The 69,614-nt window shown below is 42.2% G+C and overlaps 2 protein-coding genes and 23 non-coding genes across 25 annotated transcripts; 23 read left to right on the top strand and 2 right to left on the bottom strand.

Moving 5' to 3' along the window:
• Positions 1–5,985: 5,985 nt before the first annotated feature.
• Positions 5,986–12,273, bottom strand: LOC135234923 (pepsin A-like). The gene is made up of 9 exons (XM_064300037.1): positions 12,118–12,273; positions 11,502–11,646; positions 11,012–11,129; positions 10,491–10,609; positions 9,744–9,943; positions 9,068–9,184; positions 8,398–8,539; positions 7,590–7,688; positions 5,986–6,505 (listed from the first exon to the last, which is right to left on the bottom strand). Exons 1-9 carry the CDS (start codon positions 12,171–12,173, stop codon positions 6,356–6,358), a joined length of 1,146 nt encoding a protein of 381 aa, XP_064156107.1. The 5' UTR covers positions 12,174–12,273; the 3' UTR covers positions 5,986–6,355.
• Positions 12,274–14,381: 2,108 nt separating this feature from the next.
• On the bottom strand, positions 14,382–22,734 carry prok1 (prokineticin 1). Its single transcript, XM_064300500.1, has 3 exons — positions 22,529–22,734; positions 19,542–19,667; positions 14,382–15,093 (listed from the first exon to the last, which is right to left on the bottom strand). Exons 1-3 carry the CDS (start codon positions 22,598–22,600, stop codon positions 14,974–14,976), a joined length of 318 nt encoding a protein of 105 aa, XP_064156570.1. The 5' UTR covers positions 22,601–22,734; the 3' UTR covers positions 14,382–14,973.
• A 12,611-nt stretch (positions 22,735–35,345) lies between these two features.
• On the top strand, positions 35,346–35,428 carry trnal-cag (transfer RNA leucine (anticodon CAG)). The gene has a single exon. It is a non-coding gene; the product is annotated as a tRNA-Leu (tRNA).
• Positions 35,429–37,281: 1,853 nt separating this feature from the next.
• trnas-aga (transfer RNA serine (anticodon AGA)) lies at positions 37,282–37,360 on the top strand. The gene has a single exon. It is a non-coding gene; the product is annotated as a tRNA-Ser (tRNA).
• Positions 37,361–37,436: 76 nt separating this feature from the next.
• trnal-cag (transfer RNA leucine (anticodon CAG)) lies at positions 37,437–37,519 on the top strand. Its single transcript has one exon. It is a non-coding gene; the product is annotated as a tRNA-Leu (tRNA).
• Positions 37,520–39,368: 1,849 nt separating this feature from the next.
• trnas-aga (transfer RNA serine (anticodon AGA)) lies at positions 39,369–39,450 on the top strand. Its single transcript has one exon. It is a non-coding gene; the product is annotated as a tRNA-Ser (tRNA).
• A 78-nt stretch (positions 39,451–39,528) lies between these two features.
• Positions 39,529–39,611, top strand: trnal-cag (transfer RNA leucine (anticodon CAG)). The gene has a single exon. It is a non-coding gene; the product is annotated as a tRNA-Leu (tRNA).
• Positions 39,612–41,463: 1,852 nt separating this feature from the next.
• On the top strand, positions 41,464–41,545 carry trnas-uga (transfer RNA serine (anticodon UGA)). The gene has a single exon. It is a non-coding gene; the product is annotated as a tRNA-Ser (tRNA).
• Positions 41,546–41,623: 78 nt separating this feature from the next.
• Positions 41,624–41,706, top strand: trnal-cag (transfer RNA leucine (anticodon CAG)). The gene has a single exon. It is a non-coding gene; the product is annotated as a tRNA-Leu (tRNA).
• Positions 41,707–43,553: 1,847 nt separating this feature from the next.
• Positions 43,554–43,635, top strand: trnas-aga (transfer RNA serine (anticodon AGA)). The gene has a single exon. It is a non-coding gene; the product is annotated as a tRNA-Ser (tRNA).
• A 78-nt stretch (positions 43,636–43,713) lies between these two features.
• On the top strand, positions 43,714–43,796 carry trnal-cag (transfer RNA leucine (anticodon CAG)). The gene has a single exon. It is a non-coding gene; the product is annotated as a tRNA-Leu (tRNA).
• A 1,858-nt stretch (positions 43,797–45,654) lies between these two features.
• Positions 45,655–45,736, top strand: trnas-aga (transfer RNA serine (anticodon AGA)). Its single transcript has one exon. It is a non-coding gene; the product is annotated as a tRNA-Ser (tRNA).
• A 77-nt stretch (positions 45,737–45,813) lies between these two features.
• trnal-cag (transfer RNA leucine (anticodon CAG)) lies at positions 45,814–45,896 on the top strand. The gene has a single exon. It is a non-coding gene; the product is annotated as a tRNA-Leu (tRNA).
• A 1,851-nt stretch (positions 45,897–47,747) lies between these two features.
• Positions 47,748–47,829, top strand: trnas-aga (transfer RNA serine (anticodon AGA)). Its single transcript has one exon. It is a non-coding gene; the product is annotated as a tRNA-Ser (tRNA).
• Positions 47,830–47,907: 78 nt separating this feature from the next.
• Positions 47,908–47,990, top strand: trnal-cag (transfer RNA leucine (anticodon CAG)). The gene has a single exon. It is a non-coding gene; the product is annotated as a tRNA-Leu (tRNA).
• Positions 47,991–49,840: 1,850 nt separating this feature from the next.
• Positions 49,841–49,922, top strand: trnas-aga (transfer RNA serine (anticodon AGA)). Its single transcript has one exon. It is a non-coding gene; the product is annotated as a tRNA-Ser (tRNA).
• Positions 49,923–50,000: 78 nt separating this feature from the next.
• On the top strand, positions 50,001–50,083 carry trnal-cag (transfer RNA leucine (anticodon CAG)). Its single transcript has one exon. It is a non-coding gene; the product is annotated as a tRNA-Leu (tRNA).
• Positions 50,084–51,930: 1,847 nt separating this feature from the next.
• On the top strand, positions 51,931–52,012 carry trnas-aga (transfer RNA serine (anticodon AGA)). The gene has a single exon. It is a non-coding gene; the product is annotated as a tRNA-Ser (tRNA).
• A 78-nt stretch (positions 52,013–52,090) lies between these two features.
• Positions 52,091–52,173, top strand: trnal-cag (transfer RNA leucine (anticodon CAG)). Its single transcript has one exon. It is a non-coding gene; the product is annotated as a tRNA-Leu (tRNA).
• A 1,852-nt stretch (positions 52,174–54,025) lies between these two features.
• On the top strand, positions 54,026–54,107 carry trnas-aga (transfer RNA serine (anticodon AGA)). Its single transcript has one exon. It is a non-coding gene; the product is annotated as a tRNA-Ser (tRNA).
• A 78-nt stretch (positions 54,108–54,185) lies between these two features.
• On the top strand, positions 54,186–54,268 carry trnal-cag (transfer RNA leucine (anticodon CAG)). The gene has a single exon. It is a non-coding gene; the product is annotated as a tRNA-Leu (tRNA).
• Positions 54,269–56,106: 1,838 nt separating this feature from the next.
• Positions 56,107–56,188, top strand: trnas-aga (transfer RNA serine (anticodon AGA)). The gene has a single exon. It is a non-coding gene; the product is annotated as a tRNA-Ser (tRNA).
• A 77-nt stretch (positions 56,189–56,265) lies between these two features.
• Positions 56,266–56,348, top strand: trnal-cag (transfer RNA leucine (anticodon CAG)). The gene has a single exon. It is a non-coding gene; the product is annotated as a tRNA-Leu (tRNA).
• A 3,922-nt stretch (positions 56,349–60,270) lies between these two features.
• On the top strand, positions 60,271–60,352 carry trnas-uga (transfer RNA serine (anticodon UGA)). Its single transcript has one exon. It is a non-coding gene; the product is annotated as a tRNA-Ser (tRNA).
• Positions 60,353–60,430: 78 nt separating this feature from the next.
• trnal-cag (transfer RNA leucine (anticodon CAG)) lies at positions 60,431–60,513 on the top strand. The gene has a single exon. It is a non-coding gene; the product is annotated as a tRNA-Leu (tRNA).
• The last annotated feature ends 9,101 nt before the right edge of the window (positions 60,514–69,614 follow it).

Genomic DNA, 69,614 nt, shown 5'->3' with positions numbered 1-69,614 from the left:
TATTTTAATGACGGTACACACAGCTATTTTCATGTTTTCCAAGTTACCACAGTTGCAAAGTCTGTCAATAACAGTGTGACATCCCTGGGTGGGAGATGCGGCAGTTCTGAGTGTGACTGCAGTTTTCCGCATCGAGAGAGTTAGCACACCGACACCAGCGGGAAAACAAATAACGAAAAGTCTTTGTCCGTCCCTGTCATGAGTTCCGGGAAAAAATAACTGACACAACAAAGACAAAAGAAGGCAAAACACTGCGACAGCTTTTCAGCGCGCCACTCTTGGCTGGCCAGCTTTTCAGTGACGCTTTCTCTCTCTGTGACTTCTGTGGTCCGACAAACAAAAACTCCCAAACAGACACTCTATCGGCATGTGCTCCTGATCTCGACCCTATACTGTGGTTAGGAGCACACCTTCAAGCACCCGGGCCGATTAGTTAACGCAAACCAGGTGCGTGTGCTCTCTCCACCGGTAGGCGTGACCGCGACAAATCTGCTTCTCCATCGGTCGAAATGCCACAAACATTTATAAGATGCTAACAAAGCACTTGATGGAAATTCGATTTCATATGTATACGACCAGAATGAACACAAATTACATCGTAAGCATTTAATGAAACTGGGCAATTTTTCCTTTAATGCAGCTTTCATTAATATTAATTTCTGGGATTCAGGTGCCAGGCAGCAACTGGACTGGACATACTGTACATTTCAGTATCACCCTTCAGCAGTGAAAAATTCTTTTTTCAATTATGGGAGTTCCCTAAAATCAACATTTAAAAATTGGGAATGGCTTTATATCGTGGCAACAATATGAGCACTTGACATAATTACTGAAATTTGAAAGTTTTCAAAAATCATTGCAGTTTTATTATTGTGTTTGTCTGAGATTAATATTTTTTAGGCAGGGTATCTGTGTGGCAGCTGCAGGTAGCAGGGGACCAGAATAGCTTTGTCCTTTCCCTGGTCTACACACAAGCATGACAATCTTACAAAGGCGCTCTACTGAATCTGGCCTATTTACAAGCGCACACATCAGAGGAAATGGTGGAAAACTGGGAAAGCATAGAAGTCTAATCAAGCCGAAAAGCAATTATGAGAATACATGCTGCAAAATGCTTTAAAGAAAATCTTTTTAATCTAGTTCCTAGAATCACTGAAGTTTGCAGATTAATACAAATGAATAAGAAAATAACACATCATTACAAAAATAAGAGGCCATAACTAGTGAAGAGCGTATTGATGCCTGTTAAAGTGGCACACTCTGCGGCCTTATGAAGGCCCAACCTTTCTGCCGGTCTACCGTTCTGCATGACTGGGGAACCTCAACACACCAAACACCCTACATTTACACTGCAACACTAAACACCCTACATTTACACTGCAACACTAAACACCCTACATTTACACTGCAACACTAAACACCCTACATTTACACTGCAACACTAAACACCCTACATTTACACTGCAACACTAAACACCCTACATTTACACTGCAACACTAAACACCCTACATTTACACTGCAACACTAAACACCCTACATTTACACTGCAACACTAAACACCCTACATTTACACTGCAACACTAAACACCCTACATTTACACTGCAACACTAAACACCCTACATTTACACTGCAAACACAGCTGAGATCCGAGGGATGCACTGCGAAGGAGACTCATACCCAGGGTTTATTGGAATTAGTTTGCTTGACAAAACATAAAAACCACAATCAGGCTTAACCGTTATCAACTTGCTAAGTGAACACAGGCTTTGTTAAACAAGTTCTGAATGGGGCGGTGTTTGAAAGAATGAGCCTACAGTGGCACAACATGGACCATACCCAAACAGAGTATTTCCCTCCTGTGGAGCAAAGACTTACGGTGAACAGATTCGAACAGCATAAAGGAATCATAATGGCAAAAATAGAATTCTTATCAAGAAATGTAGCTGAAAAGTTATGGCAGTTGTCTTGGGAACCAGAAACAGAAACAGCCCTCATTGCCCACCTCTGGCATAGGCTATCCTCAAAGAAAGCCAGTCGATTTATTTGGTCTCAAAATACTCTCCATCCTGCAAAGAGACCCCTGATTTTGGTGGGATCTTCCAGTAATGGAGACTCTTTTTCCAGGGAGTTGATTGGTCGGAAGGCGGGGCTTTTACATATTTCAATCCGTTAGCCTTAACATAACCTACCCCAGACCAGGTTAGCCATGTAGCCTAAGTTATCATGGAGTTATACACCAATTAAAAGTGAGTCAGCTATGTGATAAAGAAAACCCAGGGTTAAAGCTTAAGTTAGCTCGTTAAGCCCATGATTTCCCTTCTTAGTCCACCCCCAGTTAACCGCGCATCATAAATTACCATGCCGATATTTCCTGATTAAAAATGAGTTTAGAAAGTTTTAATATGGAAAACCCAAGGTTAAACCTTAAATTAGCTCACCAACCCCTGTAATCTCACATTATAGCATAGATAGTAGGATGACCATATATTGGATTTTTCTTTTAAAGAGGATAGGGGCATTCCACCCTTGTCAAACCCTATGTCAAAAACCTTGGTGTGATATTTGACTCCACCTTTAAATTTGACAAGCAGGTCAATGCAGTAGTTAAAGCCAGTTTCTTTGAGCTACGTTCCATTGCCAAAATCAAGTCTTTTCTGTCATTCAAAGATCTTGAGAAAGTCATCCATGCCTTCATATCCTCCCGCTTAGACTACTGCAATTCCCTGTATACTGGGATTAGTCAGTCGTCCCTGTCCCACTTGCAACTGGTCCAGAACGCCGCAGCCAGGCTCCTGATGGGTACCCGGAAGAGGGACCATATTAGCCCTATTGTGGCCTCTGTCCACTGGCTACCAGTCCGGTTTAGAGTTGATTTTAAGGTTCTCCTGTTTGTCTTTAAACCCCTAAATGGGCAGGCTCCCTCATACATCTCAGATCTTTTAACCCCTTACTCCACCTCCAGGTCCCTCAGGTCATCTGACTTGTGGCTCCTGGCTGTCTCGCGAGCAAAACTTAAGCTCAGGGGTGACCACGCCTTTGGTGTTGCTGCCCCTAGACTTTGGAACACCATCCCCCACTCAATTAGATCTGCCCCCTCCATTGATTCCTTCAAGTCCAGGCTGAAAACATACTTTTATTCTGTAGCGTTTGGATCTTCCTGATGTGATTTCAGTGCGCCTATGCCTATGATTTGTAGATTTGTGTCTATACGTGTTAGAGATTGTACTAAAGCTGTGCCATTTTTCAATGATAGTTGTTGTTAGACTGGAGAAGCCCGTAAGACCACACAGATCTGTCACCAAGAATTAAAGAGCTAAACTGTCTTTCACCATTGAATTCGATTAGGACTCTTTCTTTCCTGAACGCAATTAGAAGCAACAGCAGCGAACAGAATTGTAATTAAGAAGACAAACAGAAGCATTCTTCAATACATATCAATTACCTTACCCTTTCAACAGAACATGAGACCACATTATCTGAACCTACGACAGACATGTCCATTCATAGCGTATTAGTTAATCAAAATGGTAACACATTAAAAGCTGTTAAAATAGTTGGAGGATGGATGCTATTCTTATTGATGTAATAAGTGCTTCACTGCAGTTTTGTCTTATGAATGGCCATATGAATGGGAATGAAAACTTCCCAAAATCCCAGGAAATTTAGGTTTGCAGACAAATTTTTACAGCAATTTGAATATTCACAGAAATATTGTTTTCATATTACACTGTCAATAATAAATTGCTTGCCGCAGATATAATGTGCCTACACTATGTATGTCTGTGCATATAGGTGTGCATACGTGCTAAAATGTGTTTGTATGTGCCTGCATATATCAGGCTTAGCGTTCAGTTGGCTTAAATACTATTTCTCAAAACATTCTCAGTCTCATTAAGTCATTCCTCATCATCCATAGCAGATAGTACATGTGAGGTCCCACAGGGATCAATATTTGGCCCTATCTTCTTCTACCTCTATATGCTCCTTCTTGGTCATATTCTTTGGAAGCATAATGTTTTTTTTGTTGTTGTTGTTGACACTGAGTTATACTTTCCCTTAAAACATAATGACCAACATTGCTTTGCCATTCTCAATAACTGCCTCAGAGACATCAAGTGCTCAATGTCCCAAAATGTCCTCCAATTAATTAATTGAAGACAAATCTGAGATTTTTGGTCCTCCTACATATCTCACGGAATCTAATTTTAAATTACTTCGAAAACCTCTGATATTAAGCCATGAGCTTGAAACTTATTAGTTATCTTTGACAGAAAACTGATGTTTTGGGACCAGGTTAAGACAAGGAGTGCAGTCCTGCTTTCTTCAAGTAAGGAATATATCAAAAATCAAGTCATTTCTATCTGCTGCTGAGTAATAAACGGTCGTTCATGCTTTTCAACTCATCTCCTTTAGTAGTAGTAGTATTTTTTATTCAGTCATCACACACAATACAATAAATATAAACAGTCTAGACAGTATAAACAAGTCAACAATCTATGTATTAGGTAGTGACTGAAAAGGCACAGGCAGAAGCATAATGCTTATATATGCCTATCCTACATTCTCATCAATTTAAGCTACCCTCCAAAAATAAAACATAATAATAAAATAAAAATCATTCACAATTGTAACTCTCAAAAATAGCTTTATAAACCATTCATCAACCAAAAGCGAATTACGCATTCTTACATTTATATTAGCATTATTTCATAATTTAACCCCAACAATAGAAATACATCTCCTTTTAATCCCTTTTTTATCTTTTTGTACAGTAAATTTACAAACATCTCTCAAATCATATTTGCACTCCTGTATTGAAAAAAACCTTTGTACACAGTCTGGGAGTGGCTTTGTTTTAGCTCTAAACATGATTTGCATTACTTTAGACTACTGAAACTCTCTACTCCTAATCTCTTGTCTCCAGCTTGTGCAGAGTTGCGCAGCCAGGTTCACTCCCATCTTAGCCTCCCTACACTGGTTTCCAGTTAGATTGAGGATTGATTTTAAGATTCCAAAGATCCGTAATATTTCATTTAAAGCATGCCCAGACTTGGCCCCTAGCTACACTGTTGACCTTTTAGCCCCTTATAAACCAAAGCGCATTCTTAGATACTCAAGGCCGTTCTGTCTGTCCCACATTCAAGCCTTATAAGAAGGTGAATCAAGGTGACCGTGCTTTTATCATGAGAACCTCTAAACTTTGGAACAACTTACCTGAGGAGGTGAGGCTTGCTAAAGTGGTTCAATCATTCTATCACTGTCATAGACTGGCTTATTCCTGAAACCGCTCTAATCCATATTCATTGTACTAGCTTTACAGGCAGGGCGTGCTCAGACCATATCAATTTTACATGCACTTTTTTACTTTGAGAATTGAATCATTCTCTTTTACTGTCCTAGATGAATAAGCATTTGTTTTGCCACATTTGTTTTTACTACATGAACTCTGTTGTTGAATTTGTTCTTTGGACTTTTATTGATGTTAATTATGACGGGTTACTGTCTTTATTTTTACATGCAGTCTGTAAAGCACTTTGTAAACTCTGTTTTTAGAACGGTGCTATACAAATACATTTGATTTCAATAATAATTCTTATTATTATCTGTGTATGTTTTTGTGTGTTCTTCAATGTGTGTTTGAGCAGGCATGTATAATGTGTGTGATAGAGAGATGAAACAGCACACACACTCAAAGACAGAATTTTAAGTTTTGCAGGTGTGATAACTTTACCAAAAATTTTATTAATGGGGTAGTTAACATACAAACAATATTATGCAAAACGCAAATGTTGTAGGATAGGCCGTCTATGTCTGAATATATTACATTTTCACAAGGCTGTTTACAGAGTATCAAAGGTCTATGTTCCTCTGATACATCATCCACCAGGTTTTATAAAATGGTACCTTTAATATGTCTTGTAACATGAAACCATTCAGGATGTACTCAATTCATTAAACTTGAATAAATGGACTCAACGTACAGTAGCGTTGCAAATTTATTTTATTTGTAGGATGCATATGGATTTTTGTGAGATGTTCTGGTCCCTTTGACAAAAGATCCAACATTAGCTAAAAGCTCTGGGGGGCATATTTTAAAGTTCACAGGAAGGTAAACCCAGTTTTTTTAAACAGACATAGGGCCTTTGATTATTTTCTTGGCCGTTGTGTTGGGTCTACCTTCCCATGCCTTTTCCAATTACAAAGGGGAAAAACAGATATTCTGTCGGTCGCGTTTGAAAAATAGGAAGCTCACACTTTGATATCTGTCATTGGCCACCTCAGCCTCTCACACGGGGATCAAACGGGGTGGGGGGTGGGGGGGGTGGGGGGGGGGGAGAAGGCAAGCGAGACGCTCAGACGGCCGCGGCCAGCCCAACCCTGTTGTTTCCGCGGTCGAAGACGGCGTAGTACTGTCGGATGAAGACGTCTCCCAGGATCCAGAGGTCTCCCTGGGCAGTGGGCATGGACATGGACTGGAACCCGCTGGTGCACTGTCCGTTCAGCTGGGAGGCACGGGATAAAACAGTCACACTCAAGATCACAAAAATGTATTCTTTTTTTAAATTTTGGAATGCCCAATTTTTGTGTTGGTGTGTGCTAAATCCTCATCACTGCAATCCCTTCTGCCAATCAGCAGTACTATATAATGGTGCTAATGATTTTCTCTTTCTCCACCCAAGCTATGTGGTGCTCTAAAATGGCTGCCATGCTTATACATTGGCGGTGGTTAAGGCGAATTCCCTCCTTCACAGGAAAGTGCTTTGAAACCATAAACACCGTAGTACAAAGTAGTATAAATGCCGGCTGATGGTTTCTTCTTCTTATTATTATTATTATTATTATTATAATCATCACACTGTACTCCAAAAGTGCTACCATACTGTTTAAATTCTTTCACTCTGCAGCCCACCAGCTAAGCCAGGGCTGCCCAAACCTGTTCCTGGAGATCTACCTTCCTGTAGGTTTTCACTCCAGCCCTAACAAAGCACATATCATTCAGTAGCTATAGTTTTCATTGAGCTGCTTATTAGTAAAATCAGGAGTGCCAAATTAGGTCTGAAATGAAAACCTGCAGGACAGTAGATCTCCAGGAAAAGAGTTGGGCAGTCCTGAGCTAAGCTCACACGGACATTCAGTCAGAGGAGGACAGTTCATATGTAGCAGAGGGGAACACTAGCAAGCAGTGACATGTGGATGTCCAATTGACCAAAACCCCTCAGTCCCTGGGTGATGCTGGCAATTATGCACTGCCCAGTGGAGCTTCCAACCACAGTCAGTACTGGCACAGTCCATTTTCAATACCAGACCATGGAGCCCATCCATACACTGGAACAGTGTCTACACATGAATAGCCAGCCAGTAGCTGAATATAGGCATCTTTGGGTAAAGGGCTGCAACCATATTGTACTCACAAGGTAAAGCATATTTTATATGTAAATACATGGCACTTTAGCGTTTCCCCATGATTCAACTTGCGTTACAAGCAAGCAGTCAAATTGAGGTCACTCCCTATAATTGAAGAACACTTGTTCAAATCCAGAGGAAAACTACAGGCAAAACTGGGTGTGCAAGGGTCAGTGTCCATACCTGTCTGACGTAGGCACTGGGTAACAGTGTGTACATCATGCCGTTGATGGTGAAGGTCACGTCTGGCATGGAGCCCATGCTCTGGCAGTTAATGGAATACTGAAAAGAACAGAGGAACAAAGAGGTGGAGATTCATCACCAATTAAACAAAATGGCTTCACAGTTTTAGTATTTCTGTTTTGGGATTTCATGCCAAACTTCTGCTCCTAACTACGTCATTAGCTCCATTATTAATTTGCCCTGGTGTTTTTCAGCTACAGCTGCAGACTGCACACACGTGTTTTGTGGAAGCTTTTTAGTGTTGTCTGTTATAGGAGCGAACCAGCAATGGTACAGCTGTAGTGGCATAGCAGGTTGGAGCCGAAACAAGCATCCACAATAGCCCTTCAGGAATAGACTGCAGGGTTATGTACTGGACATTTGCAAGAACATTTATACATGAAACTAACTGGTGGTTGTAATATGAGTACATACCTGGCATTTATAATTTATAGTCATACCAGTATGAACAAATACCTTGTGCTAGGACCGTAATGTAAAGGGACCTTTATATTTATATAGTTAATGTTAGTAATTAATTAAATGACTTTGATCAAACTAACACATCTGTAAACTAACAGATCAGAAGACATTTGTAAACATAACCTTATACACGTCTTTATTAACATTTATAAATATGTTAACTAATTATAGTTACTGCCTTACAAACAGTTTGCTAATGGTTAAAATACTATTTAATAACACTGTATTCATAGTTTATAATCAGACCTTAAACTAAAGTATTTCCAAACAAACTGAATATAAGTACCTGGTTGTTAGTGGCAGTTGCTCCGATGTACTGCTGAATGACGCTGATGTCAGAGGGAGGGCCAGCGATCAGCGAGGTTCCGGAATCCACGATGCCGGGACAGCCCTGAGTGCAGGCCACCACCTGGCCATTAACCATCACGCTGGGGGAGGACAAACACCGGGACGCGCGGTCAAATCACGAGGCCCTGTCCTCCTGCGCTACTGAGGAGCCACTGCGGGATCCTCCCACTGCGGGATCCTCCCAGACGCACCGCCCGCCGGTCCTCTAAAACAGGGCCTTCCAGGAACCAGGGGTAAGGAGCCCTGGTCTAAAATCAACTGTTAAACTCTGGACTGTAAGACAACCGTACATTAATGAAATCTATTCTGAGAAATGGTGGAACAAACTCCCCATCCCTCTCCGAACCTCCCCCTCATTACCCATCTTCCGCCGTGGCCTGAAGACTCATCTCTCATCTCTAGTTGGCTTTGCAGAGGTTAGGTCAGAATAGTGTTCAGTGTGTGAACTAAACTGTGTTCTTGGCTAGAAATAGCTGTACAAAATAAGTATTGTATCTTATTGAACCTGTGTTTAGTAGTTGTCTATGACCATGAAATGCACTTTTTGCACGTCCCTTTGGATAAAAGCGTCTGTCAAAGAAATGTAATGTAAAAATGTAATGACTTACTTTTCAATTGCAATCTGCCAGTAGCCCTGGACGGTGACGGGCACCCAGTTGATCTGCCCAGTGTAATAGCTGGAGTCATATCCACCAAAGGTCACAACACTGCCTGTAGCCCCATCGCTGTGTACAAAACAACACACAGTGATTTCAGGGGGGTATAAACAAGGAAGCCTCAATTTATCCAAGATAACAGAGGATGCAGGGAAGGCATCTCAAACTGTGGATTCAGGTTGACTGGTGGATCGGGAGAAAGACTGCAACTGGTCACCAAATAAGCATGGCAACAAATTCAGACTTTCTCTGAACAGAGTAGTCTTCAGCAACTATGTATATTGTTTAGTCTTACACATCCCTTACACAGCTGGAACATTTATATAGTTTTAGTTGACACTATTGCTCAATTGAGTCAGACCTGATGACGTTTTTGTTTATATGACTATTATACAAACATCTCCCATTTCTATGGGAAGTTGTATGAAATTTAAAAAGCCAAAATCAGGAAGTCCCAAAACGATGGCTTGGATATAAAAGATAAATGTTTGAACTAAGGTTACCAGTGGGTGTGAGAGAGGTTAAAATTGTGGTAAAATTGGTAATCTACCATAATAATATTTTTGAGGGCACCTGGAATCATCTTAACCACCCCCCAACCACCACCCTCCCACCCCCCCCTTGTTACCGGGTTAGGTAGATGGAGAACACATCCTCAGCCACCAGACCCTGATTCATCATGTTGTCAAAGACGGGGGTGGAGCTGGAGGCAGAAATGGTAGGGTAAGCCAGGCCCATGATGCCATCAAAGGGGCTGTAGTACAGGAAAGTCCCAGGCTCCGTCTGACTCAGGCCGAACATCTGGTTTGTGTCGGCAATGCCACCAACCTGCAGGCACAGACAGCACAGTGGTCAGGCATACTGGTAAGACTTTACAATACGATTCTATTAACCAGCATGAGTTAACACATTAACTAACCTTGACAGACAATGAACTAATCTGTCAATATTTATTCATCTTAACTAAGCCATTAGCAAAGGTGGAATAGGAGCTAGTCGTTGAGCATTTAGGTTTCTTGGGGGTATATAATGTGGTATTCATGAAAGTGTTACATTAGTGAGCAATTAGTAAATACTAAAGTTTTTTTTCCGGTCAGTACATGAAAAATTACTTGTGATAACCAAAAGGGACCAAATCATACTTCAATGACACAGAGTTAACAATGGAAGAGAATGCAAATAAATTATCTTCTCATGTTAACAAATGCCTTGTTAATTGGCTAGTTCATTCTTTGTTCGGGTTAGCTAATGCATTAACTCATGTCAGTTAATGGGACCTTATTTTAAAGTGTTGCCGGCACGTTTATGGATTTCCCAAGAGTGGGGTGGTGCCCTGATGACATTTGGGTATGACTCATTTGGGTGTGACTCTTACATTGACTGTGTCGTATCCCAGGAAACCAGTCATGCTTCCGGTCCCGTACTGGATGGACACAGGCGTATTCAGGGCCCGGAAGGTAGAGGAGAGGCCAGGGTTGAATTTGTTATGGTTAGCTGAAGAGAGAGTTTAGAAAAAATGGATTTGTGTTTTGCACCTTAATTTGTAAGAAACACACTAGAAGAGCGAGGAATGTAAGACACTGTCTAAAAAAAATTTTTTTTTAAACGCATGACATTAATTAAACCAGAGAACAAAAATCATAACATAACTCTTATTTGTGACTCTATATATATATATATATTCAGACCAGTTTTGAAATGGCTGACAATATTATAATCTGACCAGTTCTGAAATGGCTGACAGTATTATACTCTGACCAGTTCTGAAATGGCTGACAGTGTTATACTCAGACCAGATTTGAAATGGCTGGCAGTATTATACTCTGACCAGTTTTGAAATGGCTGACAGTATTATACTCAGACCAGTTTTGAAATGGCTGACAGTGTCATACTCACAGCAGGCTTGGCTGTTGCAGTAAATTGAGGGCACCCACAGATTGGCAGATCCAGTGTCGGGGAGAATCCGGAATGACTGAGGGGGCGTTCCAATGCTGATGACGCTGACGTATTCAATCTGACAAATTCAAAGGCAGTTTCAGCATTCCCAGACAAAAGAAATTACAATTAATTACATTTTTATATACTGTAATTTAAATTTCAGTTTTGCCTTTAAAATGCATTTATTTTAAATTTCACTTCTGAAAAGTCATTGAATAAAAATGTATTTAATATTTTATGGAAACCACTCATTATGTGCATATGCATTGTATTGAAGAATTTAATATAAGTTAATTACATTAAAATGCATATGCACATAATTAATGCACATAATTTCCATAGATTTTGCATGCATTTTACCATGTTTTAAAGACACTTTTTTTTAGCCCTAGGATCAGAGTATCACATCGCTGAGAACAACCGTGTGGACGTAGAAGGGAAAGCTTACATCCATGTAGTTGTACATGGGCATGTTGGACATGAGGTTGGTGTATTTGGAGGCCAGGTCATAGGGGTATTTCTGCAGGAACTCCTCCAGTCTGCCCTGCTCCATCAGCGACTGCCGCATTGACTTCCCTCGGATCAGAGGGACCCTGTAACACCATGGCAACACGTCTCACATGCCGTTTGCCTACAGCCGCCTACACTGGTCTGAGCTCAGGGCTCTGTTTCACGAACCAGGATCACGGGGTCAGCTGGATAACTGCGCTGAGTAAAACTCGGAAACCTCCCAAATCCGGAACATGGACTGATGTTCCAGGTTTTACTCACCGCAGTTATCCAGCTAACTCAGTAGTCCTTCTTTATGAAATATCCACCAGGTTTACCAGTCAAGACAGTAACAACTCACTCACATCAAATAGCATCAGAAATATAAGCAGAAATGTTTTCATGCATTTTTCAAGAATTCATTATTTACGTGCATGAGCATTCTCACAACATATAGAAAAAATATTCTCAGTAATCTTCAGGAATTTTACTTGAATTTTAGTGTGTAAAGAGTTAAAAGTATTTTAAATGCATTTTTTTTTTACTCAGGCCTGGTTATCTCCTGTAATACTCACTTAGTCAGGCAGTCAGACAGGGCCACCAGGCCCAGAAACACCAAAGCCCACTTCATTGTTATCTCTGGAAGTCTCACGATCAGCGTGCCCCCTTGTCCAACGGGAGGCTGCTTTTATACAGCTGGCCTCCCATTCGCTATCACAGTCTGAATGTTCCGCTAACAAACGCAACAATGCCACTTACGCCCCATAGCGTTATGCTAACAAACACAACATTGACACTTACGCCCGATAGCGTTATGCTAACAAACGCAACATTGACACTTATTACTGACAGCTTTCCGTTAACAAATTCAATAATGATAATATTATGTCTGATAATATGCAAACATTGTAGAGGGAACATGTCTTATCAGGATCTTGGAAAATAGGAAAGGGGTTGGCATGGATCATTCTTAACACTGTGAGCACAAAAGTGTTTCAAGTGCAGTTCTGAATGAATTTCACTCTGCATTCATAGTCTAAAATGTCAAAGATATCATGATACTTTATCCCACCAAATGTCATTGAATTTAGTGTATTAGTTGTTCAAATAATACAAGTATCATTATTTCCGTAAATATTATAAGTATAATTGCACACACTGAACAAGTTATAGTAGCACTTTATTTTAGGATCGATCTACTAATAATAATTATGACCACATTAATGGAAATCACTGTTTACTTAGATGGGTACTAACCATTTATTTGGTAATTGTTAAGGCAACATCATATGAGGCAGTGATTCCCAAACTCAGTCCTGGGTCCCCCCTGTATATGCTGGTTTTTGTTTTAACCGCAATCCCATAATTTGCGGTTAATTTAACAAGCTGCAAAATTTTTTTAATTAGGTGCTTTTTTCTTAGAGCCTATAATTTATTGATATCTGTTGGAATGTGAAGGAAAATGAACCAAATATGAACTAATGTATTCTTTAAAAAAAACATACATACTGCAAATATATGCATTTTGCTAATGTTTCTGTGTAGAACTCATCCAGTCACTGCTCGAGGACATTTACAATTTCATTAAATGATGGAATCATGCTAGCCAGCCAGCTACATCATCACTGACCTTGAAACTTGAAAAAATTTGAATGCCGTCAGTTATCTAATTTAGCTGACATTTTAGCAAACCAGAAAGAAGTCAATGACAATTCCAAATGAGAATTAAAAACCAAGGATAAAAAAACAAGGATTTCATTTAAAATGAATTAGCCTGCATCGGGTTGCTTAATGGCTCATCCAGTGAATGCACCATTCCAGTGCATGGACGAGCCTGTGAGGTGTCCTCCTGCTCCTCATGTCTGTGTGATCCTGACCTGTTGGCCGCATTCAGTGTGTCAGTGGTGAGGTCACATGCTTCAGAGGAGATCACTGCCTGCCCTCCACCCTCCCAAATGACCACCTGAGGTTACAATGAGCACTACAGCAGTGTGCACAAGATTGGGCATTAATTAAATTAATTCTGCATTCATAACTATGTACATGTATATAAAAAGGAAGTCATTTTTTGAAATGTATACACAACTACCGTAAGGTCAGACTGAATTCCAGCCATTCTAGTCATTGCAGGACATCGCTTGACATGATTTTTGAAAGGGCACAAAAATGTTGTAAAGGACAACCCAGTTACCTGTACCTGTAGTCTGTTAATCATTGATGTTAATCTTCATGGATGAGATGTAGATGCTTTCATCTTGAGTATTAAAATCAAGGTTAAATTGTTCAGATAATGTTTCAAAAATATTCATAATTTTTTTTTTACATTATGCATATTAATTGGAGATATGATTACAACATGGAACCCCTGTTTCACATTTGCACAGTCCATAAGAAAGAACAGCCTAATCTAATCTAATATGTCCCTATTTTTCTCTGGCAATTAAGAATAACTCTGGTTGCCAGTAGTTAAATAAGCAGTAGTGTTTGGTTTCCATTTAAGTCACCTGTGGTTATCAGCTGTGCTTTACAGAAGCAGATTATCATGTGTTTACCATGCTATCCATGGAAGTAATAATGTAAGAAAAGATAATGTGTTTAAGGTGGAGAAGGTGAAACACAGAATGGAGTCGCTGGTTATGGACAAAGAACATGTATCAAGAAATATGTTGCTAAATTGACCATTTGTATGATCAGCATATGCACCACCTTCAAGGACAGTAGGAAACATCTGCAAAAGAATAGCCAGGTGCTGCAACATTATGATATCAAATAATAATGAGAAAAAAAGCATTACAGAAAAATATATAGTTTAAGATTTATTTCCAAATATAGGTACACTTTTTAAATATCTTTTTTTTTTAACTACAGAATATCATAAACAATACTCAATATTCAAGTGCTTTCTCCATACAGTCATATATACCAAACTCCAGACACTGCCAGAGCTTTTAGTTGGCTGATTATTCATCTTTGAAGAGTAAGTATTCTTTCGGTATTGTCCCAGACTCCTCACATGAATATAAACATCCAAAGCAGATAAGATGAATAAGCAAAGCCAGTCCTGGCCAAGACAGTGTTACACAAACAGCAACTGCACACCTGGGGTTGAATGACTGGATGTATTGGGTGTACGAGCTGAAGGCTGAAGCAAAATCACATAGTAGAGGCTAATGCATTAAAGGCCGCATTGATTAAATATGGGCATTCTTCAGACATTTCATAATGACGTCATGAAATGTGCCAACAGTGAGGAAACACAACTCGGTGAGTATTGGCCTAGGTTAAAATGGCGGAAACGGTGCGCTGTGTATGACGATGCAGACTGAGCGAAATTAGGATGGCCCTTGGTGCTGTTCCTTTCATCCTCGGTCAAACTGTTCCCTTCTCCGGCTCTTGCGCTGCTGTCTTCTCATACGCCTTCCTCCGCGTTATTAAAAGTCTATATTTTTGAAGTCACTGGTGCACCTGTACTTGCTCCCTGTGTACCTGGTGCATACTAAGTGAGGAAGACAGGGGCAGGTGTGGTGCTGCCGTTTGCCAAAAAAGGGCACCTGTTAGGGGAAAACATGAGGACATAAAAAACATTTAACCCCTGCTGTTCAAACAGGTGTAAACAGTACTTGACACTACAGAGGGAGGCCAAGTTGTAAATCGTACGTAGAATTTGGAAAACAACGATCGCACATCCAGCATTGAGAGGATTTCAGACAGTGGCCGTGTCTCAGACGGAAGGCGGCTGCCTCGCTGCCTGCATCCTCAGGAGCGGGCGCCCTCTGAAGGGCCTAACGGAAAAGGAACCTCAAAAGGCGACGAGTTCGGGACGTGCTCTGAAGGCAGGTTGACGTCAGTGAGAAGTAACGCGATTACTAGCACGTTAGCGGGCTAGTTCACGGAAAGCGCAAAATTTTAAACAAGCTCCTCTGTTGCCACCGCAACTGGCGCTTTGCTGTTTTCAGCTGCCATTATTTTAACAGAAGTAAGAAGCCTGACGTAATTGCAAAGAACTGTGGGATATCTTACCCGGTGAAGGATACATCTGATGCTGCCTTCAAATTTAACCACAATAAGGCACCGTATATGAACAGGTTTTTTGATGACTTTGGGACATGCCTACAGTGACTATGCCGCCCTCTAAGGCAGCTGACTTCTGTTTGAGATGCAGCCAGTGTTTCCTTTGCATGCGTTTTAATAAACTACTGTCTTGTAAATGTACTTGTTTATCCATGAAATGCAACTTGGCAAATACACTTTTTTCATTGGGAACTATTTTGGGTTTGCTTTTCGAGTGATCCAATGGAATACTGCTTGATACATTTCTGAATGAGTATTTGAGCAATGAACATTTCTAAATTTGCAAATGCATTAATAATCATTAAATATTATGTTGGAATAAAAGCAATTGTTGAGTCAGAATGACACATGAGAACATTAATGCTTTATAAGGACCTGTATTTATGCACTATATCCCTGGCCCTTTCTATTCATAGGTATGTAATTTGTTCACTTCCCAGTGACAACCCATTGTTAATAAGGATATAAATACTTTGCTGAAATATATTTGATGGCTTTGGCTTGGTTACTGAAACGACAGGTAGTCTAAAAATGTCTTGATGAAGTGATTTTTAAAAACTGGCATAGTGCAATAATCTACTCTGGTTACAGTATATAATAGAATTAATTCTGGAGCCCTTGCAGTGTCATACATTAGCACTACCTAATTTCAAGTTTGTTTTTTTCCCCTCTCCTTTCAGATGAGGCCTTCCAGAATACAGACCCAATTTCATGTCACTTGGCATTTCATAAAAGCATAAATATTCAAAATGTAAATGAATTGTGCTCCTACTCCAGCCACTGAGTTTAAGAACAGAGGTGTATAAATCTGAAGAATTCAGTACGCACATTCATAAAAGATCTGCACTGAACACTTCAGCTAAGACGAGGCTAGGAAGTCGTGACAGGAAGTCATCGCAGGTGTATACGCTGATTACAGAGGAACCACCAATCAGAGCCTCTATTCTCAGGCAGGAAGTCATCACAGGTGTATACGCTGATTACAGGGGAACCACCAATCAGAGCCTCTATTCTCAGGCAGGAAGTCATCACAGGTGTATACGCTGATTACTGGGGAACCACCAATCAGAGCCTCTATTCACAGGCAGGAAGTCATCACAGGTCTATACGCTGATTACAGGGGAACCACCAATCAGAGCCTCTATTCTCAGCATTAAGTCATCACTGGGGTACACCTGATTACAAAGGAACCACCAATCAGAGCCTCTATTCTCAGGCAGGAAGTCATCACAGGTGTATACGCTGATTACTGGGGAACCACCAATCAGAGCCTCTATTCTCAGGCAGGAAGTCATCACAGGTGTATACGCTGATTACAGAGGAACCACCAATCAGAGTCTCTATTCTCAGGCAGGAAGTCATCACAGGTGTATACGCTGATTACAGGGGAACCACCAATCAGAGCCTCTATTCACAGGCAGGAAGTCATCACAGGTCTATACGCTGATTACAGGGGAACCACCAATCAGAGCCTCTATTCTCAGGCATTAAGTCATCACTGGTGTACACGCTGATTACAAAGGAACCACCAATCAGAGCCTCTATTCTCAGGCAGGAAGTCATCACAGGTGTATACGCTGATTACAGGGGAACCACCAATCAGAGCCTCTATTCTCAGGCAGGAAGTCATCACAGGTGTATACGCTGATTACAGGGGAACCACCAATCAGAGCCTCTATTCTCAGGCAGGAAGTCATCACAGGTGTATACGCTGATTACAAAGGAACCACCAATCAGAGCCTCTATTCTCAGGCAGGAAGTCATCACAGGTGTATACGCTGATTACAGGGGAACCACCAATCAGAGCCTCTATTCTCAGGCAGGAAGTCATCACAGGTGTATACGCTGATTACAGGAGAACCACCAATCAGAGCCTTTATTCTCAGGCAGGAAGTCAGTGACTACTTCTCCCGTAGCAGCAAATCCAGAGAGTAAAATTCACTTTAAATAGAAATGCACTGATTCTGATTCTGAAACCTTATATTAATTTGTTAGATTTACTGTGCTGAGTTAAATACGTATTGTAGTGTGGTGCCCAGAACCCCTCAGTACTGTGTGGTTTTATAGAATCCAAAAAACTACTTACCTTTCTCTGGCATTAAAGTAAAATGTAGTAAGTGAACCATATAAATATGAGAAAGCCATAATGTGTATTTTCAGTGAGACTCAAACTTAGCTTTAGTAGTGCCCAAAAAACTAAAATATAATCTCTCTTTCCTCTATAGTGATGTGTATCAGTGCTTCAGACGGCACAACCCCCTGCATTTGATCTGATCCAACATGAGAAGAGAGACAGAAAAGAAAGCATAAGGAGATCATTCCGATGAATGCAGGCTAAAGAGCGGCATATCTGACTGCTCCAATCCTTCCCGGTCTTTCCCTGAAACCTCCACTGCAGGTGAGCAGTTCTATTCATAAGTGATTATCAGTGGGAGATTAATCCTGCCGCTTCCTCGCTCCGCAGTCTCATCTACATAAGGAAGGCAAAATTTAAGTTCCTGTCTTTTCTTACATCACTTCCAGGGGTAATCCACCATTCTAGCTGCCAGCACATTCCTTCCTCTGGTACACCGATGTCTGGCTACAGAATTATAGGATGGTAATATATGGCTCGGCATTCTGCAAATGCTAAGGGAGAGATCGATAACTTCCCATCCGTGTCTGCTCCATAACCGCTCCCTTGCCAGTCCTTAATACTGTCAAATGTTCTCCCCTGAACATATTGTGAGTGTATTATTTTTTATTTTTTGACAGCGTATAACTCAGGCAAAATGCAAACGAATGGCTTTGGCGCTTGTGCTCTCTCTTAAGGGAGACTTAACTGTTTAACTACTGCAGTCTTCACTCTTATTTTTTCACCGCAATGCATGGACTGATCGCAGTTTATTTTTCATCTTGGTTTCTCTCACACTTTCCTGTTTTTAACTGCAGACTGCTGTCTGTTCAACTTGCTGTATTAAGGGTTTTTAAAAACTGCTGTCCACAGTAGATTCCTTCATCAAGAAAACAAAAGTAAGAACAGAACATACAGGTGATATGTTTGCAATACGTCTAACAATATGCTATTAAAATTGTGCGGGCAGTATTTACCCCTAACTGAATACATTTACCCTGAGGTGAATTATATTTTAAAAACGGTCCATAGTCCCTATCTGTCATCAGAAAAGCTGTTGACTAACCCAACTGAATGTTGTCTTTGACCAAAACTGACTTGAATCTTGATTTCTCATGCTATTATTCTCTGAACATTGGGTTGTAACATTATAAGGGAATTGTTTTACTTCACAACTTTCAGAACTTCATGTCAGGTTAGGTATACCCCTGTTGTTGCCCTTGACAAAGGCACTGGACTCAGAACTTGCAGGCATTGCACTGTGGCTGCCCCACTGTTCCTAAATAGTTAGGATGAGTCAAATACAAGGGACGAATTAACCTTTGTATTACCTTTCATAGTATTGACAGTTCTCCCATCATGAGGCTGTGTTTTCTACCCCCGCGCCTATTAATTATAGGAAGGCTCCTTTGAAATTTTAGAAATGAGCAAATTATTGATAGCGTTAGCCACAAGGCAGCTATGCAGTGCTGCATGCCACAGTGCTGTGAGACTGAAGCTTCTCGAGAGTAAAAACGGGAACATTTGTGATTGAACGTTTTTGTGAGTGCTGGCATTTCTTTCATTTCTAAAATTCCATTCTCGCTTCAACAACCAAAAAATCTTTTGAAAACTGATTTCAGTCTGTAGAGCACACCTCATATCCTCCAATGGGTTCCTTGCCGATTGTTCCTTCAGGGGGATTTTTTTTTAAAGGCCCTTTACATTGGGGCCGAAGGAGGTAGGCGGGAAGGGGGTGGGGGTTAAACCGTTTCCTGTAGCTGAAGAGAAGGGAAGGGGGGGGGGGGGGGGGGTAGGGGGCTTATGGTTCCTCACCTTGTGGCTGAAGGGGTGGCACTCGTCCCCCTCCACACCTTTGGGCGTGCACATGCGCAGCCCCCGCAGCCAGAGGCTAACTGCGCAGCAGGTCCCCATGCCACACTGCACGTCTCTCTCACACGCCTGGTGAGGGGAACAGACAGAGAGAAAGAAACATTCAAAATCACATGAAAACTCTTTCTCTGCTTATTTATTAACGACAGTGCGACTGATTAGGGTTCCTGCTCAGCAGATTCATCACGTCAAGAAGGTGTTCCCAAACGTAAATATGTATTTTACTTTGGTCAGTTATATATTTGAAATGCCTTAACTCTTTAGATGCTAGTAAAATGGGAAAACATTCCTGAAAATCCCTGAGAAAAAAAAGCGATTAACCAAAACATATGACCGAAAAATTTTCTTCTGAATACTGGTGAAAATAGATGCTTCTTTTAAAATGAGCAACAACCTGCAGGAATAGTGTCTGCAGGGTAAGAGTCTTTCAAATATTGATTTGATCCAGGTTTGCCTATATCTATGAAGTTTCAATGCTTTTGTAACACCTCTGACCAAAAGAAAACTGCCAAGTTAGAGAGAGTTAGAGAGTGAGTTAAGTCCACCCCTATACCCAAATCGATTTGAATCTAAAGGAACATGCTTCTCTAGGCCATCAATCTCTAGTTTTATAAAAATGATGTTCTTCTTTTTGAATGTTTGAACTGGAACCTCGTGAGAAATGCAGTATTGTGCAGGAACAGATGTGGTGTGATCAAGGTATCATTTGGCTCTTCTCGGGTTAAGAGGCCAGCTTTGAGAAATGGCCGCTGTGTCACTTATGGATATGGAATACGCTGCAATATATTGTAAATATGTGGACTTCATATATATGATAAATATATTTGACACCAGTTTAGCTTCATACATAAACATAATGCAGCAACTAGAAGGGGTAATAATGTGTTTATCTGCCCATATATTGTTTAGGGTCTTGACCTTGTATGTTATTTCCATACATTTTCAGTATATTACATTTATGCAAGTAGTTTCCCATCTGACTTGAAATATGAAATAGGACTTTTGAAAACTAAAAAGGGGAAGCAGCTGCACAAAAGACTGTGTCCCAGAATCTCTGTTTTTATAACCTACAATCCATGAGTCACCGCTGTTCATTCGAAACTCTTTGAGGAGCAGCAATCAAGAGAGAACATATTCTGTTTTGACCTTCTCTTTGATTCGCCCATTGTACCGTGGATCAAGACATCAGCTGAAATCTCAAGATGATATGATCCAACCTTCTCAACTGACAAGAGACTGAAAAAAAAAATGTGTCAGGTATCAAAGGTGGCCATTTGAAAAGGCAGAACAAGTTCCTTTCAACACTTAGTTATTACACTGTGTCATGTCGCCCTGTTTCACCTTCTTTTGAGATTCTGTTCATTTTCAATTTGTTCGTTTCACATTTGTTATTATCTCCTATCCCTCTCCCAGAACAAAACCAAAAAGGAAAAAAAAACCAAGTAAATATATCCTATTCAAATACCTGAATATCTACGACTTCTCTCTGACTGGCCATATCCTACTTGAATGTGAATTAAAATAGCCCATGCTTCTAGATGAGTTGCATGAAATCATTTACTGCAGTGAAGAACTGACAGAGACTGAGCCGTATCAGATCCCACTCAGATCCTGTTACTACGCAAAGGGACTTTATGAAACACATTATAATGATAAAATAGCAAAGTGATTGTGATGGCTGCTGGTTGCAAAGCTGACCGCCACCATTTTAATTGAGTCAAAGCCAAAGATTCCATCTTTAATTCAGGATGATAATGACAGAAAGCAGGGGGATTGTTTTGACAAGAACAGCAACCCAGTCCAAAATCATTATTTTGAGACAAAACGCGTTATTATTGACTCAGAAGAGTTATAGCTGAGGGAATAAGACATGTACTTACAATATAGACAGACAGCCTTGATATGTTTAATCACTGACTGCATTAACATTTACAATACCATGAACTATCATACATTTTTCATGTAGCCTACTATTAAAGGGATAGAATTAGCAGTGCATTGACTACCAGATGGTGAGAATTTCAGATTGAATTTTCATTGTATTTTATTTAATAATATCCCAAAGTTTCGTACTGCTGTTGCTGAATATCCGTTTTTATTTTTAAAGCCATGAATGTGGCAACCATGTAATTCACCAACTTCACCCCGAGAATCCACTGGCATTGCTTGCATCTCTTCCGGGCAGACGTTTCTCAGATGACACGAGGGAGCAAGGTAACGCAAATCACTGGGTAAATATTGCGCTAGACGTAGAACTGGTGATATTACCGTGTCAAATACTCACTACGCACTTATGCAAAAGCTCTGACAATGCAATGTCAAAAAAAAAATTGGCTTGAAAAAGAATGCCAATTTTAAAAAATGGGGAAAACAACTGAATCACTATCATACTAACAAATCCTTCCAAACATGAACGGCCAGTAACTCTGCACTCCTATAGAGTTTAAAACACCATACGTCAGGCTGACATGAAATAAAAAAATCCATCCCCCCTATTATGAACCCACCCATTTTTTCTTTCGACATCCATTTCTATTACCACACCAAGCCAAATTATGACTTTATTCACTTAAATCTTATTTTAACCATACAAGAAGAGACAGCCCATCAGCCCCCCTAGCAACTAACCTTATCTCTCCCATCCTACTAAACAATAATAATAATGATGCTTATAATAATTATAATAATATTCATCGTCATCATAATCATTTATATAGTACCTTTCATGCACAGATGCAGCCTAAGGAGCTTCACACTTTAAAAGTGACTTCGAAAAGAAAAGGGAGACCAAACCAAGAAATTCTGGCAGATTAAACCTACATCGACATTCAACCTTGCGCCGAAACAGAGAGAGAGAAGAGAGAGAGCGAGAGAGTGGACGGAGGAGAGCGGGAACTCTCGCTTCAGCGCTCTTCCTCGTGCAGACTCACCCCTGTGATGACCGCACCCCTGGAGCAGCTGAGAGACACCAGCAAGGCGGAGAGGAGAAGGACCCTGGTCATGGCCGGAGCGAGGATGATGAAGATGGGGGTGAGGAGAAGAGGTTCTCTCTGCTGGGGAATCCTCTGGTGTCGAGCCGCAGAAGTGTGATTACTCTCCCTGTCTCTCTCTCGCTCTCCCTCTCTCTGACCATGTGGGGTTCCTATGAATTCTCAAAGGAAGACTCTACATCCACACTCTCTTTATCTATCCTTTACTCCCCCCCTCCCCTCTGGGTAACCCCCGCCCCCCAACCCCACCACAGTTCCCTGCATCTTTCATTCAATGTGACACTGAACTTTTTGGAGCTGTAAAGGGTTCATCTCCATGTCCAAACTTATGAATGACTCATCTCCGCTGACAAAAATAGCCAATTGTCCGATATACTCACCGGTTTTCCAAAACTGATCAATATATGTGAGTAATATCTGATCAGGCCAGCACAGTATCACTGCACACGCACTACATCACAGTGATTATAACTATGCAAAATCAGAAGTGAATGGTAGCTGAATAGATTGTGGTTGGGTGATTTGGAAAAACACTTAGTTTGAGAAAGCTTAATGACAAATTGAGACGATTAATTATGGCGGATTTCCAATATCAGCTTTTGATCTGATTGAATTATCTCATGCACATAACAGAGTCAACTATTGTCCAGCTGTACTAAGAACAAAGAACTACAATAACCAAGGCTAATGTGAAAAAATGCGTGATTCAATCTGCTTGATATGTGATAAGCAACCATGGAATCCAGCCATGGATGTGACTCTTAACTGAGTGGAATTGCCAAGTGTGGCATCATTAGAATGGACAAACATGCCCTGGTTACTGATTCACACAACACAGACGATGGTCAGCGTGTGGCCAAGACGATTGCTGCAATGTCTTCCCACCCTGTTCACTTGTGCACATTTTTATTACAACAGGAAAATAAAGAAAAATAATCCAGCGTCAAACTGAAAGAAATCCAAGCTTATTTCACCGTGCTAGTCTTTGGATCTGGGAACAAGTGACTCAGGCAATTTGAGACTTATCGACGTGGCACATTTATCTGAAATGAATATGATCTTTTCGTGCGCTTTATCGCTAGCATGACAAGCAGTTTGAATGAGCACACCTTTCTTAATACAAAAAATGGAACAGTTCACTAAGGGTTCATAATTATCGCTGAACTCCAACCTTTTTTTTTTGCCCAGTCTTCTACTGCACTGTCTTTAATAGCTGTTTAAAAAGTTATGGTTTTCTCACTCCGGTGTCTCTGAAAATGATGGATGTTAAAGGTCATTATTCCCCCCGTTGTTCCATTACTGGACAATAATGGATGGCTGAGTCACGGGCGGGGCCGAAAATGAATCACCTGTTCTGCGATGCCATTGGCTGGCCTTTAGCCGGCTCAAACAGGCTTTCTCTGTAACTAATTGGACAGCCCAACTCATCACTTGCGGCCACCCCGTTTTATCCATCGAGTTCTATAGAAGAATACGGCGGCCCTCGAAAGAAATTAGCTATAACTTATATAACCAATTTTCTGTTGGCAACATGAATCGTTGGAAAGTATTGCTGGGACACAGTAAAGATTTTGGGCTTTGCAGTACATCTAGGTAAGGAGGAAAGGACAAATCGAAGAGGTATGTAACATTGAAGGTGAATGCTACCTGTCTTACTGCCTGGTGATGGGAGAGAGAGGGTTAATACCAGGGATGTGCTATGAGCATCTAAGACGTTAGCCCAAATCCTGACACGCGCTCCCCCGCTCCCCTCCTCTGTCGGTCGCCCCGCGTCTCTCTCTCTCTCCAGTCCGTGAGGCGGAGGGCAGGGAGCCGTGGTGATGGGCGGGCTGATTTAGGGGGTGATGTAAGAGTGCGCTTGGCCAGGGTTAGTCAGCAAGACGTAACGGTGGCTGCCCGGCGGATGATGGATTTTTCGGTCGACACCCTCGACCACATAATTGCATTATACATTTTCACCACATCAGCAGATCTTTCAAGCCCCCTCAGTCTCAAAGCACAGGCAGAGCATAATTCCTCAAGATCAGGTGGGATGTGTGTGAGTGTGTGTGTGTGTGTGCGTGCGCGTACGTGCGTGCATGTTTTCGTGCATGTGTGTTCGTGCATGTGAGTGTGTGTTTGTGTGTGTGTGCGTGCATGTATGTGTGTGTGTGTGTGTGTGTGCGTGTGTGCATGTGTGTGTGTGTGTGTTTGTGGTGAGTTTATGATACACCTTGGAAAAAAACTCCAGGCCAGAGGGCCGAAGTTACTGGTGGCAGGCTTAAGTGAGCAATAATATCAAGACTAATGGTGTACTTTTAGCACTAATAAAGAGCCCCTGCTGCACTCAGATAAGAACTGCTAAACCTTGTTTAACACTGAACAGTTTTCTGCATACACACCAGACCCGGGTAATACACCTGTCAGCTGATTACAATAATTAGTTCTCCTGTCATGCTGAAGAGTTATGCTAATTAGAATCGGCTGGATTAGTGCATGGTGGTGGAGCGAATACATGGTCAGTCTTTTTTACTCTTTGAAGCCGGGTTACCTACCTCTGGTCATTTTTAGGTGCTGGTACAACTTAAAACCAATCCCGCGGATCCATGTGAATGTCTAGCAAATAAAAGTTTCTAAAGTTACTAAATATAACATCATATGAAACATTTATTTAATTCTGAATACTGGTGAAAATATTTTTTTTCTTTTCTTTTAAAATTGTCAATAATCTGCAGGTATTTCATTTGTGTCTAAAGGGGTAAAATAAAGTGTATGACGTGGGTCTGGCATATACTGTACTAGCATTCCTCAACAGACCACTCGGTCCCTGCCCGTTTTCTGCCGTGGTCTGAAGACGCATCTCTTCAGACTGTACCTGAATTAACTCTAACACTACTCAGCAGGGTCCTCCCACTCTTATCGCATGTATTCTTCCATCCTGATCCTCTAGCACTTTCATGTTACACTTGTATCTTCATCCAGCACTCATATTGCACTTGTGTCGTCATCTTGATGTTGCAGGTCTATCATATCTTGTCACCATGACTCATTCTAGTTTGACTTGTCATAACTTTCGAACCTAGCCTTTGCTTACTGTGTGAACTGGACTTGAGGTTCATGGCTACTGTTACATAGTGAGTATTGTACCTTATTGGACCTGTGTTCTGTATTTGTCCAATGATCTTTGTCATGTACTTATTCTCACTTTCGATAAAAGAGTTTGCTAAATAAATGTAATATAATGTTATATTCCCAGATTGTTATCCTTTTAATTATTTATGACTATTTTGCAATCATTTATCCCACATATTTAGAACAGGACTTAAAAACCCATAAAAAAGCATGGAGGAGCAGGACACATATATGAAATTATATATATATATATAAAAACAGACATGTTTTTTTGTTTTGTTTTATGAGGCAATTAGAAGGGAATTAAAAGAAGAGACCAGCATCACACACATTCACTTCAATCAATGGCTTCTTTATATAGGCAACATACAAAACCACCATGTCACCACGGATATGGCACAATACTTTCCATTTAAGTATAGTTCTTAAACAGTGACTTAAACGGTTAAACATATTACTCACATACCTCCCTATTGATTGAAGAACCATGCTAAGCTAATCCAAGACTAATTTGCTTTGGACTCAAGGAAAAGAGAGCGCACTGATGGCCGACAAGTAAATCAGCCAGCTGCAGCTGATCGATTCGGGGAAAGAGAAACAGGCCAGCTGAAATGGCTGATGTCAGCGGGAAACAGAGTGAGCACAGCCATGGCCAAACCTAAAGACAAAACAAATGGATAAATGTACCACCAATACAATCAGACTTTCTTAAAATTATCATGACAGCATTCAATGGAGTGGAGTTATTGCAATTACAATTCGATTTGTGCTGAGGATTATCATGCACCGCCGTTGCCCTGCCTCAACTAAGTAAGTTCTACATGTTGGTCAAAGTTCAGGAGATTTCTTTAAAACATTTTGACATCATGAGGTGGAAGGCGCTATATTAACTCGATCCAAACAAGCGCCTCGTTGATAGCCCTTGATGGGTTCAGCCATTTTGATGTTCACGAATCTGTCCTCTCTCATCCCTACCTGGCGCTATTATTCATGCGGCTTGCTGGTGTTCAGAGTGGGGAGACAGGAGAAGAAGGCATGTCCAGGCTCGTGCCGCCATACTGCAAGGTATGCCATGCAGCACAATTCTCTCCTCTCTGTCGTTCAGCTTGTCAGGAGGCCACCTGTCAATCCCAACACCTGACGTGACAAAAAAAAATATCAAAGTGTTTCCTGAGTTATGAGCCACAACCCAATGCATTTTGGCAGCAGGCTGTTTTTTTCCCCTCTTATTTCCTATGCATGATGATGTCATCTGAGGGAAAACTGCGCAATAAATATCAGCTTTTGGTCCCATCCAGTAATATTCATTAGCATACAGCTACACACAGCCTGCTGTTATTAACAAAGCTGTTTCTCAAGTAAAAACATTTTTCAAACTTCATCTAACACGTAAAAATGGCTGGAATTTAATGCCTGCTATATATGAAAAAATGGAAAGATTTGTATCATTCTTGCATGATTGTTATGATTTATTTGGAAAAGCAGCTCCTTTCAAAAAAAAAAAACATAAAGCACACTGATATCAGACTTAGTAGGAAGTATCTTTTGCAGTCATACTCCCAATAAACGAATGGAATTTAAATAAACCTGCTGTTGCCACAAAGTAGTCTGTTTAAATGCTATACATCCTGTCCTCTGCTTCAAGAGTAAATAACAAACAAAAAAAACCTAGAAAATGAAATAAGAAAAACTGGAAAGTAAATAAGAAAGCAAAAATGAAAAAGCAATAGTTTGGAAAGACATGGGCCAGAGTCAAATCATTTGAATATGTTCCTATATATTTGCCAAAGCAATCTATAAGATAATGTGAACTGTTTGATGAAAAAATAAAAATGCTCCAACAAAATTTGAGATGAAAATATATGTGAATACAGTATTATCCTGACAGCAAAATCTCAAAAGATCATAAAACCATAGAGATGCAGACTTGAAAATATCCTCAATAACATCACACATAGCAATCCAGGTATCATGGCCACTGCACACTGGTTTGTCCTATGAAAGTTCATTACTAATAATAACTGAATGTCTTTCAGGATCCTGCATTAATGCTTACTGTGCACTAATTTACCTGCACTCACAGGCAATTGGACATGCAAGGAATATTCCCCACTCTCTGCCCTGTATAATATTCTGCACTCCCTGCCATAAATAAACGTTTTTGTTCACAGATGCCACCTATCGACCCCATAAGATCTGAAGTACTTCAGAATGTAGAGTAGTCTGAATTATTTTTCCTCACACTTGACTGGCTGACCACCTCCCTCTTGCGCAGTGCACCTTATTGGTCCTGTTAGCACCTAAGGGGTTAATCCGACCCCAGAAAGCTTAGCTGGAGCAGAATCCCTGGGAGCCGCGCAGTAAAACGGATTAAGTCTTTGCAGATGAGGCCGAGAAGGAAAGGCTTCATTGAGGACAGTAAAACAAAAGGATGATGGAGCCGCTGGTGGTTTATTAAGGCTATAGATCAAGAAGAAGGGGGAGAGTAAGTGTAAATGTGCCAAGCCCCGTAACTAATGGGAATAGCTGTGAACAACTGAGAACTATAAACTAAAATACAAAATAATTACATTGATTTATCATGCCTGCAATTCTGAACTAATGGCTGGGTATTTTATAAGTGGAAGACATATGTAACAAATGAAAGAACATGCATTATACATACAGTGGAGTCCATAAGTATTTGAACAGTGACACAATTTTAGTTGTTTTGGCTCTGCACTCCAATGCATTAGATTTGAAATGAAACATTGAATATGTGGTTAAAGTGCAGACTGTCAGCTTTGAGAGTATTTACATCCATTTCAGATGACCCATGTAGGAATAACAGCCTTTTTATACATAGTCACTCCATTTTAGTGGACCAAAAGTTATTTTTCTAGTATTTTTTTTTTTTTTTTTTGGCTGCTCAGCTGTTTCATGGCCAGCTATGTGTGATTGCATCATTAATTCATGCACAAGAAAGCTAACAAAAGGTCTAGAGATGATTTGAGGCATGGAATTTGCATTTTGAGTCTGCTGCTGCTGTCTCTCAACATGAGGACCAAAGAAGTGTCATTGCCAGTAAAGCAGGCCATCGTGAGGCTGAATAAATTGATCGGAGACATAGCCAAAACATTGGGTGAGCTCAGCAATAGCAAATAACCTGGTAAACCCACAGAAGAATACTTTCGGTTGCGAAGAAAAACCGCTTTTCATCCATCAAACAGATCAAGAACACTCTCCCACATGCATGCATAGATGTTTCGAAGAACACCACAAATAAAAGCCTATGCCAGCATAACCTCAGAGGGTTCACTGCAAGATGCAAACCACTGGTACACCACAATAACAGAACAGCCATGTTAGAGCTTGCTTTCAAAAAAAAAAAAAAAGTGCAAAAAAAAAAACTGTAGCGTTCTGGAACAAAGTTTTATGGACAGTTGAGACAAGTAATAACCTGTACTGTAGGCGATGGAAAGAGGAAACTGTGAAGAAGGAAAGAAACTATTCATGATCTATTCAAGCATAGCACCTCATCTGTGAATCATGGTGGAGGTAGTGTTATGGCTTGGACATGTATGGCTGCCACTAGAACTGGCTTGCTTGTCTTCAGTGATGATGTGACAGCAGCAGGATGAATTCTGAGGTGTACAGAAACATCTGTTCAGATCCAACCAAATGCCTTAAAACTCATTGGATGGCACTTTACCTTGCAGCAGGATAATGACCCCAAAGATACTGCTAAAGCAAAGGTATTTCAGGGCCAAAGAGATTTCAGGGCCAAAGAGATTTCAGGGCCAAAAAGTGGCCAAAAATGTTCTTGACTTGACAAGTTAATCAAACCTGAATCCAACTGAGCGCGTGTTTCACTCGCTGAAGACAACACTGAATGCAGAAAGGGCCCTGAAACGAACAGGAACAGAAGATGGCTGCCGTCCAGTCCAGGCAGAGCACTGCCAGGGAAGACACTCAACAACATCTGTTTATGGGTCGCAGACTTCAGGCAGCTGTTGAATGCAGAGGATTTGCAACCAAACACTAAATTCGACAACTTAATTATTATTTATTTAAGATTATATTATTATTTAAGGTTATGCTTATTTATCCTATTACTTTTGGTACCCTAAAATGAGGGGGCTAAAAGGGCTTCAATTCCTATACAGATCACCCTATATGTATGTAAATGCCCTCATATTAAAGCTGACAGTCTGAAATTTAACCTCACATTCATTGTTTCATTTCAAATCCAATGCGCTGGAGTACCATAGCCGAAACAAAAAAAGGTGTGTCCAACGGTCCAGCTGCTTACAGACCGTGCTGTATAGAGGCAAACCCTTAAATCTGAAGCCACTCTGGTCCTCCATATCAGACTCAGGGGCTGTGCCTGTATCCTTCACAGGCAGCTCACCTGTGAGACAAAGTCCGAGTAAAGAATCAGGTGAAGGAGGAATCCAGTTTCTTAAACCACTTCGGCCATTTGTGAAGAAATTAGTCACCTTCTCAACCGCAGGGGGCAGGTTTGCTGCCTGTTCATTAAAGTCCTAACACACTTAACAATTTACCTTATCACTGTTTATAAATCAAGAATGACCTTAAACTCAAGAACTATATATTCTACTATGCTGAAGCCTACACTACAAGGACATTTAATAAAAAAATTAAAAAAAAAAAACATTTTTCACTGCAACATGTCATTCAAGACTCTAATTATGTCAGAAAAGTACTTCAATTTTTTCTGCCTCAGGTCTGAGAGGTTATAAGACTGTCAGATTTTTAAAGGAGCAACCCATACCACAAAGAATTACATTTTCTATTTGAACTGATGTGTTTCCTGAAAGAGAATTGTTTTTTTAGCTTCTAGGTTCCCAGGTGGGCTAATCCTGCACTCTTGAGCCAGGCACTTTACCCGAAGTGCTCCAGTAAATATGTAACTCTTTAAATTGATTCTATAAAAAAAGGATGTGATAATCGTGTCTGGTAAGTGCCTCAAATGTAAAATGGCCTTTTAGGCAGTGTGGTTATAATGGATTGTAGGCATATATCTTTGACATATCATTGCGGATATGTGACATAATATGCATAATAAATAATGTAATACATTTATAATGTCCAGATTTGTTCTGTTCAAACTCTCTAAGGCATTGAATCAGGGTTGGTAACCATCACATATATAAATGACACATCATGAAAAGGTTATATTATCTAATGAATGTGTAGCTCTGTCCTGTCAGAACTAAGTCAGTGATTCCCCAATGGGCCTCTCGAATGGCTTGGTTGGCAAAGGTGTGCCACTAGAGCACATGCTGAGCCAAATGTCCACACATTGTCATTTTGAACTTCTCTATAATATAGTCACTCGGCGCGGAGAAAGCTCTTTAGCCTAACCAGTTTGACTCGGAGCTTTGCAATTGGCCAAATATGTCAGGGATTGAGCCGAGGTAAAGCAGGGCAGTCTTCATCCAGCTGGGATGGGCTAAGCCTATTGGTCAGGGTTCCTCAGCTCACTGCTATCCCAGCACCCCCTGGCTAATTTTGCCAGGCAGTAGAGTACAATTGTGATGGTCACCACCAGTGTAAATCTGTGTGCATGTGTTTAAATGAAATTAATTACAGAGAGTATCATCTGAAATTGTTTCACAGTATTTGAAAAATATGCTATGCATGGAATCTTTTTTTCCATGGGGAGCAGAGGCTAAGAATGAATCAGTAATTTTAGCTTTTAGACAGTCTATATATACTTGAGAATGGAAAAGCAAAAATTAATAAATAAAGAACAGAACATTTTGAAATTCATACCCCTGGGAGTGTGACATATCCTCTGACGATTGCCTTTTCACAAGCATGAAAGACTGTCTAGGGCTCTACAATGGAGGGGCCGTGATTGTCCTGCACCCAGATCCCCCCCCCCCCCCCAACAGTATCACTGCAGTGCCCACGCTGCACAGATCCCTGATAACAGCTCACAGCCCACCTCAGTCCTGATGCTCTCCAATGCCGCTGTCATATGAATCTCAGCAGCCCTTTCAAAACTAATCTATGCACCACGACCAAAGATACCACAGACAACTGATATTGTTTAGCTCCAAAGGCGAACACTGACCTTTCGACAGTCTAAAGAAAGCCAAAGTCCTGTTTCAGGCCTTATGTCCACTTGGTGTTCAAGCTTTTAATTTTCCCAAATCCAAACTGAATTACATGCAGAGGTAGTCGGCATTGGATCTGAATGTAAACGCTCAAGCATGTGCCTTCTCCTGCCTTTAACATTCTGTTGATGAATTACATCCCATAATATTCATGTAGAAGTCACAACACACCCTATTTGTAGAGCTGCTCATCGGGTCAGAAGGAACGCTGAGCTCAAGGACTCAGTCGAAACATGCAGCCTTTTGTAAATTATGTGTGAATGAATGGCCGTATGTGTTGGGCAGACAGAGATCTCATTCGTGAGCTACATCTTATGTGGCCTAAAACAGGGCCTTGCAGCTCAGGCTGCAATAAAGTAAACAGTGAAAATATTGCTCGTGCACAGCAAACACTTAGCAACCTGCACGTAGCAAAGAATTTTGCTATGCTGAGGGGTGCTTCTGGTGGACGGGAAGGAAACCTCCCCTTCGCCCATTCCTACAGCAGTCTGTCACGCTGTATATTGATTCTAAATGACATTAAGTGGGTGCAGATGAAAGCCATTTTTTCACCAAGACATTTGAAAGCAGCTGCACTTGGCCAATCTTGACAAAGAGCACAGGGGAGCACAGACATGTCTGATCCATATTCCACTCTTGAGTTATAACGCTCGGCATCCCGCGGATCTGAAAAGGCAGCCATTCTTCAGCTCTGAAACCGCGCTCTCCTCAGCTTCAGCCGTTAATAACTCATAATGTGGAGAACTGTGTTCTTCTGCCACTCAGTTCTACTGTATATTCTAGTTCTACTGTATATTCTAGTTCCACTGTATATTCTAGTTCTACTGTATATTCTAGTTCCACTGTATATTCTAGTTCTACTGTATATTCTAGTTCTACTGTATATTCTAGTTCTACTGTATATTCTAGTTCCATTGTATATTCTAGTTCTACTGTATATTCTAGTTCCACTGTATATTCTAGTTCTACTGTATGTTCTTTCAAGACCATTCTACCCACTGAAGCTATCGGTTCTACTGGCAGCCATAATGTTACGACCGCTCGTAAATCATAAGGGACACAAACCGGTTTAAAAAAGAACCAAAAAGAAATGTATTAAAGATACAACAATATTACAAAGTGTATGATAAGGTACATAAGGCTAAATAAATTAATATTAGCAGCCTAAATGCAAATGCGAGCATATGGATGCCAAAAAGGACATTTGTGTGGGAGGCAGAAGAGAGAGAGAAAATGGCCACCATTTACAATGGCCATCGCCGTAGTTTTGAGAACACCATGTCCTGGCACAGGTGCTCATCAGTGACACTGATGACCCTCGAGTCTCTCAGCCGGTCTCTGAGATGAAAGCCAAAAAGAATACCAGAGGACCACTGGTCTAAAGAGGCCAGGTTATGGGAATTCTGAAGACTGAAGAATCCTGAGGAGCGCACATGACGCAAGGTTTTGGTTTCTGAAGTCAGGGTCAGTGGTGTTTTGCCAGACGGTGGGTGAGGATGTGGGACCCCAGAGCATGGTATGGCCCCCCATTTGGCTCCTGGATGGCTAGAACCTGTAGCACCTAGAGCTACACGATACTGCAAATCGCAATCTTTTTAAGCGCAATAAGAATAACGGCCACCGTGGGGCGTACAGGCAATCTCGTCTTTTTTATCTTTAATCAGCCCTGATGGGGTAGTAAACATGCAAGTGTTAGAGGTCATGTGAAAACCAGAGACAGAACATGACGGCTGTCAGAACAATAATAATTATTAGTATTATTATTACCATTATTATTATTATTATAAATGCACTTGTAGAATGTTGTATAGGTCAAGGATCAAAGCTTTTAAAAAACAAAAAATGCAAGAAAAATACATTTAAAAGATTGGCTTAACACTGCACATTTCCAGGATGACTGCTTGAACACGATTATGCATATTTTACTTGAGGGTATCATATTAAGTAGTTGTATATCTTACGAGTCTGTTTTCAGTTTGGAAGGATTTACTTTTGAAATAAAGGCGTGGGCGACATCTCAGATTGACTCAGTCTGAATTTACATGGTCAGGCCCAAGATTTAACACAGATAAAGGTGACACTGTCTCTAGTCAGTACCACGCGATGTATCAGCTTGCGTAATGGTGTTGAATAGCAGAAGCTCTGGCCAGTTTTGCTTACTCTGGCTAAAAGGTCGGTGACAGACAATAGCTCAGGCTGCATAAACAGGCCATTTCAGTTCAAATAGCTGTGTGAAAAATGAGCATGTGTCTTTCTAATTGCCCTGCTATACATATGAAGATATATGATGTTTTTAAAAGAGCACTACATTTGCAGTTACTTGGGAGATAAGAAAAAGATGGATATAATGCGAATGATGCAATAATTTAAATAAAAACATTTGCAACAGATCTGCTACTTACCTAGATTAATGAAATTATTTGGCAATACTTTCATGGAAAGAAACACATGGCAATGAAACATTAACATGACTACTAGGAAGAAAGCTTTTTATATTAATGTAATTATAGTACTGTTATATTTCTATAATCAAAAATGAGTGGCGACCTGTTGCTAATTGAAATTACAGCTCAGTTGAATATTATGCTGCCCTCAGGTCCAAACCTTCTCTTTTGAGGACAATAAAGCTGAGGATTTTCATTCAGATGGTGATTGCTGAAAGTGTTACTTCCACTTTGATTTAGTTATTTTTGTTAATTGGAAAATCAGACGTGTATGTTGAATTCCAGTAGTGTGGGACCGTCTCCACGGTGAGGTGCTTATTGAAATTATGGTGAGGCTGGCTCGAGAGCGGCATTAGGGCCCAAGTGATCCCGATCCTGAAACTAATAGGAACCGAATGCATTGAGTAAAGACTGTGCCACACGGTCTGAGCCACTGTCGGAAAAACAAAGCGGAAACCCGGCGATGATTGAAGACACGGCTCAAATTCATTTTGCTCCTCAATTCAGGAGTAAGTCTCCTCTATGAGCAGTTCTGTTGCGCTTCCTTTGAATTCTAGCATGGTATTTATGGCTGACACCAGCGAGAGATCACGATACCCTCTTATATAGCAAGGAAGTCCTGTCCTATTGCTTTAGCCGATGAATGACAGATCCACTGGGTTCTCAAATATGGATTTGTTTTTGTGGGGTAGAGGCTGTGGCATTCGTTCGGAGCCATATTCAGAAATAAAGACGTGCTACTTACCTCTAAACTCTAGGGCTCAACTGGATCACGCTTTGCATTCAGGGTGATGCGTTTTCTGTAGAGTGGCATTGGAAGCCCAGTTTGACCACACAAGTGAGCCTTCTCCCTCAGGGAGTGAATACAGTTTGTTTCTTTATGTGCTTGTCAAGAATACATTTCTGACTACTCCAGCGGAGCTAAGTGTTGTGGGTAATCATGGCCGAGTGGTTGAGGCGATGGACTAGAAATGGACTAGAAATCCATTGGGGTCTCCCCGCACAGGTTCATTTTTATACTTGATTGCCTTCCACAAACATCTGCGGAAATGGCGTCAACGAACACCTGTTTATCCAGTCAGGATGGCCGAGCGGTCTAAGGCGCTGCGTTCAGGTCGCAGTCTCCTCTGGAGGCGTGGGTTCGAATCCTATTTCTGACAGGAAATTGCAACCTTTTCCATTGCGAACAGATGGAACTCCTTCTCACCGACGCTCATTAGTACAGAACTGTTGATATTAAGATTAAAGGGTATCAAATCCAAGCCATCGCTGTGTGGCATGGCTCATAATCCCACTTCTGACACTACCCATACGCTGCAGTGACATATTGCCAATGTAGATGCTTTGTCTGACGCAGCAGGGGGGTAGTTTGCCCATTGGGAAGATGTCGCAGAAACTTCGCTATGCGTGGAATCAGATGTGTGCAAAAATTCTCAAAGAAAACATCATACCCTTGACAAACATTTGTGTCAAAATTATGAAGCAAACATTTCTTACAGAGCAGAAAGACAAATATTTCATGGAAAAATATTGATTTCAAGAGTAAATTAAGACTTTTAGATTTGATTAAACATTAAAACTATTGAAAGTAATTTTCATTCTTTTATGCCTGTGCAAACTCTCTGTAGTCTTTCGTGCTTGATGATGTTTTCATTGATACTTTTCCCACAAAGCTGCTTCTGTAGCAGAGTCGAGGTAAGCAACATTGCCGCGAAATCTTAGCGAATGTGCAAACTACCTCAATAAAAAGTTCAATAAAAAACTTAACTCTTGACTCAAATACATAACTAAACATGGTCTTCAATCAAGACCTCAAGTAGAATCAGGTGTCATAGTGCTGGGTTAAACAAAGACCCAACGCCCTTGCTGGCCATTTTCGGGTTAGATTGAACACCCCTCCTTCATATGGATGCGTTCTTCTTTTTACGTAAGCGATACTCCATCCTGGTCCTGGACGTCCACAGAGTATGCTGCGTTTTATTTTTCCTCGAGATCAACAACCAATTGAGACCCAAGATAGCAGGTGACCTGAGTTAACCGGTTACTCTACTAATTTAACTGATCAGTTATAGTGCTGCACAAGTTCTGAGTAACAATGAAATCCAGCAAACCCTGTGGCTCTCTAGAAACCTACTGTGTTTAAGGTGATGGGCTCTGTATCCATTGTGTCAAAGTGGAAGTTTTGTCCAAGTGGTTATGAAGGCGATGAACTAGAAATCCATTGGGGTCTCTCGAAAATTCCCTGAGATATCCACGGGAAGGCTTGAATCCTGACCATTTGGGGTAATGAGCTGTCCATATGATTGATATGTGTGGCCTCCCTCAGTATTATGTAGAAATTATTTCAAGGAAATGCCACTCTTCCAGTGAGAATGGCCTGTGTTCACGTCACGGTCTCTTGGAGTCCTAAGGTTTTAATCCCACTTGTGATGCTAATAGAGAACCATTTCCTTTGGATGCAGACCATGGCTCTTCTTTGCTGTAATAAGAGAAATGGTGGCGTTGCCTAGGACTAACTGAGACGATGGCTCAACTGGATCTTGCTCGGCATTCAGAGACAAGCATTTCCTGTAGGCTGGGGTTGCAATCCCATTCTGAAAATACAGGTGAGCCCTTTCCCTCAGGTAGCGATTACCGCTTTTTTTCGGGACGTGTTTGTGCAGGATAACTTTTCCACCACCGCATGGGAGTTTTAAAGACAGGTAGTCCTGTCCAAGTGTTTTACCCGATTAACTGCTGATCCTTTTGGTTTTCAAATACGGATTCGTTTTCGTTGGGTAGAGACTACGGCATTCGACCACGGCAGAAATAAAGAAGTGCTACTTACCTCTAAAGTCTAGGGCTCAACTGGATCATGCTTTCCATTCAGGTTGTAGCGTTTCCTGTAGAGTGGCATTGGAAGCCCAGTCTGACACACAGATGAGGCTTTTCCCTCAGGGAGTGAATACAGGTTGTTGCTTGATGGCTGGTCAAGAATACGTTTCTGACTACTCCAGCGGTGCTGAGTTTGTGGGTAATGTGGCCGAGTGGTTAAGGCGATGGACTAGAAATCCATTGGGGTCTCCCCACAGGTTCAAATCCTGTCGATTACATGAATTATTTCATTTTTATACTTGATTGCTTCCACAAGCATCTGCGGAAATGGCGTCAACGAACCCTGTTTATCCAGTCAGGATGGCCGAGCGGTCTAAGGCGCTGCGTTCAGGTCGCGGTCTCCTCTGGAGGCGTGGGTTCGAATCCCACTTCTGACAGGAAATTGCAACCTTTTCCATTGGGAACAGATGGAACTCTCACCGACGCTCATTAGTACAGAACTGTTGATATTAAGATTAAGGCTATCAAATCCAAGCCATCGCTTTGTGGCATGGCTCATAATCCCACTTCTGACAACCCTACGCTGCAGTGACATATTGCCAATGTAGATGCTTTGTCTGACGCAGCAGGGGGGTAGTTTGCCCATTGGGAAGATGTCGCAGAAACTTCGCTATGCGTGGAATCAGATGTGTGCAAAAATTCTCAAAGAAAACATCATACCCTTGACAAACATTTGTGTCAAAATTATGAAGCAAACATTTCTTACAGAGCAGAAAGACAAATATTTCATGGAAAAATATTGATTTCAAGAGTAAATTTAAGACTTTTCAGATTTGATTAAACATTAAAACTATTGAAAGTAATTTTCATTCTTTTATGCCTGTGCAAACTCTCTGTAGTCTTTCGTGCTTGATGATGTTTTCATTGATACTTTTCCCACAAAGCTGCTTCTGTAGCAGAGCCGAGGTAAGCAACATTGCCGCGACATCTTAGCGAATGTGCAAACTACCTCAATAAAAAGTTCAATAAAAAACTTAACTCTTGACTCAAATACATAACTAAACATGGTCTTCAATCAAGACCTCAAGTAGAATCAGGTGTCATAGTGCTGGATTAAACAAAGACCCAACGCCCTTGCTGGCCATTGTCGGGTTAGATTGGGCACCCCTCCTTCATATGGATGCGTTCTTCTTTTTACGTAAGCGATACTCCATCCTGGTCCTGGACATCCACAGAGTATGCTGCGTTTTATTTTTCCTCGAGATCAACAACCAATTGAGACCCAAGATAGCAGGTGACCTGAGTTAACCGGTTACTCTACTAATTTAACTGATCAGTTATAGTGCTGCACAAGTTCTGAGTAACAATGAAATCCAGCAAACCCTGTGGCTCTCTAGAAACCTACTGTGTTTAAGGTGATGGGCTCTGTATCCATTGTGTCAAAGTGGCAGTTTTGTCCAAGTGGTTATGAAGGCGATGAACTAGAAATCCATTGGGGTCTCTCGAAAATTCCCTGAGATATCCACGGGAAGGCTTGAATCCTGACCATTTGGGGTAATGAGCTGTCCATATGATTGATATGTGTGGCCTCCCTCAGTATTATGTAGAAATTATTTCAAGGAAATGCCACTCTTCCAGTGAGAATGGCCTGTGTTCACGTCACGGTCTCTTGGAGTCCTAAGGTTTTAATCCCACTTGTGATGCTAATAGAGAACCATTTCCTTTGGATGCAGACCATGGCTCTTCTTTGCTGTAATAAGAGAAATGGTGGCGTTGCCTAGGACTAACTGAGACGATGGCTCAACTGGATCTTGCTCGGCATTCAGAGACAAGCATTTCCTGTAGGCTGGGGTTGCAATCCCATTCTGAAAATACAGGTGAGCCCTTTCCCTCAGGTAGCGATTACCGCTTTTTTCGGGACGTGTTTGTGCAGGATAACTTTTCCACCACCGCATGGGAGTTTTAAAGACAGGTAGTCCTGTCCAAGTGTTTTACCCGATTAACTGCTGATCCTTTTGGTTTTCAAATACGGATTCGTTTTCGTTGGGTAGAGACTACGGCATTCGACCACGGCAGAAATAAAGACGTGCTACTTACCTCTAAAGTCTAGGGCTCAACTGGATCATGCTTTCCATTCAGGTTGTAGCGTTTCCTGTAGAGTGGCATTGGAAGCCCAGTCTGACCACACAGATGAGGCTTTTCCCTCAGGGAGTGAATACAGGTTGTTGCTTGATGTGCTCGTCAAGAATACGTTTCTGACTACTCCAGCGGTGCTGAGTTTTGTGGGTAATCGTGGCCGAGTGGTTAAGGCGATGGACTAGAAATCCATTGGGGTCTCCCCGCGCTAGTTCAAATCCTGTCGATTACGTGAATTATATCATTTTTATACTTGATTGCCTTCCACAAACATCTGCGGAAATGGCGTCAACGAACGCCTGTTTATCCAGTCAGGATGGCCGAGCGGTCTAAGGCGCTGCGTTCAGGTCGCAGTCTCCTCTGGAGGCGTGGGTTCGAATCCCACTTCTGACAGGAAATTGCAACCTTTTCCATTGGGAACAGATGGAACTCCTTCTCACCGACGCTCATTAGTACAGAACTGTTGATATTAAGATTAAAGGCTATCAAATCCAAGCCATCGCTGTGTGGCATGGCTCATAATCCCACTTCTGACACTACCCTTACGCTGCAGTGACATATTGCCAATGTAGATGTTTTGTCTGACGCAGCAGGGGGGTAGTTTGCCCATTGGGAAGATGTCGCAGAAACTTCGCTATGCGTGGAATCAGATGTGTGCAAAAATTCTCAAAGAAAACATCATACCCTTGACAAACATTTGTGTCAAAATTATGAAGCAAACATTTCTTACAGAGCAGAAAGACAAATATTTCATGGAAAAATATTGATTTCAAGAGTAAATTTAAGACTTTTCAGATTTGATTAAACATTAAAACTATTGAAAGTAATTTTCATTCTTTTATGCCTGTGCAAACTCTCTGTAGTCTTTCGTGCTTGATGATGTTTTCATTGATACTTTTCCCACAAAGCTGCTTCTGTAGCAGAGCCGAGGTAAGCAACATTGCCGCGACATCTTAGCGAATGTGCAAACTACCTCAATAAAAAGTTCAATAAAAAACTTAACTCTTGACTCAAATACATAACTAAACATGGTCTTCAATCAAGACCTCAAGTAGAATCAGGTGTCATAGTGCTGGATTAAACAAAGACCCAACGCCCTTGCTGGCCATTGTCGGTTAGATTGGCACCCTCCTTCATATGGATGCGTTCTTCTTTTTACGTAAGCGATACTCCATCCTGGTCCTGGACATCCACAGAGTATGCTGCGTTTTATTTTTCCTCGAGATCAACAACCAATTGAGACCCAAGATAGCAGGTGACCTGAGTTAACCGGTTACTCTACTAATTTAACTGATCAGTTATAGTGCTGCACAAGTTCTGAGTAACAATGAAATCCAGCAAACCCTGTGGCTCTCTAGAAACCTACTGTGTTTAAGGTGATGGGCTCTGTATCCATTGTGTCAAAGTGGCAGTTTTGTCCAAGTGGTTATGAAGGCGATGAACTAGAAATCCATTGGGGTCTCTCGAAAATTCCCTGAGATATCCACGGGAAGGCTTGAATCCTGACCATTTGGGGTAATGAGCTGTCCATATGATTGATATGTGTGGCCTCCCTCAGTATTATGTAGAAATTATTTCAAGGAAATGCCACTCTTCCAGTGAGATGGCCTGTGTTCACGTCACGGTCTCTGGAGTCCTAGAGGTTTTAATCCCACTTGTGATGCTAATAGAGAACCATTTCCTTTGGATGCAGACCATGGCTCTTCTTTGCTGTAATAAGGAAAATGGTGGCGTTGCCTAGGACTAACTGAGACGATGGCTCAACTGGATCTTGCTCGGCATTCAGAGACAAGCATTTCCTGTAGGCTGGGGTTGCAATCCCATTCTGAAAATACAGGTGAGCCCTTTCCTCAGGTAGCGATTACCGCTTTTTTCGGGACGTGTTTGTGCAGGATAACTTTTCCACCACCGCATGGGAGTTTTAAAGACAGGTAGTCCTGTCCAAGTGTTTTACCCGATTAACTGCTGATCCTTTTGGTTTTCAAATACGGATTCGTTTTCGTTGGGTAGAGACTACGGCATTCGACCACGGCAGAAATAAAGACGTGCTACTTACCTCTAAAGTCTAGGGCTCAACTGGATCATGCTTTCCATTCAGGTTGTAGCGTTTCCTGTAGAGTGGCATTGGAAGCCCAGTCTGACCACACAGATGAGGCTTTTCCCTCAGGGAGTGAATACAGGTTGTTGCTTGATGTGCTCGTCAAGAATACGTTTCTGACTACTCCAGCGGTGCTGAGTTTTGTGGGTAATCGTGGCCGAGTGGTTAAGGCGATGGACTTGAAATCCATTGGGGTCTCCCCGCACAGGTTCAAATCCTGTCGATTACGTGAATTATTTCATTTTTATACTTGATTGCCTTCCACAAACATCTGCGGAAATGGCGTCAACGAACGCCTGTTTATCCAGTCAGGATGGCAGAGCGGTCTAAGGCGCTGCGTTCAGGTCGCAGTCTCCTCTGGAGGCGTGGGTTCGAATCCCACTTCTGACAGGAAATTGCAACCTTTTCCATTGGGAACAGATGGAACTCCTTCTCACCGACGCTCATTAGTACAGAACTGTTGATATTAAGATTAAAGGCTATCAAATCCAAGCCATCGCTGTGTGGCATGGCTCATAATCCCACTTCTGACACTACCCTTACGCTGCAGTGACATATTGCCAATGTAGATGCTTTGTCTGACGCAGCAGGGGGGTAGTTTGCCCATTGGGAAGATGTCGCAGAAACTTCGCTATGCGTGGAATCAGATGTGTGCAAAAATTCTCAAAGAAAACATCATACCCTTGACAAACATTTGTGTCAAAATTATGAAGCAAACATTTCTTACAGAGCAGAAAGACAAATATTTCATGGAAAAATATTGATTTCAAGAGTAAATTTAAGACTTTTCAGATTTGATTAAACATTAAAACTATTGAAAGTAATTTTCATTCTTTTATGCCTGTGCAAACTCTCTGTAGTCTTTCGTGCTTGATGATGTTTTCATTGATACTTTTCCCACAAAGCTGCTTCTGTAGCAGAGCCGAGGTAAGCAACATTGCCGCGACATCTTAGCGAATGTGCAAACTACCTCAATAAAAGTTCAATAAAAACTTAACTCTTGACTCAAATACATAACTAAACATGGTCTTCAATCAAGACCTCAAGTAGAATCAGGTGTCATAGTGCTGGGTTAAACAAAGACCCAACGCCCTTGCTGGCCATTTTCGGGTTAGATTGGGCACCCCTCCTTCATATGGATGCGTTCTTCTTTTTACGTAAGCGATACTCCATCCTGGTCCTGGACATCCACAGAGTATGCTGCGTTTTATTTTTCCTCGAGATCAACAACCAATTGAGACCCAAGATAGCAGGTGACCTGAGTTAACCGGTTACTCTACTAATTTAACTGATCAGTTATAGTGCTGCACAAGTTCTGAGTAACAATGAAATCCAGCAAACCCTGTGGCTCTCTAGAAACCTACTGTGTTTAAGGTGATGGGCTCTGTATCCATTGTGTCAAAGTGGCAGTTTTGTCCAAGTGGTTATGAAGGCGATGAACTAGAAGTCCATTGGGGTCTCTCGAAAATTCCCTGAGATATCCACGGGAAGGTTTGAATCCTGACCATTTGGGGTAATGAGCTGTCCATATGATTGATATGTGTGGCCTCCCTCAGTATTCTGTAGAAATTATTTCAAGGAAATGCCACTCTTCCAGTGAGATTGGCCTGTGTTCACGTCACGGTCTCTGGAGTCCTAGGTTTTAATCGCACTTTGTGCTAATAGAGAACCATTTCCTTTGGATGCAGACCATGGCTCTTCTTTGCTGTAATAAGAAAATGGTGGCGTTGCCTAGGACTAACTGAGACGATGGCTCAACTGGATCTTGCTCGGCATTCAGAGAAAGCATTTCCTGTAGGCTGGGGTTGCAATCCCATTCTGAAAATACAGGTGAGCCCTTTCCTCAGGTAGCGATTACCGCTTTTTCGGGACGTGTTTGTGCAGGATAACTTTTCCACCACCGCATGGGAGTTTTAAAGACAGGTAGTCCTGTCCAAGTGTTTTACCCGATTAACTGCAGATCCTTTTGGTTTTCAAATACGGATTCGTTTTCGTTGGGTATAGACTACGGCATTCGACCACGGCAGAAATAAAGACGTGCTACTTACCTCTAAAGTCTAGGGCTCAACTGGATCATGCTTTCCATTCAGGTTGTAGCGTTTCCTGTAGAGTGGCATTGGAAGCCCAGTCTGACCACACAGGTGAGGCTTTTCCCTCAGGGAGTGAATACAGGTTGTTTCTTGATGTGCTGGTCAAGAATACGTTTCTGACTACTCCAGCGGTGCTGAGCATTGTGGGTAATCGTGGCCGAGTGGTTAAGGCGATGGACTAGAAATCCATTGGGGTCTCCCCGCACAGGTTCAAATCCTGTCGATTACGTGAATTATTTCATTTTTATACTTGATTGCCTTCCACAAACATCTGCGGAAATGGCGTCAACGAACCCCTGTTTATCCAGTCAGGATGGCCGAGCGGTCTAAGGCGCTGCGTTCAGGTCGCAGTCTCCTCTGGAGGCGTGGGTTCGAATCCCACTTCTGACAGGAAATTGCAACCTTTTCCATTGGGAACAGATGGAACTCCTTCTCACCGACGCTCATTAGTACAGAACTGTTGATATTAAGATTAAAGGCTATCAAATCCAAGCCATCGCTGTGTGCCATGGCTCATAATCCCACTTCTGACACTACCCTTACGCTGCAGTGACATATTGCCAATGTAGATGCTTTGTCTGACGCAGCAGGGAGGTAGTTTGCCCATTGGGAAGATGTGGCAGCAACTTCGCTATGCGTGGAATCAGATGTGTGCAAAAATTGTCAAAGAAAACATCATACCCTTGACAAACATTCGTGTCAAAATTATGAAGCAAACATTTCTTACAGAGCAGAAAGACAAATATTTCATAGAAAAATATTGATTTCAAGAGTAAATGTAAGACTTTTGAGTTTTGATTAAACATTAAAACTATTGAAAGTAATTTTCATTCTTTTATGCCTGTGCAAACTCTCTGTAGTCTTTCGTGCTTGATGATGTTTTCATTGATACTTTTCCCACAAAGCTGCTTCTGTAGCAGAGCCGAGGTAAGCAGCATTGCCGCGGCATCTTAGCAAATGTGCAAACTACCTCAATAAAACGTTCAATAACAAACTTAACTCTTGACTCAAATACATAACTAAACATGGTCTTCAATCAAGACCTCAAGTAGAATCAGGTGTCATAGTGCTGGGTTAAACAAAGACACGACGCCCTTGCTGGCCATTTTCGGATTAGAGTGGACACCCCTCCTTCATATGGATGCGTTTTTCTTTTTACGTAAGCGATACTCCATCCTGGTGCTGGGCATCCACAGAGTATGCTGCTTTTTATTTTTCCTCGAGATCAACAACCAATTGAGACCCAAGATAGCAGGTGACCTGAGTTAACCGGTTACTCTACTAATTTAACTGATCAGTTATAGTGCTGCGCAAGTTCTGAGTAACAATGAAATCCAGCAAACCCTGTGGCTCTCTAGAAACCTACTGTGTTTAAGGTGATGGGCTCTGTATCCATTGTGTCAAAGTGGCAGTTTTGTCCAAGTGGTTATGAAGGCGATGAACTAGAAGTCCATTGGGGTCTCTCGAAAATTCCCTGAGATATCCACGGGAAGGTTTGAATCCTGACCATTTGGGGTAATGAGCTGTCCATATGATTGATATGTGTGGCCTCCCTCAGTATTCTGTAGAAATTATTTCAAGGAAATGCCACTCTTCCAGTGAGATTGGCCTGTGTTCACGTCACGGTCTCCTGGAGTCCTAGGGTTTTAATCGCACTTCTGTTGCTAATAGAGAACCATTTCCTTTGGATGCAGACCATGGCTCTTCTTAGCTGTAATAAGAAAAATGGTGGCGTTGCCTAGGACTAACTGAGACGATGGCTCAACTGGATCTTGCTCGGCATTCAGAGAGAAGCATTTCCTGTAGGCTGGGGTTGCAATCCCATTCTGAAAATACAGGTGAGCCCTTTCTCTCAGGTAGCGATTACCGCTTTTTTTCGGGACGTGTTTGTGCAGGATAACTTTTCCACCACCGCATGGGAGTTTTAAAGACAGGTAGTCCTGTCCAAGTGTTTTACCCGATTAACTGCAGATCCTTTTGGTTTTCAAATACGGATTCGTTTTCGTTGGGTATAGACTACGGCATTCGACCACGGCAGAAATAAAGACGTGCTACTTACCTCTAAAGTCTAGGGCTCAACTGGATCATGCTTTCCATTCAGGTTGTAGCGTTTCCTGTAGAGTGGCATTGGAAGCCCAGTCTGACCACACAGGTGAGGCTTTTCCCTCAGGGAGTGAATACAGGTTGTTTCTTGATGTGCTGGTCAAGAATACGTTTCTGACTACTCCAGCGGTGCTGAGCATTGTGGGTAATCGTGGCCGAGTGGTTAAGGCGATGGACTAGAAATCCATTGGGGTCTCCCCGCACAGGTTCAAATCCTGTCGATTACGTGAATTATTTCATTTTTATACTTGATTGCCTTCCACAAACATCTGCGGAAATGGCGTCAACGACCCCTGTTTATCCAGTCAGGATGGCCGAGCGGTCTAAGGCGCTGCGTTCAGGTCGCAGTCTCCTCTGGAGGCGTGGGTTCGAATCCCACTTCTGACAGGAAATTGCAACCTTTTCCATTGGGAACAGATGGAACTCCTTCTCACCGACGCTCATTAGTACAGAACTGTTGATATTAAGATTAAAGGCTATCAAATCCAAGCCATCGCTGTGTGCCATGGCTCATAATCCCACTTCTGACACTACCCTTACGCTGCAGTGACATATTGCCAATGTAGATGCTTTGTCTGACGCAGCAGGGAGGTAGTTTGCCCATTGGGAAGATGTGGCAGCAACTTCGCTATGCGTGGAATCAGATGTGTGCAAAAATTGTCAAAGAAAACATCATACCCTTGACAAACATTCGTGTCAAAATTATGAAGCAAACATTTCTTACAGAGCAGAAAGACAAATATTTCATAGAAAAATATTGATTTCAAGAGTAAATGTAAGACTTTTGAGTTTTGATTAAACATTAAAACTATTGAAAGTAATTTTCATTCTTTTATGCCTGTGCAAACTCTCTGTAGTCTTTCGTGCTTGATGATGTTTTCATTGATACTTTTCCCACAAAGCTGCTTCTGTAGCAGAGCCGAGGTAAGCAGCATTGCCGCGGCATCTTAGCAATGTGCAAACTACCTCAATAAAAGTTCAATAACAAACTTAACTCTTGACTCAAATACATAACTAAACATGGTCTTCAATCAAGACCTCAAGTAGAATCAGGTGTCATAGTGCTGGGTTAAACAAAGACACACGCCCTTGCTGGCCATTTCGGGTTAGATTGGCACCCCTCCTTCATATGGATGCGTTTTCTTTTTTACGTAAGCGATACTCCATCCTGGTCCCTGGCATCCACAGAGTATGCTGCTTTTTATTTTTCCTCGAGATCAACAACCAATTGAGACCCAAGATAGCAGGTGACCTGAGTTAACCGGTTACTCTACTAATTTAACTGATCAGTTATAGTGCTGCGCAAGTTCTGAGTAACAATGAAATCCAGCAAACCCTGTGGCTCTCTAGAAACCTACTGTGTTTAAGGTGATGGGCTCTGTATCCATTGTGTCAAAGTGGCAGTTTTGTCCAAGTGGTTATGAAGGCGATGAACTAGAAGTCCATTGGGGTCTCTCGAAAATTCCCTGAGATATCCACGGGAAGGTTTGAATCCTGACCATTTGGGGTAATGAGCTGTCCATATGATTGATATGTGGCCTCCCTCAGTATTCTGTAGAAATTATTTCAAGGAAATGCCACTCTTCCAGTGAGATGGCCTGTGTTCACGTCACGGTCCCCTTTGGAGTCCTAGGGTTTTAATCGCACTTTGATGCTAATAGAGAACCATTTCCTTTGGATGCAGACCATGGCTCTTCTTAGCTGTAATAAGAAAAATGGTGGCGTTGCCTAGGACTAACTGAGACGATGGCTCAACTGGATCTTGCTCGGCATTCAGAGAGAAGCATTTCCTGTAGGCTGGGGTTGCAATCCCATTCTGAAAATACAGGTGAGCCCTTTCTCTCAGGTAGCGATTACCGCTTTTTTTCGGGACGTGTTTGTGCAGGATAACTTTTCCACCACCGCATGGGAGTTTTAAAGACAGGTAGTCCTGTCCAAGTGTTTTACCCGATTAACTGCAGATCCTTTTGGTTTTCAAATACGGATTCGTTTTCGTTGGGTATAGACTACGGCATTCGACCACGGCAGAAATAAAGACGTGCTACTTACCTCTAAAGTCTAGGGCTCAACTGGATCATGCTTTCCATTCAGGTTGTAGCGTTTCCTGTAGAGTGGCATTGGAAGCCCAGTCTGACCACACAGGTGAGGCTTTTCCCTCAGGGAGTGAATACAGGTTGTTTCTTGATGTGCTGGTCAAGAATACGTTTCTGACTACTCCAGCGGTGCTGAGCATTGTGGGTAATCGTGGCCGAGTGGTTAAGGCGATGGACTAGAAATCCATTGGGGTCTCCCCGCACAGGTTCAAATCCTGTCGATTACGTGAATTATTTCATTTTTATACTTGATTGCCTTCCACAAACATCTGCGGAAATGGCGTCAACGAACCCCTGTTTATCCAGTCAGGATGGCCGAGCGGTCTAAGGCGCTGCGTTCAGGTCGCAGTCTCCTCTGGAGGCGTGGGTTCGAATCCCACTTCTGACAGGAAATTGCAACCTTTTCCATTGGGAACAGATGGAACTCCTTCTCACCGACGCTCATTAGTACAGAACTGTTGATATTAAGATTAAAGGCTATCAAATCCAAGCCATCGCTGTGTGCCATGGCTCATAATCCCACTTCTGACACTACCCTTACGCTGCAGTGACATATTGCCAATGTAGATGCTTTGTCTGACGCAGCAGGGAGGTAGTTTGCCCATTGGGAAGATGTGGCAGCAACTTCGCTATGCGTGGAATCAGATGTGTGCAAAAATTGTCAAAGAAAACATCATACCCTTGACAAACATTCGTGTCAAAATTATGAAGCAAACATTTCTTACAGAGCAGAAAGACAAATATTTCATGGAAAAATATTGATTTCAAGAGTAAATTTAAGACTTTTGAGTTTTGATTAAACATTAAAACTATTGAAAGTAATTTTCATTCTTTTATGCCTGTGCAAACTCTCTGTAGTCTTTCGTGCTTGATGATGTTTTCATTGATACTTTTCCCACAAAGCTGCTTCTGTAGCAGAGCCGAGGTAAGCACATTGCCGCGGCATCTTAGCGAATGTGCAAACTACCTCAATAAAAGTTCAATAAAAACTTAACTCTTGACTCAAATACATAACTAAACATGGTCTTCAATCAAGACCTCAAGTAGAATCAGGTGTCATAGTGCTGGGTTAAACAAAGACCAACGCCCTTGCTGGCCATTTTCGGGTTAGATTGGGCACCCCTCCTTCATATGGATGCGTTCTTCTTTTTACGTAAGCGATACTCCATCGTGGTCCTGGACATCCACAGAGTATGCTGCGTTTTATTTTTCCTCGAGATCAACAACCAATTGAGACCCAAGATAGCAGGTGACCTGAGTTAACCGTTACTCTACTAATTTAACTGATCAGTTATAGTGCTGCCAAGTTCTGAGTAACAATGAAATCCAGCAAACCCTGTGGCTCTCTAGAAACCTACTGTGTTTAAGGTGATGGGCTCTGTATCCATTGTGTCAAAGTGGCAGTTTTGTCCAAGTGGTTATGAAGGCGATGAACTAGAAATCCATTGGGGTCTCTCGAAAATTCCCTGAGATATCCACGGGAAGGCTTGAATCCTGACCATTTGGGGTAATGAGCTGTCCATATGATTGATATGTGTGGCCTCCCTCAGTATTATGTAGAAATTATTTCAAGGAAATGCCACTCTTCCAGTGAGAATGGCCTGTGTTCACGTCACGGTCTCTTGGAGTCCTAAGGTTTTAATCCCACTTGTGATGCTAATAGAGAACCATTTCCTTTGGATGCAGACCATGGCTCTTCTTGCTGTAATAAGAAAATGGTGGCGTTGCCTAGGACTAACTGAGACGATGGCTCAACTGGATCTTGCTCGGCATTCAGAGACAAGCATTTCCTGTAGGCTGGGGTTGCAATCCCATTCTGAAAATACAGGTGAGCCCTTTCCCTCAGGTAGCGATTACCGCTTTTTTTCGGGACGTGTTTGTGCAGGATAACTTTTCCACCACCGCATGGGAGTTTTAAAGACAGGTAGTCCTGTCCAAGTGTTTTACCCGATTAACTGCTGATCCTTTTGGTTTTCAAATACGGATTCGTTTTCGTTGGGTAGAGACTACGGCATTCGACCACGGCAGAAATAAAGACGTGCTACTTACCTCTAAAGTCTAGGGCTCAACTGGATCATGCTTTCCATTCAGGTTGTAGCGTTTCCTGTAGAGTGGCATTGGAAGCCCAGTCTGACCACACAGATGAGGCTTTTCCCTCAGGGAGTGAATACAGGTTGTTGCTTGATGTGCTCGTCAAGAATACGTTTCTGACTACTCCAGCGGTGCTGAGTTTTGTGGGTAATCGTGGCCGAGTGGTTAAGGCGATGGACTAGAAATCCATTGGGGTCTCCCCGCACAGGTTCAAATCCTGTCGATTACGTGAATTATTTCATTTTTATACTTGATTGCCTTCCACAAACATCTGCGGAAATGGCGTCAACGAACGCCTGTTTGTCCAGTCAGGATGGCCGAGCGGTCTAAGGCGCTGCGTTCAGGTCGCAGTCTCCTCTGGAGGCGTGGGTTCGAATCCCACTTCTGACAGGAAATTGCAACCTTTTCCATTGGGAACAGATGGAACTCCTTCTCACCGACGCTCATTAGTACAGAACTGTTGATATTAAGATTAAAGGCTATCAAATCCAAGCCATCGCTGTGTGGCATGGCTCATAATCCCACTTCTGACACTACCCTTACGCTGCAGTGACATATTGCCAATGTAGATGCTTTGTCTGACGCAGCAGGGGGGTAGTTTGCCCATTGGGAAGATGTCGCAGAAACTTCGCTATGCGTGGAATCAGATGTGTGCAAAAATTGTCAAAGAAAACATCATACCCTTGACAAACATTGTGTCAAAATTATGAAGCAAACATTTCTTACAGAGCAGAAAGACAAATATTTCATGAAAAATATTGATTTCAAGAGTAAATTTAAGACTTTTGAGTTTGATTAAACATTAAAACTATTGAAAGTAATTTTCATTCTTTTATGCCTGTGCAAACTCTCTGTAGTCTTTCGTGCTTGATGATGTTTTCATTGATACTTTTCCCACAAAGCTGCTTCTGTAGCAGAGCCGAGGTAAGCAACATTGCCGCGACATCTTAGCGAATGTGCAAACTACCTCAATAAAAGTTCAATAAAAACTTAACTCTTGACTCAAATACATAACTAAACATGGTCTTCAATCAAGACCTCAAGTAAATCAGGTGTCATAGTGCTGGGTTAAACAAAGACCCAACGCCCTTGCTGGCCATTTGGTTCGATTGGGCACCCCTCCTTCATATGGATGCGTTTTCTTTTTACGTAAGCGATACTCCATCCTGGTCCTGGACATCCACAGAGTATGCTGCGTTTTATTTTTCCTCGAGATCAACAACCAATTGAGACCCAAGATAGCAGGTGACCTGAGTTAACCGGTTACTCTACTAATTTAACTGATCAGTTATAGTGCTGCACAAGTTCTGAGTAACAATGAAATCCAGCAAACCCTGTGGCTCTCTAGAAACCTACTGTGTTTAAGGTGATGGGCTCTGTATCCATTGTGTCAAAGTGGAAGTTTTGTCCAAGTGGTTATGAAGGCGATGAACTAGAAATCCATTGGGGTCTCTCGAAAATTCCCTGAGATATCCACGGGAAGGCTTGAATCCTGACCATTTGGGGTAATGAGCTGTCCATATGATTGATATGTGTGGCCTCCCTCAGTATTATGTAGAAATTATTTCAAGGAAATGCCACTCTTCCAGTGAGAATGGCCTGTGTTCACGTCACGGTCTCTTGGAGTCCTAAGGTTTTTAATCGCACTTTGTGCTAATAGAGAACCATTTCCTTTGGATGCAGACCATGGCTCTTCTTTGCTGTAATAAGAGAAATGGTGGCGTTGCCTAGGACTAACTGAGACGATGGCTCAACTGGATCTTGCTCGGCATTCAGAGACAAGCATTTCCTGTAGGCTGGGGTTGCAATCCCATTCTGAAAATACAGGTGAGCCCTTTCCCTCAGGTAGCGATTACCGCTTTTTTTCGGGACGTGTTTGTGCAGGATAACTTTTCCACCACCGCATGGGAGTTTTAAAGACAGGTAGTCCTGTCCAAGTGTTTTACCCGATTAACTGCAGATCCTTTTGATTTTCAAATACGGATTCGTTTTCGTTGGGTAGAGACTACGGCATTCGACCACGGCAGAAATAAAGACGTGCTACTTACCTCTAAAGTCTAGGGCTCAACTGGATCATGCTTTCCATTCAGGTTGTAGCGTTTCCTGTAGAGTGGCATTGGAAGCCCAGTCTGACCACACAGATGAGGCTTTTCCCTCAGGGAGTGAATACAGGTTGTTGCTTGATGTGCTCGTCAAGAATACGTTTCTGACTACTCCAGCGGTGCTGAGTTTTGTGGGTAATCGTGGCCGAGTGGTTAAGGCGATGGACTAGAAATCCATTGGGGTCTCCCCGCACAGGTTCAAATCCTGTCGATTACGTGAATTATTTCATTTTTATACTTGATTGCCTTCCACAAACATCTGCGGAAATGGCGTCAACGAACGTCTGTTTATCCAGTCAGGATGGCCGAGCGGTCTAAGGCGCTGCGTTCAGGTCGCAGTCTCCTCTGGAGGCGTGGGTTCGAATCCCACTTCTGACAGGAAATTGCAACCTTTTCCATTGGGAACAGATGGAACTCCTTCTCACCGACGCTCATTAGTACAGAACTGTTGATATTAAGATTAAAGGCTATCAAATCCAAGCCATCGCTGTGTGGCATGGCTCATAATCCCACTTCTGACACTACCCTTACGCTGCAGTGACATATTGCCAATGTAGATGCTTTGTCTGACGCAGCAGGGGGGTAGTTTGCCCATTGGGAAGATGTCGCAGAAACTTCGCTATGCGTGGAATCAGATGTGTGCAAAAATTCTCAAAGAAAACATCATACCCTTGACAAACATTTGTGTCAAAATTATGAAGCAAACATTTCTTACAGAGCAGAAAGACAAATATTTCATGGAAAAATATTGATTTCAAGAGTAAATTTAAGACTTTTCAGATTTGATTAAACATTAAAACTATTGAAAGTAATTTTCATTCTTTTATGCCTGTGCAAACTCTCTGTAGTCTTTCGTGCTTGATGATGTTTTCATTGATACTTTTCCCACAAAGCTGCTTCTGTAGCAGAGCCGAGGTAAGCAACATTGCCGCGACATCTTAGCGAATGTGCAAACTACCTCAATAAAAAGTTCAATAAAAAACTTAACTCTTGACTCAAATACATAACTAAACATGGTCTTCAATCAAGACCTCAAGTAGAATCAGGTGTCATAGTGCTGGGTTAAACAAAGACCCAACGCCCTTGCTGGCCATTGTCGGGTTAGATTGGGCACCCCTCCTTCATATGGATGCGTTCTTCTTTTTACGTAAGCGATACTCCATCCTGGTCCTGGACATCCACAGAGTATGCTGCGTTTTATTTTTCCTCGAGATCAACAACCAATTGAGACCCAAGATAGCAGGTGACCTGAGTTAACCGGTTACTCTACTAATTTAACTGATCAGTTATAGTGCTGCACAAGTTCTGAGTAACAATGAAATCCAGCAAACCCTGTGGCTCTCTAGAAACCTACTGTGTTTAAGGTGATGGGCTCTGTATCCATTGTGTCAAAGTGGCAGTTTTGTCCAAGTGGTTATGAAGGCGATGAACTAGAAATCCATTGGGGTCTCTCGAAAATTCCCTGAGATATCCACGGGAAGGCTTGAATCCTGACCATTTGGGGTAATGAGCTGTCCATATGATTGATATGTGTGGCCTCCCTCAGTATTATGTAGAAATTATTTCAAGGAAATGCCACTCTTCCAGTGAGAATGGCCTGTGTTCACGTCACGGTCTCTTGGAGTCCTAAGGTTTTAATCCACTTGTGTGCTAATAGAGAACCATTTCCTTTGGATGCAGACCATGGCTCTTCTTGCTGTAATAAGAGAAATGGTGGCGTTGCCTAGGACTAACTGAGACGATGGCTCAACTGGATCTTGCTCGGCATTCAGAGCAAGCATTTCCTGTAGGCTGGGGTTGCAATCCCATTCTGAAAATACAGGTGAGCCCTTTCCCTCAGGTAGCGATTACCGCTTTTTTTCGGGACGTGTTTGTGCAGGATAACTTTTCCACCACCGCATGGGAGTTTTAAAGACAGGTAGTCCTGTCCAAGTGTTTTACCCGATTAACTGCAGATCCTTTTGATTTTCAAATACGGATTCGTTTTCGTTGGGTAGAGACTACGGCATTCGACCACGGCAGAAATAAAGACGTGCTACTTACCTCTAAAGTCTAGGGCTCAACTGGATCATGCTTTCAATTCAGGTTGTAGCGTTTCCTGTAGAGTGGCATTGGAAGCCCAGTCTGACCACACAGATGAGGCTTTTCCCTCAGGGAGTGAATACAGGTTGTTGCTTGATGTGCTCGTCAAGAATACGTTTCTGACTACTCCAGCGGTGCTGAGTTTGTGGTAATCGTGGCCGAGTGGTTAAGGCGATGGACTAGAAATCCATTGGGGTCTCCCCGCACAGGTTCAAATCCTGTCGATTACGTGAATTATTTCATTTTTATACTTGATTGCCTTCCACAAACATCTGCGGAAATGGCGTCAACGAACGCCTGTTTATCCAGTCAGGATGGCCGAGCGGTCTAAGGCGCTGCGTTCAGGTCGCAGTCTCCTCTGGAGGCGTGGGTTCGAATCCCACTTCTGACAGGAAATTGCAACCTTTTCCATTGGGAACAGATGGAACTCCTTCTCACCGACGCTCATTAGTACAGAACTGTTGATATTAAGTTTAAGGCTATCAAATCCAAGCCATCGCTGTGTGGCATGGCTCATAATCCCACTTCTGACACTACCCTTACGCTGCAGTGACATATTGCCAATGTAGATGCTTTGTCTGACGCAGCAGGGGGGTAGTTTGCCCATTGGGAAGATGTCCAGCAACTTCGCTATGCGTGGAATCAGATGTGTGCAAAAATTCTCAAAGAAAACATCATACCCTTGACAAACATTGTGTCAAAATTATGAAGCAAACATTTCTTACAGAGCAGAAAGACAAATATTTCATAGAAAAATATTGATTTCAAGAGTAAATTAAGACTTTTGAGATTTGATTAAACATTAAAACTATTGAAAGTAATTTTCATTCTTTTATGCCTGTGCAAACTCTCTGTAGTCTTTCGTGCTTGATGATGTTTTCATTGATACTTTTCCCACAAAGCTGCTTCTGTAGCAGAGCCGAGGTAAGCAACATTGCCCGGACATCTTAGCAATGTGCAAACTACCTCAATAAAAAGTTCAATAACAAACTTAACTCTTGACTCAAATACATAACTAAACATGGTCTTCAATCAAGACCTCAAGTAGAATCAGGTGTCATAGTGCTGGGTTAAACAAAGACCACGCCCTTGCTGGCCATTTGTCGGGTTAGATGGACACCCCTCCTTCATATGGATGCGTTTTTCTTTTACGTAAGCGATACTCCATCCTGGTGCTGGACATCCACAGAGTATGCTGCTTTTATTTTTCCTCGAGATCAACAACCAATTGAGACCCAAGATAGCAGGTGACCTGAGTTAACCGGTTACTCTACTAATTTAACTGATCAGTTATAGTGCTGCCAAGTTCTGAGTAACAATGAAATCCAGCAAACCCTGTGGCTCTCTAGAAACCTACTGTGTTTAAGGTGATGGGCTCTGTATCCATTGTGTCAAAGTGGCAGTTTTGTCCAAGTGGTTATGAAGGCGATGAACTAGAATCCATTGGGGTCTCTCGAAAATTCCCTGAGATATCCACGGGAAGGTTGAATCCTGACCATTTGGGGTAATGAGCTGTCCATATGATTGATATGTGTGGCCTCCCTCAGTATTCTGTAGAAATTATTTCAAGGAAATGCCACTCTTCCAGTGAGATTGGCCTGTGTTCACGTCACGGTCTCTGGAGTCCTAAGGTTTTAATCCCTTCTGATGCTAATAGAGAACCATTTCCTTTGGATGCAGACCATGGCTCTTCTTAGCTGTAATAAGAAAATGGTGGCGTTGCCTAGGACTAACTGAGACGATGGCTCAACTGGATCTTGCTCGGCATTCAGAGACAAGCATTTCCTGTAGGCTGGGGTTGCAATCCCATTCTGAAAATACAGGTGAGCCCTTTCTCTCAGGTAGCGATTACCGCTTTTTTTCGGGACGTGTTTGTGCAGGATAACTTTTCCACCACCGCATGGGAGTTTTAAAGACAGGTAGTCCTGTCCAAGTGTTTTACCCGATTAACTGCAGATCCTTTTGGTTTTCAAATACGGATTCGTTTTCGTTGGTAGAGACTACGGCATTCGACCACGGCAGAAATAAAGACGTGCTACTTACCTCTAAAGTCTAGGGCTCAACTGGATCATGCTTTCCATTCAGGTTGTAGCGTTTCCTGTAGAGTGGCATTGGAAGCCCAGTCTGACCACACAGTGAGGCTTTTCCCTCAGGGAGTGAATACAGGTTGTTCTTGATGTGCTGTCAAAAATACGTTTCTGACTACTCCAGCGGTGCTGAGCATTGTGGGTAATCGTGGCCGAGTGGTTAAGGCGATGGACTAGAAATCCATTGGGGTCTCCCCGCACAGGTTCAAATCCTGTCGATTACGTGAATTATTTCATTTTTATACTTGATTGCCTTCCACAAACATCTGCGGAAATGGCGTCAACGACCCCTGTTTATCCAGTCAGGATGGCCGAGCGGTCTAAGGCGCTGCGTTCAGGTCGCAGTCTCCTCTGGAGGCGTGGGTTCGAATCCCACTTCTGACAGGAAATTGCAACCTTTTCCATTGGGAACAGATGGAACTCCTTCTCACCGACGCTCATTAGTACAGAACTGTTGATATTAAGATTAAAGGCTATCAAATCCAAGCCATCGCTGTGTGCCATGGCTCATAATCCCACTTCTGACACTACCCTTACGCTGCAGTGACATATTGCCAATGTAGATGCTTTGTCTGACGCAGCAGGGGGTAGTTTGCCCATTGGGAAGATGTGCAGCAACTTCGCTATGCGTGGAATCAGATGTGTGCAAAAATTCTCAAAGAAAACATCATACCCTTGACAAACATTGTGTCAAAATTATGAAGCAAACATTTCTTACAGAGCAGAAAGACAAATATTTCATAGAAAAATATTGATTTCAAGAGTAAATGTAAGACTTTTGAGTTTGATTAAACATTAAAACTATTGAAAGTAATTTTCATTCTTTTATGCCTGTGCAAACTCTCTGTAGTCTTTCGTGCTTGATGATGTTTTCATTGTACTTTTCCCACAAAGCTGCTTCTGTAGCAGAGCCGAGGTAAGCAGCATTGCCGCGACATCTTAGCAATGTGCAAACTACCTCAAAAAACGTTCAATAAACAAACTTAACTCTTGACTCAAATACATAACTAAACATGGTCTTCAATCAAGACCTCAAGTAGAATCAGGTGTCATAGTGCTGGGTTAAACAAAGACACAACGCCCTTGCTGGCCATTTCGGATTAGAGTGGGACACCCCTCCTTCATATGGATGCGTTTTTCTTTTTACGTAAGCGATACTCCATCCTGGTGCTGGGCATCCACAGAGTATGCTGCTTTTTATTTTTCCTCGAGATCAACAACCAATTGAGACCCAAGATAGCAGGTGACCTGAGTTAACCGGTTACTCTACTAATTTAACTGATCAGTTATAGTGCTGCGCAAGTTCTGAGTAACAATGAAATCCAGCAAACCCTGTGGCTCTCTAGAAACCTACTGTGTTTAAGGTGATGGGCTCTGTATCCATTGTGTCAAAGTGGCAGTTTTGTCCAAGTGGTTATGAAGGCGATGAACTAGAAGTCCATTGGGGTCTCTCGAAAATTCCCTGAGATATCCACGGGAAGGTTTGAATCCTGACCATTTGGGGTAATGAGCTGTCCATATGATTGATATGTGTGGCCTCCCTCAGTATTCTGTAGAAATTATTTCAAGGAAATGCCACTCTTCCAGTGAGATTGGCCTGTGTTCACGTCACGGTCTCCTGGAGTCCTAGGGTTTTAATCGCACTTCTGTTGCTAATAGAGAACCATTTCCTTTGGATGCAGACCATGGCTCTTCTTAGCTGTAATAAGAAAAATGGTGGCGTTGCCTAGGACTAACTGAGACGATGGCTCAACTGGATCTTGCTCGGCATTCAGAGAGAAGCATTTCCTGTAGGCTGGGGTTGCAATCCCATTCTGAAAATACAGGTGAGCCCTTTCTCTCAGGTAGCGATTACCGCTTTTTTTCGGGACGTGTTTGTGCAGGATAACTTTTCCACCACCGCATGGGAGTTTTAAAGACAGGTAGTCCTGTCCAAGTGTTTTACCCGATTAACTGCAGATCCTTTTGGTTTTCAAATCGATTCGTTTTCGTTGGGTAGAGACTACGGCATTCGACCCGGCAGAAATAAAGACGTGCTACTTTACCTCTAAAGTCTAGGGCTCAACTGGATCATGCTTTCCATTCAGGTTGTAGCGTTTCCTGTAGAGTGGCATTGAAGCCCAGTCTGACCACACAGGTGAGGCTTTTCCCTCAGGAGTGAATACAGGTTGTTTCTTGATGTGCTTGTCAAGAATACGTTTTGACTACTCAGCGGTGCTGAGCATTGTGGGTAATCGTGGCCGAGTGGTTAAGGCATGGACTAGAAATCCATTGGGGTCCCCGCACAGGTTCAAATCCTGTCGATTCGTGAATTATTTCATTTTTATACTTGATTGCCTTCCACAAACATCTCGGAAATGGCGTCAAGAACCTGTTTATCCAGTCAGGATGGCCGAGCGGTCTGGCGCTGCGTTCAGGTCGCAGTCTCCTCTGGAGCGTGGTTCGAATCCACTTCTGACAGGAAATTGCAACCTTTTCCATTGGGAACAGATGGAACTCCTCTCACCACGCTCATTAGTACAGAACTGTTGATATTAAGATTAAAGGTTCAAAATCAAGCCATCGCTGTGGCATGGCTCATAATCCACTTCTGACACTCACCCTTACGCTGCAGTGACATATTGCCAATGTAGATGCTTTGTCTGACGCAGCAGGAGGTAGTTTGCCATTGGGAAGTGTGGCAGAAACTTCGCATGCGTGAATCAGATGTGTGCAAAAATTTCAAAGAAAAACATCATACCCTTGACAAACATTCGTGTCAAAATTATGAAGCAAACATTTCTTACAGAGCAGAAAGACAATATTTCATGGAAAAATATTGATTTCAAGAGAAAATTAAGACTTTAGAGATTTGAGTAAACATTAAAACTATTGAAAGTAATTTTCATTCTTTTATGCCTGTGCAAACTCTCTGTAGTCTTTCGTGCTTGATGATGTTTTCATTGATACTTTTCCCACAAAGCTGCTTCTGTAGCAGAGCCGAGGTAAGCAACATTGCCGCGACATCTTAGCGAATGTGCAAACTACCTCAATAAAACGTTCAATAACAAACTTAACTCTTGACTCAAATACATAACTAAACATGGTCTTCAATCAAGACCTCAAGTAGAATCAGGTGTCATAGTGCTGGGTTAAACAAAGACCCAACGCCCTTGCTGGCCATTTTCAGGTTAGAGTGGACACCCCTCCTTCATATGGATGCGTTTTTCTTTTTACGTAAGCGATACTCCATCCTGGTCCTGGACATCCACAGAGTATGCTGCTTTTTATTTTTCCTCGAGATCAACAACCAATTGAGACCCAAGATAGCAGGTGACCTGACTTAACCGGTTACTCTACTAATTTAACTGATCAGTTATAGTGCTGCGCAAGTTCTGAGTAACAATGAAATCCAGCAAACCCTGTGGCTCTCTAGAAACCTACTGTGTTTAAGGTGAGGGGCTCTGTATCCATTGTGTCAAAGTGGCAGTTTTGTCCAAGTGGTTATGAAGGCGATGAACTAGAAATCCATTGGGGTCTCTCGAAAATTCCCTGAGATATCCACGGGAAGGCTTGAATCCTGACCATTTGGGGTAATGAGCTGTCCATATGATTGATATGTGTGGCCTCCCTCAGTATTCTGTAGAAATTATTTCAAGGAAATGCCAGTCTTCCAGTGAGAATGGCCTGTGTTCACGTCACGGTCTCTTGGAGTCCTAAGGTTTTAATCCCACTTCTGATGCTGAAAGAGAACCATTTCCTTTGGATGCAGACCATGGCTCTTCTTAGCTGCAATAAGAGAAATGGTGGCGTTGCCTAGGACTAACTGAGACGATGGCTCAACTGGATCTTGCTCGGCATTCAGAGAGAAGCATTTCCTGTAGGCTGGGGTTGCAGTCCCATTCTGAAAATACAAGGTGAGCCCTTTCCCTCAGGTAGCGATTACCGCTTTTTTTCGGGACGTGTTTGTGCAGGATAACTTTTCCACCACCGCATGGGAGTTTTAAAGACAGGTAGTCCTGTCCAAGTGTTTTACCCGATTAACTGCAGATCCTTTTGGTTTTCAAATACGGATTCGTTTTCGTTGGGTAGAGACTACGGCATTCGACCACGGCAGAAATAAAGACGTGCTACTTACCTCTAAAGTCTAGGGCTCAACTGGATCATGCTTTCCATTCAGGTTGTAGCGTTTCCTGTGGAGTGGCATTGGAAGCCCAGTCTGACCACACAGGTGAGGCTTTTCCGTCAGCGAGTGAATACAGGTTGTTTCTTGATGTGCTTGTCAAGAATACGTTTCTGACTACTCCAGCGGTGCTGAGCATTGTGGGTAATCGTGGCCGAGTGGTTAAGGCGATGGACTTGAAATCCATTGGGGTCCCCCCGCACAGGTTCAAATCCTGTCGATTACGTGAATTATTTCATTTTTATACTTGATTGCCTTCCACAAACATCTGCGGAAATGGCGTCAACGAACGCTTGTTTATCCAGTCAGGATGGCCGAGCGGTCTAAGGCGCTGCGTTCAGGTCGCAGTCTCCTCTGGAGGCGTTGGTTCGAATCCCACTTCTGACAGGAAATTGCAACCTTTTCCATTGGGAACAGATGGAACTCCTTCTCACCGACGCTCATTAGTACAGAACTGTTGATATTAAAATTAAAGGATTAAAGGCTATCCAAGCCATCGCTGTGTGGCATGGCTCATAATCCCACTTCTGACACTACCCTTACGCTGCAGTGACATATTGCCAATGTAGATGCTTTGTCTGACGCAGCAGGGAGGTAGTTTGCCCATTGGGAAGATGTCGCAGAAACTTCGCTATGCATGGAATCAGATGTGTGCAAAAATTCTCAAAGAAAACATCATACCCTTGACAAACATTCGTGTCAAAATTATGAAGCAAACATTTCTTACAGAGCAGAAAGAGAAATATTTCATGGAAAAATATTGATTTCAAGAGAAAATTAAGACTTTAGAGATTTGAGTAAACATTAAAACTATTGAAAGTAATTTTCATTCTTTTATGCCTGTGCAAACTCTCTGTAGTCTTTCGTGCTTGATGATGTTTTCATTGATACTTTTCCCACAAAGCTGCTTCTGTAGCAGAGCCGAGGTAAGCAGCATTGCCGCGGCATCTTAGCAAATGTGCAAACTACCTCAATAAAACGTTCAATAACAAACTTAACTCTTGACTCAAATACATAACTAAACATGGTCTTCAATCAAGACCTCAAGTAGAATCAGGTGTCATAGTGCTGGGTTAAACAAAGACACGACGCCCTTGCTGGCCATTTTCGGATTAGAGTGGACACCCCTCCTTCATATGGATGCGTTTTTCTTTTTACGTAAGCGATACTCCATCCTGGTGCTGGGCATCCACAGAGTATGCTGCTTTTTATTTTTCCTCGAGATCAACAACCAATTGAGACCCAAGATAGCAGGTGACCTGAGTTAACCGGTTACTCTACTAATTTAACTGATCAGTTATAGTGCTGCGCAAGTTCTGAGTAACAATGAAATCCAGCAAACCCTGTGGCTCTCTAGAAACCTACTGTGTTTAAGGTGATGGGCTCTGTATCCATTGTGTCAAAGTGGCAGTTTTGTCCAAGTGGTTATGAAGGCGATGAACTAGAAGTCCATTGGGGTCTCTCGAAAATTCCCTGAGATATCCACGGGAAGGTTTGAATCCTGACCATTTGGGGTAATGAGCTGTCCATATGATTGATATGTGTGGCCTCCCTCAGTATTCTGTAGAAATTATTTCAAGGAAATGCCACTCTTCGAGTGAGAATGGCCTGTGTTCACGTCACGGTCTCTTGGAGTCCTAAGGTTTTAATCGCACTTCTGATGCTAATAGAGAACCATTTCCTTTGGATGCAGACCATGGCTCTTCTTAGCTGCAATAAGAGAAATGGTGGCGTTGCCTAGGACTAACTGAGACGATGGCTCAACTGGATCTTGCTCGGCATTCAGAGAGAAGCATTTCCTGTAGGCTGGGGTTGCAATCCCATTCTGAAAATACAGGTGAGCCCTTTCCCTCAGGTAGCGATTACCGCTTTTTTTCGGGACGTGTTTGTGCAGGATAACTTTTCCACCACCGCATGGAGTTTTAAAGACAGGTAGTCCTGTCCAAGTGTTTTACCCGATTAACTGCAGATCCTTTTGGTTTTCAAATACGGATTCGTTTTCGTTGGGTAGAGACTACGGCATTCGACCACGGCAGAAAAAAAGCGTGCTACTTACCTCTAAAGTCTAGGGCTCAACTGGATCATGCTTTCCATTCAGGTTGTAGCGTTTCCTGTGAGTGGCATTGGAAGCCCAGTCTGACCACACAGGTGAGGCTTTTCCCTCAGGAGTGAATACAGGTTGTTTCTTGATGTGCTTGTCAAAAATTGCCCAGATAGCGGTGACCTGAGTTACGTGTAATGCCATGTTTCCGCCAGAGGACTTGACCACTGGGTCTTCGAGAGTGCTTTCAAACGCATTTGAAAAGTCATCAGTTCCTTATTAGTCCTACACTCATTGATCAACATGTTTACCATACAGATGCCGCTTTAGAAGCTTTAGCGTTAACAGTCATAACTCCCTCTAGGAGTGTTTAGGCTCTCACGTTATATCCCTTTTGATTTGTATGAACGTCATAACGCCCAAGTTTGACCCCTTGTTGATAATCACTGAAATTTAAGTTTAAATACATGCAGGTCACATGGTGGAGGCAAACTGCTTGCCCTGCTAATACAGAACCGATTCCATTGGGTACGGGCTACAGCTCTCCTTCTGAGCCATTGTCTGAGAAGCGAAGCGAAAACCTGGTGAAAATTGAAATTACAGCTCCAATTAATTCTCATGCAGCTTTCAGGTCCAAGTCTTCTCTGTTAGCAGGGGTTGTGATCCCAGTCTGACAATACAGGCGAAACTGTTCCTTCAGGTATTGATTACAGTTCCAATTCTGGACGTGTTTGTGAAGAATAACTTTTCCATCACAAGTGGAGGTTTACAGGCAGGTAGTCAAGTCAAAATGGTAATGATGATGAACCAGACAACCATTGGGGTCTCTCGAACTCTACTGGGTTTAAGGTGATGGACTCTGTGTCTGTTGTGTCCAAGTGAGCCTTTTCCCTCAGGTAATGATTACAGTTCCATTTCTGGACATCACATGTGGAGGGTTACAGACAGGTATTTGACCAGGCAGCAGCAGCTTTGATATCTTTAGTGGTGGCCACTTGATTAAGGCAGGGCTGTCCAACCCTGTTCCTGGAGGTCTACCGTCCCGTAGGTTTTCTCTCCAACACTTACAACAAGGCACACCTCATGCAACAGCTAGAGACCTCATTGAGTTCCCAAATAGTGGAGTGAGGTGTGCCAAATTAGGGTTGAAACGAAAACCTCCTTGACAGTAGATCTCCAGAATCAGGGTTAGGCAGTCCTGTATTAAGCTGATGGAATAAAAATCCAATGGGGTTTCCCTGTGTAGGTTCAAATCCTTTTCAATACGTGCCTTCCTTTCACAAGTTACCCCTTGCCAACTGAGATAATCTTCCAGACTATCCTGGTAGTTGTAGTTCTCCTGGACTGTAGTTAGACTTGTGATCTGCTCCTGATTTTCCTCCTGGTGTCAACATACTGACATGTAGCAATGTTTCATTTGCTCCCGAGCTATGCGGTGGTGACGCTCTCTCAATCTGGGTGTGGTTGTGTGACACTGAGGTCAGCCGAACGCCCTTTTCACATTAGCCGCAGCCGAAAGGCCTATCAGTGCGTGCAGCGACCCCTGCTGGGAGAGGTGGTGTACGTCTGTATTGCAACTTTCTGGGAGGATGAGGTTTTTTGGACAGCATGACCTCAGGAGTTCAGTGCTGCATTGTACTATTTCAAACACGAGTCCTTGTTATAGCATGGTTACCTCAGGATGGCTGAGCAGTCTATGGTGCTATGCTAAAGTAAATTCTTGGAGCAGATGCATGCCTCTCATATTCAATCAATCACTATATTTAATTTTCTCATTGTTGCACCTGTCATGGACAATGATGTTAGAAGATGTAAGCGACATTTTGACTAGCAGTGTTTGACATAATCATATGTAAGGTATTTATATACTGAAATAAGTATGTGTGGATATGGTTATTTATGCATTTCAGATGCACTTTTATGTTTATATTATTTATTTTTCTTTTCTTTATGTACCCATATAGCCCTGGTTTTCTCCTCATTTTCTCGTCAAGCTCTTGCTCTGTACTGTCTCCAGCCAAGTTGTAATTGGTTGTAATGAGTGCATGAATATATAATGAGATCCAGCATAATTGTCAAAAATTGTTCGCAAAAAATATACATCATGTTAATACCAATATTATACCATAATACCAATATCACTCACACAAACTATTGTTAGGTCTATTCTTGGAACGGAATTATCTCTGGTCAAAGTTTAAACCAAACCAAGATGTGCGCTTCAAAGCATTTTAATGAAAATTATACAAAGCGGCCACATGGGGGCAGTGTGTCCCCAGGATTCTTGGTCAGCGCCGGACAGTCAACCAGAGAGATTACAGCTGTAGCGTTAATACATTAATTAACAACATTTTTTTTTTCACGAAACATTAAATACAAACTTGGCATCCAGTGCATAAATGAAATCATTTTACCCCCTATAGTTTTAATTCCATACTAAATTCCAGCCAGAGGAAATAAAATGATGTAAATTCCTGTTACAGCAGTTGACTGAAACTTGTTTCCTCTTAGCACTCTGTTGCAACATTGACTTCTACTCCTCTTTAAGATGGATGGTCATTCTGAAGTAAATGTTGTCCTTTGGTCTGCCATTAGTCATTAACTTTATATTTCATAAATCAGGAATTGTTAGTTCCCTTGAACTTCCTGTGTAGGAAGAACAAATCACTCTTAGACAGCCTTTCATGCAAGCATCCAGATGGGTATCAATGAGGAATATTACTGTCATTAGATCAAAATGTCAAACATTCATATGGTGTGAATCGTTAGGTACACATCATCAGTAAAAATAAATTTGCATCAGGCACATACCTGTAAATCCCCATTTGACCAATGGATTTGTTATGCAAAATATGTAGTTGCCTTTTTCTGCTCTCCTTGTCTTTACCGTCTCTTGTGTTTGCATGTTACTGTGGACGGGGAGCCCAGTGGTAAAATAAGCCATATAATATTGCTACACACAGGGGTGTAACCAACACCTAAAAAATACCATGGTCAAGAAACTCGGGTGGGGTGGGGTGGGGTGGGGATGGAGGTGTTACATCGATTATGCTCTTTTTTCTCTTTAATTTAGTTGTTTAATTGTGGATGCTTTTAGGGTGTAAATGCTGTATGTATGACTCTAGATTAGGCTTAAATTAGAAAAAATATTAAAGACCATTAATTCCTCTCCTAAATTAATTGCAATTGATGTTCACACTAAAGAATGAAATTAAATACAGGCTTTGGAAATGGACATGTACAGAGGACTTGACCTGGGTGGTAGGTAGGGCCCTGCCTACAGATCAGAGTCAATGTGGTTATCTTACCTCACCTGGTTAACTCGTCACACCTGGTTAACTCACCTCATCTAGTTAACTTACCTCACCTGGTTAGCTCACCTCACCTGGTTAAATCACCTGGTTAACTCACCTCAACTGGTTAACTCACCTCACCTAGTTAACTTACCTCACCTCATTAGCTCACCTCACCTGGTTAACTCACCTCACCTGGTTTACTCAACTCACGTAACTCACCACACCTGGCTTCCTGGGTGTGAAGTGCTTGTTGATGAAGGTGAAGAGGATACCCTGCAGACACTATGGGTCAACTGCAGTGTGCTTAGCTGGAGTTTACACCCCAGGCCTAGACCTCTAGACCACAGAACTGCATTACAACTAGGACAGCTAATTCTTATTTCACAGATTTGAGTAGTTGTTCTAGTTGTAATTAAGTTCTATGGTCTAGAGGTCCAAACCTGATGTTTAAATTCCAGCGAAGCATGCTGCAATTGACCCCTTGGCTCTCCGGGATCAGGGCAGAGTGCACCAGCACCTGGAATTATGCAGGGTGAATACACCACGGTTGCAAAGGACATTCAGGCATCTCATGCTTAGTTGATGGAATTCAAGAATATCCCATAAATCAATGGTGCCCGATCATGTGCAGTAGATGGACAAGAGTATGCAAGCTTTCATTTCCAACCAATCACTAGACCTGCCGATTTCATTAATTAACACACCTTTAACCAGAGGGGAGGGAACTAATTAGTGAAATCAGCAGGTGTAGTGATTGGTTAAAAAGGGAACTCATTAGTGAAATCAGCAGGGGTGGTGATTGGTTAAAATGAAAACCTGCATACTCTCGGCCCTGCACAGCACGTGATTGGGCACCACTGCCATGGACGCTCGATCAGGTGCAGATCTGGTGATTGAAAGGGCCGTAACAAACGCAATCTTTATCGCTCTCCTCAGACTATTGTACGAATAGTCCTGCACAGGGGGGAGGGGGGATTTGTAAGCTTGAAATACACTCCTGTCTGTTGGAAGAAAATGCTTTAGCGTGGGGTGACTACGATCATGCAGTACCAGCACGTAGCCAGTGCCATCGGCCTCTTCTACGGGTACGAATCCACCCAGACCAGGAAAAGCACGTCGCGCCGTTACAGAACCTCCAGGACCCTTCACTGTTGGCACGCGGTTGTATCCTTCTAAAAGTCTTTTCGTGTCATGGGGCACGGTCCGATGTAGTTACCTTCAGCTGTGCTTGCTCCTGCTTGCTAAACTCCTTTTAGAATCATCTCATAGAACAATATCTCCCGGCCCAACACTCCCTAATCCATTTTGGCGCTGACTCCCCAAGGTGACGCATCAGACAGTTGGCTGCTGCTCACCTTTTCCTGTGGAATCTTGTGGATATGTGTCACTGTCTGTGATGTGAGCAGGCATCGCTACTGAGTCAGAATGTTCCTCGATTTCATCTTACTCTTGCAAGCTGGGACAAGCCTCAGATTGTTTCTATGATAAATTGATCAACAGTGCGTCAGGACCATAACAGATTATCACTCTTTACTAATTCAGCTGTTGATACATTTTACAAATGAATTTAATGCGTGCGTGACACCTGTATATGTGTGCGCGTGCGTGTTTTGGCAGTAAACTGCGGCTGAAGGACTTGGAATGTCCAACATTTCCGTGGTATTTGGTTAAAGTATCGAGCCACAGGTCATAAGGCAAACATAAACGGCAACTATTAAAGACAAATACTGCCTGGGGGGGGGGGGGGAGTGTGTGTAACGTGACGTCTGTCAACAGTGGAAATCGATCAGTACAGTGTGCTTGGAGACAAGAACAGGATACACCAGTCAACAATATCCAAATCTGTCAGGCGTTGGAACTCCAGCTGGTTTAAAGGCAGCGTCCGGTTCAAAATAAACACATTTTTGCCTTAAGGTTAAAATGTAAAAAAATAAATAAAAGTGTGTATAGTGCGTGTGTAGCCTCATACGCGCAGCGCGTGTGTGTAGCCTACATACACGCATTTATCACTTTAGCTGTGTGTTAGCACGCACCAAAAGACAAGACAACCCAAGCGTAAATAAGAACGTAACACAACCATTTAAACATACTTCACATAATCCGCCATTTCCTTACAACAGGCTGTTGTATGATCACTTTTTAGTTGTTTGTCGATAATGAACGCAGCTTTATTTTCGACAAACAACTAAAAAGTGATCATACAACATGATGCATTTTAACCGGAACAGTATGTCAAAGCAGTTTCTTTTTCGCCTTTGCTGATTGAGCAACTCTTGATAAGGCACCCAATTTGCAGACGTTTAAGGAGTTTCGTTTCTTTCAACAGCAGATCAAGGTGTTTTCACAACCACACCACTGCCGTCATCGCTCAGAAAGTACAGAACTGCCAAAATGCATGTGCGCTTGTGTGGGCTCACGCCTGCGCTAAGAGGTGTCAGGTAGACACACGTGATCCGTTTTGCGAACAACCGATCAGGTCCATAACGCTTGAATTTTGTCGCCCGAAGTTATATCTTTTTAAATATAAAACTGCAGACATGAGCAGATGTACTCCTTATTGGAGACGCTGAAGAGACACCCACGTGAGTCGTAGCAGGTATGCTATTGATCTGGTATATTGATACGAACTGTGCTCCTTTTTTTTTTTTTGCTTTACTGATTGAAAAACCAGGAAATGTTTATCTGCTTTATATTTTGCTGATTTAAAAGATAAATGTGATATCTGCTTTATTACACCTATAGACGAGACAAATCGGCTACAAGTGACATCTTAATTTTACAACTCTCCATTTCAGTCTTAGATTCGCATTGAAAATTATTTTATGGTCAATAGCTCCATTAAACTTATTGGCTTGATCTCTTGTCCATCTGTGGAGAGATGACGACACACAACCGTGTTTTAGTGGACTATATGACTACTGCCGAGCACGCATGTACCGTAGCTTGAACAGAGATGTTCACGAATCTTGTCAACTTGTAGTTGAACGGAGGTTATCGTCTCCTGACATCTTCCTTCAGTCCTGCTTATGAACTTGTCTGGGCTTTAGCTGTATAGCCAAAGTAAATAGAACACATGTTCTAACAATGTTAATGGGAAAAAAGGTTTATTTCTACAGTGTTACCCAACCACTGGAAAAGCTAACCGTTTAGTAAAACAAACTATACGCTTCAAAATATTTTATACACAACCCGCTACTGCTTTTGTCTTTGTGAGGGGTCTATCATGTTTAATCTCGTTGATGTTGAAGCCAGATCTGACTTAGACTTAGAAATGGCAGGATGACGGTACGTGGACAGAACTACATGATAGGAACGTAGTGGCATAAAGTATATTATATCTTGCTTTGAACTGATATCCATAATCCTTGGACTGATCACACGGGGATGTTGATCTCTCTCTCTCGTACATATAAACACTGTATATTCCCCTTGTCTGTCTGTATACTTTCGTTCCCCACGCTGCTTGCTAATAGCCCTTCCCCTTAACTCACTGTCAGATCACCCATAAACCTCTCTGTCTCTTCACAGAGTGGACTGGATGCTACACGCTTGAGTCCTCTGTTTCAGTGGGCATCGTGGAGACAGGATTTATGGTCCACGGTGGGAACGGTGTGAAAAGGTGAGTCAGTTAGCCCCGCGATCAGCGCTGCCCTCTTTCATCTCCTTTCCCTCCCTCCTCTCTGCGTAGGCTACTCAGAATCTAAGGAGTGGCACTTAGCCCAGCACCCAGCGAACACTGCAGTACGCACTTTTACCGGGTTCGTTCTGTGTTTAGCCTGTCCTCTCCCAGCTCATCACAGGAGTTTTACAGAGTCTCTGTTTCTCTGTTTACTGTTTGTTTTCCACCGAACGGTAAACCTGGCAGTTTGAAGGCAGGATCTGCGGGCGGCTGCGGCGTGAAGACGCGTTAACCAAGCTTGTCGCTTTGAATTACTGTCAGCGGGGTTGCGTGCGCGGAGCTGCTTTTGTGTTTTTCGCACTCCAAACTGTCAAAACTTCCCCGTTCAACTGGCATCCGTGAGCTTGTGTTGCAGCGAGCTGTGAAGCTCTCTCAGGCTGAAATTTACACCGTTCAGAATATCTGTTGTGTAGGGTGACATAACAACACTCAAATGTGATCAAAAACCAAGAAAAGATGCTTCATTTTATTA

The sequence above is a fragment of the Anguilla rostrata genome, chromosome 11 (genome assembly GCF_018555375.3).
Source record: "Anguilla rostrata isolate EN2019 chromosome 11, ASM1855537v3, whole genome shotgun sequence".
NCBI classification, from domain to species: Eukaryota; Metazoa; Chordata; class Actinopteri; order Anguilliformes; family Anguillidae; genus Anguilla; species Anguilla rostrata.
Note: the sequence above shows the minus strand (reverse complement) of the source record. Positions and strands in the feature narration are given on the sequence as shown.

What these genes read in the sequence shown, in the direction of transcription:
- LOC135234923 (XM_064300037.1), bottom strand. Translation starts at nt 12,173, where the DNA reads ATGAAGTGGGCTTTGGTGTTTCTGGGCCTGGTGGCCCTGTCTGACTGC. An exon ending in CCATGTACAACTACATGGAT is followed by an intron (nt 11,130 to 11,501) that starts GTAAGCTTTCCC and finishes TGAATTTGTCAG; the next exon opens with ATTGAATACGTCAGCGTCAT. An exon ending in CTGCAACAGCCAAGCCTGCT is followed by an intron (nt 10,610 to 11,011) that starts GTGAGTATGACA and finishes CTCTCTCTTCAG; the next exon opens with CTAACCATAACAAATTCAAC.
- prok1 (XM_064300500.1), bottom strand. Translation starts at nt 22,600, where the DNA reads ATGACCAGGGTCCTTCTCCTCTCCGCCTTGCTGGTGTCTCTCAGCTGC. An exon ending in GGGGTGCGGTCATCACAGGG is followed by an intron (nt 19,668 to 22,528) that starts GTGAGTCTGCAC and finishes TCCCCTCACCAG; the next exon opens with GCGTGTGAGAGAGACGTGCA. An exon ending in GCCACCCCTTCAGCCACAAG is followed by an intron (nt 15,094 to 19,541) that starts GTGAGGAACCAT and finishes TTCCCCTAACAG; the next exon opens with GTGCCCTTTTTTGGCAAACG.